This window comes from Rhinoderma darwinii, chromosome 3 (genome assembly GCF_050947455.1).
Source record: "Rhinoderma darwinii isolate aRhiDar2 chromosome 3, aRhiDar2.hap1, whole genome shotgun sequence".
Classification (NCBI taxonomy): domain Eukaryota; kingdom Metazoa; phylum Chordata; class Amphibia; order Anura; family Rhinodermatidae; genus Rhinoderma; species Rhinoderma darwinii.
The window spans coordinates 143,641,757-143,713,845 of record NC_134689.1 but is presented as its reverse complement, the minus strand read 5'-3'; the positions used below and the strand labels follow the sequence as shown (position 1 = coordinate 143,713,845).

Here is a 72,089-nt window from a genome sequence, read left to right as displayed (position 1 = left end):
CAGCAAGACTTCACAGAGAATACTGAGGTGAGCTGCTATGTAAGTATAAGGCCTTATTCACACGGACCTGTCCGTATTGCGTGCACAAAACATGCTGCGTTTTGCGCGTGCAAAAGGTCCGTGTGGCATCAGCATATAGTGCGCTGCTGCGTGATTTTCGCGCAGCTGGCATCATTATGACACTCTGGTTTTATGTTGACAAACAGAAAAGCACGTGGTGCTTTTCTGTTTTCATTAATTTATTTTACTACTGTAGCGAGCATAACGTGCGGCACCCGGAAGGTCTTCTGTGTGCCGTGTGCGATTTGCATGCGCCCATTGACTTCAATGGGTGCGTGCTGCGTGAAACACGGCCAAATATAGGACATGCCGTGAGTTTTAGGCAGCGCACATACTCTGCGTGAAATTCACTGACAGTCTGAATGCTTCATTAACATAGGTCCGTGCGACGTAGCACGGACGTATAACACGTTCGTGTGAATAAGGCCTAAGGGCCTGTTCTAGGGTCTGTATTAGGTTAGGGGGTCTGTATTTAGGGGTCTGGTCTGGGGTCTCAATTAGAATAGGGGGTCTGGTCTGGGGTCTGTATTTAGGGGGTCTGTATTAGTTTGAAGTCGGTTTAAGGGGTTTAGGGTCTGTATATTTATGTGTCTGTGTTAGTTTAAGGGGTCTGGGGTCTGTATATAGGGGGTCTGTTTTAGTTTGACATCTGGGGTCTGTATTAGTTTATGGGTCTGTATTTAGGGGTCTGTATCTGTATTAGATTAGGGGGTCTGGTCTGGGGTCTGTATTACTTAAGGGAGTCAGGTCTGGGGTCATTATTAGTGTAGGGGGTCAGGTCTGGGAGGTCTGTATTTAGGGTGTCTGTATTAGTTTGGGCTCTGTATTTAGGGGGTCTGTATTTAGGGGTCTGGGGTCTGTATTAGTTTATGGGGTCTGTATTTAGGGGGTCTGGTCTAGGGACAGTATTAGTTTGGGGGTCTTTATTTAGGGGTCTATATTAGTTTAGGGGGTCTGGTCTGGGATCTGTATTAACCCGTTAGTGACCGCCAATACGCCTTTTAACGGCGGCCACTAATGGGCTTTATTCTGATGCATACGCCTTTTCACGGAGCTGCATCAGGATAAAGTAAACAGAGCAGGGAGCGTCAAATCTCCCTGCTCTCAGCTGCTAGAGGCAGCTGAGGCCCCCAGGTCTGCCTGGAGCGACTGCCTGCTAGATCATGCCGGAGGCATGACCTAGCAAATGCCTGTCCGTTTTAAATGGACAGGCAGTAATACACTGCAATACAAAAGTATTGCAGTGTATTACAATAGCGATCGGAGAATCGCATATTAGGCCTCATTCACACGGCAGGGTTTCCCGGCCGGGTGCCGGCCGTTCATAAATCGGCCGGCACCCGGCTGCGTTAGGAATGATAGACCCCTAATGGGGCTATTCACACGACCGATTTTTTGACGGCCGGAAAATCCGGCCGTCAAAAAATAGGACATGCTCTATCTTTGCCCGGGCACCCGGCCGCCCGGCTCCCATACAAGTCTATGGGGCCGGGTATTACACGGCCATCACCGGAATGTGTTCCGAGTGATGGCCGGGTTTCCCGGCGCTTGCGCTCTATCTCCTCCTCCTCACAGCGCAGAGTGCATGTGAGGAGGAGGAGTTGATGCCATTCTGACGAATGGCATCGCTGTACACTGTGTTGCAGGGCCGGGGTGTACAGCAGGTGGAAGGGAGCGCTGCGCTGGCTCCCTTCCCCTGCTTGTTAAAAGCACCCTGGCTCGGCAACACCTTCGATGGCGCCGCTAGTAGTAGTAGCAGCAGCTGCTGCTGCTGCGGCTGCTACTACTGTAGCGACGCCACTATAGCAGAGCAGGGAGGTATCTCCCCGCTCTGCTATGTGCTAGCCGCACTTTAGCTCCTTGAAGGAGCGGAATCCCCGTGTTTTCGGGGATTCCGCTCCTGGACAGAGCGCTTGATGTCTCTGTCCATATCTGGGCAGTGACATCAGGGGAAACTCCTGAAGCGGAATCCCCGAACACATGGGGATTCCCCTTCAGGAGCTGCCGCTGATGTCACAGTCCGGATCTGCCCGGCCCGGCACGGATGCATAACTTTATGCAAACCGGCCGGGCAAAATGGCCGATTTTACCGGCCGACACTCGGGCTCGGGAACGACCCGGTCGTGTGAATCCCGCCTTATAGTCCCCTAGTGGGACTAGTAAAAAAGTAAAAAAAAAGTTTAATAAAGTTAATTTAAAAAAAAATGTGAAAAAAATGAAAAACCCAGCTTTTCCCCTTACACAATGCATTGCTATTAAAAAATCAAAATAAAGTAAAAAAAGTTACACATATTTGGTATCGCCGCATCCGTAACGACCCCGACTATAAATCTATAACATTATTTAACCTGCACGGTGAACGCCGTAAAAAATTTAATAAAAAACTATGGAAAAATTGCTGTTTTCTGTGAATCCTGACTTTAAAAAAATGTTATAAAAAGTGATCAAAAAGTCGCATCTACTCAAAAATGGTACCAATAAAAACTACAAGTCTTCCTGCAAAAAAAAATCCCTCACACAACCGCATTGGCGAAAAAATGAAAACGTTACGGCTCTTCAAATATGGAGACACAAAAACAAATAATTTTGAAAAAAAGCGTTTTTACTGTGTAAAAGTAGTAAAACATACAAAAACTATACAAATTTGGTATCGTTGCAATCGTAACAACCCGCTGAATAAAGTTATGGTGTTATTTATATCACACGGTAAACGCCGTTGATTTAAGACGCGAAAAAGAGTGGCGAAATTTCAGGTTTTTTTCTATTCCCCCCAAAAAAAAGTTAATAAAAGTTAATCAATAAATAATATGTCCCCCAAAATGGTGCTATTAAAAAGTACAACTTGTCCCGCAAAAAACAAGACCTTATACAGCTATGTCGACGAAAAAAAAAAGAGTTATAGCTCTTGGAATGCGACGATGGAAAAACGTAAAAAATGGCTTGGTCATTAAGGTCTAAAATAGGCTGGTCATTATCTGGGGTCATTATTAGTGTAGGGGGTCTAGTCTGGGTTCATTATTAGTGTAGGGGGTCAGGTCTGGGGTCTGTATTTATTTAGGGTGCTTGTTCCGGGGTCAGTATTAGTTTAGGGGTCTTTATATAGGGGTCTGTATTAGTTTAGGGGGTCTGGTCTGGGGTCTGTATTAAGGTAGTCAGGTCTGGCGTCATTATTAGTGTAGGGAGTCAGGTCTGGGGTCTGTATTTAGGGGTCTGGTCTGAGGTCTGTATTTATTTAGGGTGCTTGTTCTGGGGTCTGTATTAGTTTAGGGGGGTCTGGTCTGGGGACTGCAATAGTTCAGAACGTCTGGGGTCTGTATGTATTCTATGATCTAGTCTGGGGTACAAATTTATTAGTCTGAGTAAAAGGGGTTGTCCGGGCACATCGATAGGTCCTCAGTATAAAAAATGGTCTGTGCCCGGACAACCCCTTTAAGGTATGGTTCTGTGCCTTGGTGTCTAAATTTCTGTGTTTCTATATAGGCTGGAAATGGCTGCAGAAGTGATGGGCAAAGATGTCTCATCAGGAGAAGTCGCCATACCGGTCTGCGTCAGATGGAGAAGAAAATAAAACGGCTCCCATCAAAGAAGACGTCACTTGTGAGTCACTGGATCTTTAGGGGATCTATCCCCTCTCTTGACATGTCTGTTGTAGGAAATCCTTGTATTCTATAAAAAGTCTTTGAGTGCCCAGGCCTAATAGACAAATGCGTGTTACCATTCCCATTGTCAAGAGGAAGTGTCCCTGAACAGTGTGATACTGTCAGCGATGGTTGAAGACTGTCAGTATGTAGGGACACAACCCTTTGAAAAGGGGAATCGTAACACTCATTTGTCAATGCTCGCACAAAAAGTTGGTGTTCACTATAGACATGGCAGAACGGCGGTGGGGAAGGGGGGCCCATGGTTTCGTTCACTGTAATTGACATCAGCACCAAAATCAGTTAATGTGTATAACGTAGAAACGTGAGTGCCACACTTTCCGTTGCCCACCCCTGGTAATGGAGGGGGGGGGGGCGACATCTTGGCTGTAATGGGCCCAGAAATTCCTTATGGCGGCCCTGCCCCTCATGATTGGATGTGCTAGGGAAGGGTTGCCTGCAGGACATTATGGGGAAGTCTGACGGGCTGCCTCCTGATGTCATGTGATCCTTCCTCTCTGTCTTCTTGAGTTCTTCTGATTTGTATAATGGTGTCCGCCAATTTTAGCAATTCATGTGGGCCGAATCCCAAAATTTTCATAATCACTAAAATAGTTAAATCTACCTGCCACAAACATTAATTACAAATATAAATGATTGTGCATCTCCAATAGTAGTAAATAACAATATTTTTAAAAAGTTGTTCTACAGTAGTTAAACATAGTGTCATAACTGCAATATAAACTCTTGGATAAGGACAAGACTACATACATAGAACTTGTATACGTGTATTTACCAAATTCAATGTCTTATTGTAAAGGATCTGGCAGACACAACTTCTGTGTCGGCGCCCATAGGTAATCAGTCTGCACCTGCTTCTATGTCTGTGAGACTGACTCCATCTTCCACCACCCAGGATGGCAGGCTTAGGAGTGGGAGAGCCTATCACAGCCTGGCCAGACGGAGCTAGCTTCCGCCCTCTGTCTATTTATACCTGCCTTTCCTGTTCCTCCTTTGCTTGTGATTCTTCTCTGTTTGTTTCCTGGCCCTGCTGCAGCTTCTTGAACTACTGATCTCTGCTTGTGATTGACCTTGGCTTTTCTGACCACTCTTCTGCTCTGCGTTTTTGTACCTCACTCATCTCCTGGTTTGACTCGGCTCGTTCACCTCGCTTGTTGCTCATGGCGTTCCCGTGGGCAACTTCCCCTTTTCCCTGGCTTCTTTGTACCCTTGTCTGTTTGTCTGTCGTGCACCTATTGAGTGTAGGGACCGTCGCCCAGTTGTACCCCGTCGCCTAGGGCGGGTCGTTGCAAGTAGGCAGGGACTGAGTGGCGGGTAGGTTAGGGCTCACCTGTCTGTTTCCCTACCCCGACATTACACTTATTAGTTGAAATGCTATGATACAATATATGGAGAAAAGTATTGGGACATCTACACATTACACCTACAGGAGCTTTTATGACATCACATTCTAAATCCATAGGCAATAATATGAATTTGGTTCCCCACTTTGTAGGTAAAACAGCCTTCTGGGTGTCTGTGGGTCCCGAAATGTTTGTTCTAATTCATCCCAAAGGTGTTCGATGGGGTTGAGGTCATGGCTCTGTGCAGGCCAGTCCATTTCCTTCAGACCAAACTGACTCAACCATGTCTTTATGGACCTTAAAAGGCCCTTCCCTAAACTGTTCCCACAAAGTTGGAAGAATACAATTATCAAAAAAGTCTCGGTATGCTGAAGCATTAAGATTTACCTTCACTGGAACTAAGGGGCCTAGGCCAACCCCTGAAAAACAACCCCATAGCATTATCCCTCCTCCACCAAACTTTACAGTTGGCACAATGCAATCTGGCAGGTAACGTTTTCCTGGCATTCGCCAAACCCAGACGCGTTCAACAGACTGCCAGATAGAGGAGCGCGATTCATCACTCCACAGAACAGTGGGTCCAGTGGCGACGTACTTTACACCACCCCATCTGATGCTTGGCATTTCTGTTTGGTGCTGTAAGGCTTTCATGCAACTGCTCGTCCATAGAAACCCATTCCATGAAGCTCCGTAACAACAGCTTTTGTGCTGATGTTAATGACAAAGAAGGTTGGGAGCTCGGCAGTTATTGAGTCAGCAAAGCGTTGGCGACTTTTATTCACAATATAAAAAAAAGGGTATCCACAGCACTCACTTGCACAGGAACTTCCCACTTCAAAGACAGCTGGATGCAAATTCTTAATCCGGAAATCCCATTCGGATATTGCTCAAATGACAAAATACTCCAAGACGGCATCCATTATGGCAATATCGTAGGTGTTTATTCACACATCCCAATGGTACAAAAGCTACGTTTCGACCCCGTCGGAGTCTTTCTCAAGCATAGAAATAAAGTGAACATAACAGATATAAATACATACAACCCCATACAAAGAGGCCAATCAGTGATGAAATGTGAAACACTCCCCATATAACCACATATAATTCTAATTCAACCCCAAGCAGACCGATTGAAAATCTTACTTGGGACCAAGACGAGGAATGTCAGGGCAAAGCCACATCTGAGCCGGCGTTCATCATTAGCAAATGCGCATGCATGTGCAGATAGTAGATAGTTTCCTATCCAATGATTTCATGACGCATGCGTCAAAACCATCTTTACTACCGGCAATGGGCTATAATCTACAGCTACGCATGTGCTGACGGGGCACTATCTATGGTCATATCATGGTTATATCAGACGTGTTAACCCACCAATCAACACCCAGAACGTCACAGGGGCCCGATCATCATATTTTAATGTAAATAAGACGAGGACACTACCAATCTCCTATATCATGACATCGTGTGAATAGTAGTCTCCCTCAGGAGCATTGCTTACTATACTACATACTATAGCTACACCGCTAGATAGAATTGGATGAAACTTTTATTTTATGGTATATAATCCATTCCATTCCTGCATTAACTACATCTCTGCTGTACCTGCATTTCAAAACGCTGAAACTTTTATTTTATGGAATATAAATCTGCTTTCCTGTCTTCCTATATAGTCTAATGTTATCTCTAACTTTTGTCAAAGTGTTTGATCGTCGTTAAAGAGGCTCTGTCACCAGATTTTGCAACCCCTATCTGCTATTGCAGCAGATAGGCGCTGCAATGTAGATTACAGTAACGTTTTTATTTTTAAAAAACTAGCATTTTTGGCCAAGTTATGACCATTTTTGTATTTATGCAAATGAGGCTTGCAAAAGTACAACTGGGCGTGTTGAAAAGTAAAAGTACAACTGGGCGTGTATTATATGCGTACATCGGGGCGTGTTTACTACTTTTACTAGCTGGGCGTTGTGTATAGAAGTATCATCCACTTCTCTTCACAACGCCCAGCTTCTAGCAGTGCAGACACAGCCGTGTTCTCCAGAGATCACGCTGTGTCGTCACTCACAGGTCCTGCATCGTGTCAGACGAGCGAGGACACACCGACACCAGAGGCTACAGATGATTCTGCAGCAGCATCGGCGTTTACAGGTAAGTCGATGTAGCTTCTTACCTGCAAATGCTGATGTTGCTGCAGAATCAACTGTAGCCTCTGGTGCCGACACGATGCAGGACCTGTGAGTGACGTCACAGATCTGCACTGCCAGAAGCTGGGCGTTCTGAAGAGAAGTGGATGATACTCAGAAAGCCCAGCTAGTAAAAGTAGTAAACACGCCCCGATGTACGCATATAATACACGCCCAGTTGTACTTTTACTTTTCAACACACCCAGTTGTACTTTTGCAAGCCTCATTTGCATAAATACGAAAATGGTCATAACTTGGCCAAAAATGCTCGTTTTTTAAAAATAAAAACGTTACTGTAATCTACATTGCAGCGCCTATCTGCTGCAATAGCAGATAGGGGTTGCAAAATCTGGTGACAGAGCCTCTTTAAGTTGTGTGATCATCCAGACCAGCGTCTGTTTGTTTGTTTATCTCTGCATAGCTTCTCACCTCATGTGTCTAGTTAATTTGAATAATAGCTGAACGAGCTTAATTAAGCCTAGATCTGAGCATCTACTCCCCTATAAATTTAGATGTAGCATAAGGGGAAGGCACTCGTGCAGGGAGGCACGAAGGCAGAAGTCATCTCTGTCTAAGTCGTATTGTCAAAGTGTCCTGGCAGTTATACATGGCAGTTGGTCAGTGACAGGTAAGCTGCATTACCAAACCAAACAAACTAGCACACATTCTAATTATTAGATTCAATATTCTATCTGTTTACAAACAAAATACAAACAAAGACGTTCATTACCGCACTCATCATTATAGCTGCTCTTGGTTTACAATCCTACCGCCCATTTAGGCCTTGGCAAAAATCAGTCCACATCAGTCCCACTCTCCTTGCCTCGCCCATGTACAGCTCCCATGCACTATTCACTTTCCTCAGTCACCTTAACCCATCTCATCCCACTGCTAAACATAAAAAATCACTCTCATAAATCACATAACGCTCTGCTGTCTCCTTCCATTCTCCTGCTACTAGCTTCAGGGGACATCTCTCCCAACCCTGGTCCTCCCTTTTCTTCTGCCAAGCTCAACCACTTACCTGCCACACATAGAAACCTTGAAAATCTGCTTACCATTCCTTGTACGTCTTCTCCTGTCTCTTTTAACTGTGCTCTCTGGAAATCTCGGTCCGTGCGCAACAAACTCACCTTTATTCATGACTTATTCCTTTCTAACTCTCTCAACTTTCTGGCTCTTACGGAAACATGGCTACACCTGTCTGACACTGCTTCCCCTGCTGCTCTATCTTATGGTAGTCTCCAGTTCTCTCATGCCCCCAGACCTGAGAACAGGCAGGGTGGAGGAGTAGGTATACTTCTTTCCCCACACTGCACTTTTCAGGTCATTCCCCCGGTCCCCTTCACTCACATTTACCTCTTTTGAAGTCCAAACCCTCAGACTCTTTCACCCTTTTTCCCTTCGAGTGGCAGTTGTCTACTGCCCCCCGGGCTCACCCTGCCAATTCCTGGATCATTTTGCTGCCTGGCTTCCACAATTTCTATCCTCAGAAACACCCACTCTCATCATTGGTGACTTCAACATCCCCATTGATAACCCAATCTCCCCATCTGCCCCCCAGTTTCTATCTTTAACCTCGTCCCTAGGTCTGTCAGAACTTACTAACTCTCCTACACATGAAGACGGCCATTCACTTGACCTGGTCTTCTTCCGTCTCTGCTCAGTTTCTGACTTTCTTAAAGGAACAGTGTCATCACCCAAATTTTTTTTCATATGTTCAAGATGTTAGTGCTTTATTAAAAACGTTTATATTTATTTGTGTGTTTGTGTTTTACTTTTTCTTATTTTTACACTTTTTCTTCCCTATGGGGGCTGCCATTTTTTGTTCCATTTCTGTGTGTGTCGATTAACGACACATACAGACATGGAATACGGCAGCCACAGTCCCATAGGGACTGCGAACGGCTCCCGTCCCATTGACTGCAGTGTACGGCGTCTGTGTGGGAACTGCGCATGCGCCGCTCCCACACAGTCCTATTCGAAATTGGCGCCGTCCGGCGCCATTTTCCTGTGGACCGGAAGTCGCGGCCGGACAGTAATATTACTACTTCCGGTCGCGGCTTCCGGATTTGTGCACTTGCACCAGCGGCAGCAAACGGAGCGGACGGGCCGGAGGGAGCCGCGGCGGCAGGAGCAGGTAAGAGATTTCAATGTATGTTCGTGTTTGTGTGTGTTTACTACTGTATGTAAATCTACTACACTGTGGATTAGCTCAAAAAATGGCGGCACACAGTGTAGGAGGTTACATCGTTCAAACCCCTCGTTTATCCCGGCACTAGCCAGGATAAAGGAGGGGGGAATGCTGAGAGCTCACTAGAGCGAGGGCTTTTAACCCAACGTTGCAATGCTGCAATTTTGGGAACAGCTCCATCTAGTGACCAAAAATGGGTAGTATTATAAATTAGAAATAATTTATAATATTTCCTGGACTCGTGCAAAAAAATAAATAAAAATTTGAACAATGTTTAATCACCCACACACTAAATGTTTAATTTTTTTAAAAAAAACATGTTTTTCGGGCAACACATTCCCTTTAACTCTGCTCTCCCGCTCTCTGACCACAATCTTCTCTCCTTTACTATCAAATATTCTCTGCCTCCTCAGGTCATGCCTACATATCAGACATACAGAAATCTGCATGCGATTAACACTCAGAAACTCATAGACAGTCTACAGTCCTCATTGTCCCCTATCTCTTCCTTCTCCTGTCCCAATCTGGCTACCAAACTTTACAATAACACTCTCAAAAATGCATTGGATGAAGCAACCCTCCCTACACTCCGAACCACCCGACAAAGACGACGAAAACCCTAGCACATGCCTCAATCCCGCTTTCTTCAGCAGTGCTTGAGATGTGCTGGACGACTGTGGAGAAAATCGCATTTGGCTGCAGATTTCCTCCATTACAAATTTATGCTCAAAACGTACAACTCTGCCCTTCAACGCGCCAAACAAGTCTATTTCACTTCTCTCATCTCCACACTACCTAATAATCCAAAACGCCTCTTTGATACTTTTCACACCTGGCCACTTATTTTAAAGTTAAAATTGACAACATCCGTAATGAAAACTGAGCTCCTTGTGTTCCCGCCATCTACTAACCTCCCTAAACCTGATGTCTCCATCTCAGTGTGTGGCACTTCCATAACTCCTAAGCAACACGCCCGCTGTCTCGGGGTTATTCTTTACTCAGATCTTTCCTTTACTCCTCACATTCAATCACTTTCACGCTCCTGTCATTTTCTCCTCAAAAACATCTCCAGAATCTGCCCTTTTCTTATGGAGGAAACAGCCAAAACTCTCATTGTTGCTCAGATTCACTCTCGTCTTGACTACTGTAACTCATTACTAGTCGGTCTTCCCCTCACTAAAGTCTCCCCTCTCCAATCTATCCTTAATTCAGCAGCCAGGCTCATATTTATGACCAACCGCTACACCAATGCCTCTAATCTGTGCCAGTCACAAATTCAAACTTATTACTCTCACCCACAACGCCCTCCACAGTCCTGCACCTCCTTACATCTCCTCCCTCATCTCTGTCTGCCAGCCTACTCGGGCTCTACGTTCTACCAACGACCTTAGAGTAAAATCCTCCATAATCCGAATTTCCCAATCCCGTCTCCAAGATTTTTCTCATGCTGCACCAGTGCTCTGGAATGTGCTACCCCGGACAATCAAATTAATTCCCAATATCCACAGTTTTTCTATTCAGACAGGCCTATAACATTTCCTGATCTGACTCCTTTCCATGGCCCCCCTTTTAGATTAGTCATCAGAATAAGATTCCCTCACACTCCTTCTCTTCATGTCCGTCATACACTGATACTGGCTGGTGACCGGCTCATGCAGCTTTATGTGTACCACCCCATATGTATAAAAATGGCTGGACAATTGTACAGAACAAACACTGTTACACTTTGTGTATAAATAAAGATTATTATTATTATTATTATTATTATTATCGTCTCAACAGACAGTATCACACATGATAGGCTTTGATATATGGCCCCAGCAGACAGTATCACACAGGATAGGCTTAAATACATTGCCCCAGCAGACAGTATCATACATGATAGGCTAAGATACATGGCCCAGCAGACAGTATCATACATGATAGGCTAAGATACATGGCCCAGCAGACAGTATCACACATGAAAGGCTTAGATACATGGCCCCAGCTGACAGTATTACACATGATAGACTCATTCAGACAAGCGTGAATCTCGTCCGTGTGCTGTGCGTTGAAGCAACGCACAGCACACTGACCCATTGATTTCAATGGGGCTATTCACACATGCATGATTTTTCACACAGCTAGGTCCGTTGCGTGAAACTCACTGCATGTCCTATATTGGTGCGTTTTTACCCACCTAGTCGCTCATTAAAGTCAATGGGTGGATGAAAACCACGGACAGCACACGGACGACATCCGTTTGCTGTCTGTGTTTCATGCATCAATTACAGTGGGAAAAAAAAGTGCTTGCAAGTGCATGAAAAACACATGCCACACGCAAAGCACACTAATGCAAAACCAACGCACACGGACAGATTTGGTCAAATCTGTCACACTCGTGTGAATTTAGCCTAAGATACAGGGCCCCCAGCAGTAAGTATCCTTGTACTAACCCTCAGGGGCACATTTGTCATTTCTGGGGGACCGAAGCAAAGTTATGTCTAGGGGCTCTAATCAAAGACATCTGCAGAGTCCCCCACACCCCCACCCCCCTGTATATAGTGTCACAACCCCCCCTGTATGGTTCCACACACAGTCCCCCTGCCATATATCCCCCTTGTAGACAGTGCCATGCAGTCCACTGTAGGTAGTCCCACATATCCACCTTGTCTCAGGAAACAGTATCATACATGATTGGCTTAGTTACATGGCCCCAGCTGACAGTATCACACATGATAGGCTTAGATACATGGCCCAGCAGACAGTATCACACATGATAGACTTAGATACAGGGCCCCAGCAGTCAGTATCACACATGATAGACTTAGATACAGGGCCCCAGCAGTAAATATCCTTGTACTAACATATGTTGACCCCCCCAAAAAAAATATATGTGTGCGTGTATGTATATGTATGTATGTGTATATCTGTCGCACTCTGACCCTATAGCTGTAGATAAAACTAGATACAGTGGCTCAGCAGACAGTATCACACATGATAGGATTAGATATAGGGCCCAGCTCGCTGACATTGCGGCTTCAGCGCTGGACCCAGGAAAGGTAAGAATAAGAATTGTCTTTCTTTTTTCCGTGTTAGAAATTTTTTGGGTGTGTTTGTGTTTTTTTTTACAGGTTCGGTCATTGGACTACGTCGGAATCGAGGACTACTTTGATTACGGCTTTTTTTATTCTCAATAAAATGGTTAATGAGGGTTGTGTGTGTTTTTTTTTATTTCAATAAAATATTTTTTTAAACTTTATTACTACTGCCTTATTAATGGTCGCTGATTGACAGTGTCCATTACTAGGGCGGAGCTTAGTGTTAGCCGATGTAGAGGCTAACCCTAACCTCCATTACTACACTGGTACCCACCCCCACCAGGGGTGCTGGGAAGAGCCGGGCACGATTCAGTACCCGACCATCTGTAGTAATGGTTGGGCACTGGGGTGGCCGCAGGCTGGTGTTATTAGGCTGGGAAAGACCAAAAACAATGGCCCTTCCCACCCTGGTAATGCCAGCCTGCTGCTGCTGTGTTGTGTCTGGCTGGTTATGAAAAATGGGTTGGGGGGGGGGGTGGGGTTGGGTTTATGTTGTTTTATCCAATTATTTATTTAAAAAATAAATAAAAAAGTGACGTGAGGTCCCCCCAATTTTCATAACCAGCCAGATACAACACAGCATCAGCAGGCTAGCATTATCAGGGAGAGAAGGGCCACAGTTTTTGGGCTTTCCCATCCTAATAATACCAGCCTGTGGCCACCCCAGTGCTCGACCATTATTGCAGATGGTCAGGCACTGGATTGTACCCGGCTCTTCCAAGTATCACTTGTGGCGGTGGGTACCAGGTTAATAATGGGGGTTAGTGTTAGCCTCTGCACCGGCTAACACTAAGCCCCATCTTAGTAATGGATTCTGTCAATCAGTCAGCAGCTATTAATAAGGCAGTAGTAATAAAGTTTAAAAGAAAATACAAAGACATAGATAAAATATTTTATTGAAATAAAACCCCCCACGTAAACCACATCAACCATTTTATTGAAAATGAAAAAAGCTGTCATCAAAGTAGTTCTCGAATCCGACGTAGTCCAATGACCGAACCTGTAAAAAAACACAAAGAAAACCCCATTAGTAACACATGTGGTAAGCTTAGATAAAGAGGGCCCACAAACAGGATCAGACATGGGCCATGAATCTAAGAATACCATGTGGTAGGCTTAGATACAGTGTCCATGTGTGACACGGTCTGTTAGACCCTGTATCTAAGCTTACCACAAGGTAGGCTTAGATACAGAACCCCAGCAGACAGTAAGCTTATACTATATAAGATTACTGTCTGTTGGGGCCCTGTATCTAACCCTAACATGGAAGGCTTAGATACATGGTCTAACAGACAGTATCACACATGGTTCCCTGTATCTAAGCTTTCCATGTTAGGCTTAGATTCATGACCCCAGCAGACAGTAATCGTATACGGTATAAGATTACTGTCTGCTGGGGCCCTGTAGCTAAGCCTAACATGGAAAGCTTAGATACAGGGAACCATGTGTGATACTGTCTGTTAGACCCTGTATCTAAGCCAACCACAAGGCATGCTTAGATACAGCACCCCAGCAGACTGTAATCTTATACTGTATAAGATTACTGTCTGCTGGGGCCCTGTATCTAACTCTAATGTGGAAGGCTTAGATACAGGGTCCATGTGTGATACTGTCTGTTAAACCCTGTATCTAAATCTACCACAAGGCAGGCTTAGATACAGGACCCCAGCAGAGAGTAATCTGGAAGGCTTAGATACAGGGTTCATGTGTGATACTGTCTGTTAGACCCTGTATCTATGCCTACCACAAGGCATGCTTAGATACAGGAGCCCAGCAGACAGTAATCTTATACTGTATAAGTTTACTGTTTGCTGGGGCCCTGTATCTAAGCCTAACGTGGAAGGCTTAGATACAAGGTCCATGTGTGATACTGTCTGTTAGACCCAGTATCTAAGTCTACCACAAGGCATGCTTGGATACAGGACCCCAGCAGACAGTAATCTTATACTATATAAGATTACGGTCTTCCAGGGCCCTGTAACTAAGCCTAACATGGAAGACTTAGATACAGGGTCCATGTGTAATACTGTCTGTTAGACCCTGTATCTAAGCCTATCACAAGGCTTGCTTATATACAGCACCCCAGCAGTCTGTAACGTTACACTTATCTCCTTTTCGGCTCTGGGTGCTGTGGATCTCCCAACACCATCTAGCGTCGTGACGTCATCTGCGGCGTACAACGTCCTGACATTATGTTTGCGAGAAGACGTCAGGACTTCCGCTGCGCTCAGGAAGGAAGATGGGTACGTATGTGTTGTTACTATAGTAACAGCGGCCCGTGTATTTGATTACATAGGCCCCAGTTACTATACTGAGATAAATGGAGAAAAAAGTGGATAAAATTCTCCAGCGCTGTCCAATTGTTGTGGAATTGAAGGATTCAATCCAAGGCAAGAAGTTTAAATAAGATATATGTTTAATGGATAAGAATGCTACGCATTACGAGATCGGACCGATCTCTTCATCAGGCAAAGAAACATACATGTAGCGCCGATCACATGCTGTAAAGGATCTGCCAGACACAACTTCTGTGTTGACGCCCATAGGTAATTAGTCTGCACCTGCTTCTATGTCTGTGAGACTGACTCCATCTTCCACCACCCAGGATGGCAGGCTTAGGAGTGGGAGAGCCTATCACAGCCTGGTCAGACGGAGCTAGCTCCCGCCCTCTGTCTATTTATACCTGCCTTTCCTGTTCCTCCTTTGCTTGTGATTCTTCTCTGTTGGTTTCCTGACCCTGCTGCAGCTTCTTGAACTACTGATCCTCTGCTTATGATTGACCTTGGCTTTAGTGACCACTCTTCTGCTCTGCGTTTTTGTACCTCGCTCATCTCCTGGTTTGACTCGGCTCGTTCACCTCGCTTGTTGCTCACGGTCTCCCCGTGGGCAACTTCCCCATTTCCCTGGCTTCTTTGTACCCTTGTCTGTTTGTCTGTCGTGCACCTATTGAGTGTAGGGACTGTCGCCCAGTTGTACCCCGTCGCCTAAGGCGGGTCGTTGCAAGTAGGCAGGGACTGAGTGGTGGGTAGATTAGGGCTCACTTGTCTGTTTCCCTACCCCGACATTACACATGCAATAGGAGATAGGGATTTGAGAATCTGGTGACAGAGCCTCTTTAAAGGGGTTTTCCCATCCGAGACATTTATGACATATCCACAGGATATGTCATAAATGTCAGATAGATGCGGGTCCCACCTCTGGGACCCGCACCTATCTCTAGAACGGTGCAACTAAACCCTGTTCTACTGCTCTGTGTTGTGGCTGATGTGTGTGATTTCCGACCATGAATTTCGGAAACAGCGTATCTCGCTGAGCTACGCTGTTTCCGTAACTCCCATAGTAGTGAATGGCAGTTACGGTAGCAGGGTAGCATGCGAGATACACTGTTTCTGTAACTACTATTCAGTTCTATGAGACTTACGTAAACACCAGAGCTCAGCCAGCTACGCTGGTTCCATAATTCATGGTTGGAAATCACACGATTCAGCCACAACACAGAGCAGTAGAATGGGGTTTAGGGGACCCCATTCTAGAGATAGGTGCGGGTCCCACCTCTGGGGGGACCCGCATCTATCTGATATTTATGACATATCCTGTGGATATTTCAAAAGAAGTAGTAGGACAACAGCACACGTCTTCAAATCTTCAAAGTGGTTTTTATTGTAAAGACATCCACAATCGACAGGCTTGTCGATTGTGGATGTCTTGACAATAAAAACCATTTTGAAGATTTGAAGACGTGTGCTGTTGTCCTACTACTTCTTTTGAAATTTACATCATGCCGGAGTGGGTTTGCCGGGCTTGACAGCGTGCACCGCATCAGATTCGGGATTAGTGCTGCTTCAAAAATTATTTTTCTCTTGATATCCTGTGGATATGTCATAAATGTCTCGGGTGGGAAAACCCCTTTAATGTCAATGGCCAGCTCGGGACTGACCATAGACATGAAATTAATGTTGTCTGTTTACAAACAGTTTTAATTTCATGTTCTATTGTGCAAATAGGTGATAACCAGCAGAAATATTGATCTATAGTGTTGGACTTCATTGTCAATCACTTTATAAAGAAAATCACATATTGTACTGTAGAATGATTGGTAACATAGCTTGAAAGCCAGATGATGGTACATAGAACTTTAATGTTAAATTCCCCTAAGCATGAATGTTTGTAAAATCAGGGCCGCCATCAGGGGGGTATTACTGGTACTTCCGTCAGGGGCCCGGCCACATGGATGAAGTAAAAGGGGCCCGCCGGGCTGCCGTCGCCCCCCCCCCTTCGGACTGTTGCCCCCCCCCTCGCAACGCTCACGGGCCCCCCCTCGCAACGCTCACGGGCCCCCCCTCGCAACGCTCACGGGCCCCCCTCGCAACGCCCGCGGCACCCCCCTTGCGACACCCCCCTAGCGACACTCCCCTAGCAACACTCGCGGCAGCCCCTGCATACCTGTTGTAGCTTCACTGGAGGAGAAGATGCAGCATGTGCTGAAGCTGCGTGTGGAGATCCCGCCCCCCAGCTCCTCTACACTGCCGACAGGACATGCAGGCTGGTGAGTATGTTCCCCTATCCATTCTGATTCCCATCCCCCTGACCCCATTTGTAGATTGTATAAAGTTGGTTAAAAAGTTTTTTGCTATTTTTTCATTTTCCTAGCGCTTTTTTGCCGCGATTTTCGTAATCGCGGCAAAAATGGCGCAGTTTTGCCGCGATTATATAAAAATCGCGGCAAAACCGCGTGATTTGTGCCGCAATTACGAAAATTGCATAAAAAAAAGATACAAAACATGAAAAGTGCTGTTAGGCTATATTCTCACAGTGCGGTCAAGTCACGTTTTTTTGCAAAAATTGTGGCAAAAAAATGGGATTTCACCGCACTGTGTAACTAGACTAAGGCCTTATTCAGACGGCCGCATTCGGTCCGTGACATACGGAGCGTGTATCGGCTGTATCTCACAGGCTGACCACAATTCATGGTGCCGGACTCCTAGCATCATAGTTATCAGTGTTGCTGGGAGTCCCTGCCTCTCTGCGGGAATAATGTCCCATACTGTAATGATGCTTTCAGTACGGGACCAGGGACAGTATTCCCACGGGAAGGGAGGGACTATGATCATAGATAACTGTGATGCTAGAAACCCGGCTCCCTGAACTGTGGTCGGTCCGGGAAATATGGCCGATACACGGTCCTTATATCACAGACCGAACATGGACATCTGAATAAGCCACTTACTTGCCTCCTATTTTTGGTGCGGATTGTGCACCGAAAATTCACTACAAATGACAATATAAGGCCTTATTCACACGAACGGGTTATACGTCCGTGATATTTATTACGTCGCACGGACTTACGTTAGTGAATGGGGCCGCTCAGACTGTCAGTGAATTTCACACAGCGTGTGTGCGCTGTGTAAAACTCAGACATGTCATATACTTGCCCGTGTTTCGCGCAGCACACACCCATTGAAGTCATTGGGTGCGTGCAAATCGTGCACGGCACACGGAAGCACTTCCGGGTGACGCGCGTGATTCGCTCTACACAGGGCCGCCATCAGGGGGGTATTAGGGGTACTAGTGTAGGGGGCACGGCCAAACTTAATTGAAAGGGGGGCACGGCAACTGCCGCGACTTGCCTTTGGTAGAAAAAAACAGGCCCCTGCAATGGGGCCTGTTCTTTTCACCAAAACAATGTCGTGAGCTGCGGGCCCCCCTCTCGTCAAACACCGCCGTGAGCTGCGGGCCCCCCTCTCATCACCGCCGCGAAACACCGCTTGAACGACCAGGCGCGCCGCCGAGAGGGAGGCGGTGCGCCCGCAACACAAGTCCGATCTACTGGGAAGGACAGCCACACAGGGACAGCGGCGCACAGTTTACTTACCTGCTGGCCCGACTCCGCCTCCTCGTCCGACTCCGCCTCCTCGTCGTCCGACTCCGCCTCGTCCTCCTTCTCCAGAGCGTAGCTGCGTAAGGAGAGGGGGAGGAGTCTAGTTGTTGCGCGGCGGCAGGAGTTCTACGATCCCCGCCATTTTCTGGAGCCTGGAGGTCAAGGACGACATCTGGACCGAAGACATCGCCTGAAGAAGACTGGAGTGGGAGCAGCTCTTCTGACACGGTGAGTAAAGTGTCTCAAAGTGCTGTTTATGTATGGCCCTGTTCACACAGAGTATTTTGCAGGCCGAAAAAATCTGCCTCAAAATTCCTTAAAGAATTTTGAGGCAGATTTTGACCTGCCCACACTATCTTGCCGCGTTTTTTGCTGCGTTTTTTGCCCGCTGCGATTGAGGACAGCAGACAAAAAACGCAGCGAAAAATGCATTTTCTGCCTCCCATTGATTTCGATGGGAGGTCAGAGGCGGAACCGCGGCAAGAAAGGATGTGCTGCTTTTTATTTTTTCCGCGACTGGCTCCCATTGATTTCAGATTAAATCAATGGGAGGCGGTTTTGGAAGTTTTTTGGTGCTGATTCTGACGCCGTGTCCGAGTCAATATCAAGGCCCAAAAACTCTGTGAACTGGGCCTTATTGTTAGGGCTTATTCAGACGAACGTGTAATACATCCGTGCAACGCGCCTGATTTTCACGCGCCTCGCATGGACCTATGTTACTCTATGGGGCCGTGCAGACTGTCAGTGATTTTCACTCTGCTGCGACTGTAATACGCTGCGGATTTTCCACAATAAAATGTGTTGCATAAAATCCGCAGTGTTCATGCCTAGTGTGTTCCTACCCTAAGGCCAGATTTACACGAGCGTGTGCTTTTTGCGTGCCGTTTTGCGCATGCAAAAGGTCCATAACAGCTCCGTGTGTCAGCAGCGTATGATGCGCGGCTGCGTGATTTTCGCGCAGCCGCCATCATTATGACACTCTGTTTGTATGTTTGTAGCTCGTGGTGCTTTTCTGTTTTCATTCCTAGTTTATACGGCTGCGGAAGCGCTGGGCGTGATTTTCACCCACCCATTGACCTCAATAGGTGCGTGATGCGTGAACAATGCACAAATATCGGACATGTCGTGAGTTTTACGCAGCGGACACACGGACACACGGACACACGCTGCGTGAAAATCACTGACAGTCTGCACAACCCCATAGAGTAACATAGGTCCGTGCGAGGCGCGTGAAAATCACTGACAGTCTGCACGGCCCCATAGAGTAACATAGGTCCATGCGAGGCGCGTGAAAATCAGGCGCGTTGCACGGATGTATTACACGTTCGTCTGAATAAGCCCTAACAATAAGGCCCAGTTCACAGAGTTTTTGGGCCTTGATATTGACTCGGACACTGCGTCAGAATCAGCACCAAAGAACTTCCAAAACCGCCTCCCATTGATTTAATCTGAAATCAATGGGAGCCAGTCGCGGAAAAAAGAAAAAGCAGCACGTCCTTTCTTGCCGCGGTTCCGCCTCTGACCTGCCATCGAAATCAATGGGAGGCAGAAAATGCATTTTTCCCTGCGTTTTTTGTCTGCTGTCCTCAATCGCCGCGGGCAAAAAACGCGGCAAGATAGTTTGGGCAGGTCAAAATCTGCCTCAAAATTCGGTGCGCAGTTCGCGGGTGCGCGTGATCGGTCGCACGGGCGGCAGTGTTTGACGGCCGCCATGACGACCCCCATGCTACCCAGGGCCGCCATCAGGGGGGGTATTATGGGTACTGATGTGAGAGGCCCGGCCAAACCTAATTGAAAGGGGGGCCCGCAGCTCACGACATTCTTTTGGTGAAAAAAACAAGCCCCATTGCAGGGGCCTGTTTTTTTTTTCTACCAAAGGCAAGTCGCGGCAGTTGCCGGGCCCCCCTTTTCAATTAGGTTTGGCCGGGCCTCTCACATCAGTACCCATAATACCCCCCCTGATGGCGGCCCTGGGTACCATGATATGGTGCTGGACGGAGTACCGTTAACAGGCGGTGCCACGGTAGGGGGGCCCAGAAAATTTAGCTGTAGGGGGCCCTGAAATTCCTGATGGCGGCCCTGTGTAAAATGAATAAGAAATGTTAAGGATGAAATCATTGATGGGATATATTGAATACCCTAAAATCTTGAGAATACTTTGGCATAATAGTTTTATATAATATTTTGCTATAATACCCTGTTTTATAGTAATCTTTATCTGTGAATCTAAAACGTAAGAGATGGATGATATATGTAGTCAGTCGAGATAGGAAGGACATTTGGAGAAAGTAATGGGCCAGAGAGAGAGCCCTAAATGTAAGAAGCACTCCCGTAGCACAGGTATGCAGTGTCAAAAAAGTATTCTAAAATATAAAGAGTATTAATAGTCGTGCTGATAGTGTAAGCAAACATTTGCAAGTCTTATGTGGCTTTTAAAAGATGAGGGGACATGTATTAGGGGCGTCAAAGAATTACACTGCATACATGAGACTGACATTTAAAACCAGGCCAAACGCCGCCCCTCTTGCCGTATGCAGACATTACTGTTTTCTTCAGTTAAATCTCACGCAAGCACTATGCGTTCCCTAGACCTGAAGAAACCAGTGACGTTGGCACACGCTAGAGCCATCAATCAAGCCAATGGGCGGCATTGGGCTAGGTTTAGGCTGGATCACACTTGCGGAGCTTAGGGCTCAGCGTGCCAGGAAAACATGTCCTGTGTGCCAGCTGTGGCACACGTGGCATAGGTTGCTGACTCCTGAACTATACACACCGCCTTACATACTATATTCCCCATCAGAACAAGAGATTGACAAAGAGGGACAGAGAGGCTTTAATGTCGAATTCATAGGTGGGATGACGAAAATCGCTACCTTATACAGATAGTGCCGGGCTCTATGAATAATATGTCCGGCTATACAAAGCAGACAATATCCTGACCTGCACTTATTGCTACCACTACGTCCCTTGATGAGTCTCTTACAGTGAGATGAAACACGTAGGGACAATCTAGGGCACACATGGTGAGAATTTGGGGCAGTTGCTCTGACCATCAGTGTAAGGGAATGTACCAGGGATTATACAGAGAATAATAGGGGCAGAAACCGCTCTTCTTAGGCTCAAATGAATACATGGTCAAAAGACTGTCTGGTGGGGTGGCGTGGCTTGGCTGCTGAACCTGATGGCCGCTTGAGTGCTGAGCTTCTGCACCACCCTAGCTAATTAAGCGACGTATGCCTCACAAACTGCACCGATCTGCGGCAGTCTACTCTCCTTTGAGAGCTAAATCTACGAAGATGCCAAGGCGCCGCAAGCCGATGGTGAGACCTACCTGGCTCACTGACTTTTATCCTCCTCAACGTGCTGACGGAGAACATGATTGGCGGAGATGCCTGTTCCCAGGCCAGATCGCTCACCTCTGAACCGCCTCCGCATTCCCAGCCCCGGCACAGGAATGTCTTTCCTTAATCCACTTTGTTTTTGGTAATTTTATGACACAGATATGTAATGTTTATCTTGATGTTTTGCAGCCATCAGCACACCTCCATCTGATACAATGGTTCTCACAATAGCTTTCTTGAATGTCAATGGCCTTAACAGCCTGCACAAACGTGCGCATATGTGGATGGAAGTCCTTGACATGTGATATTCAATGTGCCCAAGAGACGCACCTTTTACCAAAAGATGCCGCTCGACTTAATCATAACTTATTTCCTTACATATATCAATCTCACTTTATGACTATGTCTAGAGGTGTTCTGGTGGGTATAAAGAATTCAGTCGCATTTCAATTAATTCAGTCTCAAAAAGATCCGAATGGTCGTTTTATTATCTTGATATGCATGATTAATAATATGACATATACATTGATAAATCTCTACGTTCCCAATAGACGCCAACTTCGTTTCCTTCTCAAAGTGATTAGGCTTGTTCACAAACTTAGGCAAGGCAGAATAGTAATTTGTGGAGACTTCAACTCCATAATGGATGCCACCCTATATACTACAAATCCCGCCCGCCAGTTACAAACTCAGCTGGGGAATTTATTCTGGAAGCATGACATATGATATATGGCATGTTCAGCATAGTGCAGAGAAGGACTATTCCTTCTTCTCTCAAACCCATAATAGCTATTCCCGCAGTGACATGTTTTTTGTGGATAATAAATTATTCCTCACCTCCAAAAGTACATCTATTCAGACCATTAAATGGACCGACCATGCCGCCATAACCTTGATTCTTGAGGAACATAATAATGTTAACCAGACCCATTTGTGGAGGTGTAACCCATTTTTATTATCCCATTCAGAACATAAACAAACTATAGCAAAAGATCTCCGCGAATATTTTCAGAAGAGCGACACTTCAGACATCAATGATTTTACCCTATGGAATGTTCATAAAGCTTTCATCAGCGGTACACTTATCCGCTTAGGCCATATAGTGAAGAAACAAAGGGTAGCCACAATTTCTTCCCTTACGTCAGAAATCCAAAACTTAGAATCCGAAAACAAAACCGCACAAACCCTGCAACATGCGGAACAACTCTTCACTCTTCGCCAACGCTTTTGGTGTAGCTTATTATCTGATTATGAAAAGAACCTAAAAAAACCCAAGGCTAGATACTACTCGCAGAATAATAAAGCTGGTAAATTGCTGGCGGCCCAGCTGACATCCCAATACCAGAAATCTAAGATCCCGTTTCTGTTGGACCCCCACACTAAAGTGAAACAGATGCATCCTAAAGGCATAGCCAACCAATTTAAAGACTTTTATTCTTCCTTATATTACTTTGAAAGTGACCCTTTTTCTCCTCATCCGTCTGGCGTGGATATCCAAAATTTCCTTTGAAATTTGGACTTACCTAGACTTTCAGAAAGCCAATTGTCTAGCCTAAACTCCCCTGTACTAGATAAGGAGATCTCTGCTGCAATTCAGCAACTACCTAATGGCAAATCCCCCAGTCCTGATGGACTCTCCAATATGTATTATAAGTCCCTACAAGAAATCTTAACGCCATATGTGTGCAGCTTTTATCAGAAAGCTATAACATCTGGGTCCATGCCAGCAGAAAACCAGCCTGCTTTAATTGTAACTATTCCAAAACCAGGTAAACCAATGGATGCTCCTCAGAACTTTCGCCCTATTTCCTTCCTCAATACGGACATTAAGTTATATGCAAAAATTTTATCTACGCGACTTGCTCCCCTATTGCCCTCATTGATAGGTGAAGACCAGGTAGGATTTGTGAAGGGTAGACAAGCCTCGGACAATACACGTAGAGTCCTGTGCCTACTACATCATGTCGAAAAGTTAAACACTCTCTTGGTTATGTTAGCTATTGACGCTGAAAAGGCGTTCGACCGTATTCATTGGGTGTACACTTTTTCCACCCTAGAGGAAATGGGTTCCAATGGAGATATACTTAAAGCTATTAAGACATTATATTCAGTCCCTTCGGCTAAGGTTTATACTAATGGTATGTTATCTGATAGTTTTCGAATCACTAACGGCACTCGGCAGGGCTGTCCACTCTCCTCTCTAGTGTTTATATTATCCATGGAACAATTAGCACAACTCTTAAGAAAACATGATAATATCCACAGGATACGCATAGGCAATAGAACCCATACTATATCATTGTATGCGGATGACATTATACTCTCGCTATCTTCCCCAGAGGATTCTCTAGAATCTGCTCTGGAATGTATTCAAGACTTTGGTCAGATCCCCTTATTCAAACTCAATACCCAAAAGTCCCAAATACTACCGTTGAACCTTTCCACCTTTCCACCTCGACACTTCATCTTCTCAAAACCAGATATCCATTTGACTGGCAGGAAGGAGGTATTCAATATCTGGGTATCACTCTGACGCCTCTGCATAAATCTTTGTACCGAGCTAATTACGAACTCCAAACAACTAGGTTACATAAATTTGAGGTATCATTGGTAGGTAGAATTGCCACATTCAAAATGTTATTGCTACCAAAGCTCTTATATCTATTCAGAACAGTCCCGATAGCTATTCCGAAATCCTTTTTCCAACGCATGGGATTTATATGGTCCTATCGTAAACTAGGAGTTGCTTCTCATATCTTAACCAGAGATAACAGATTGGGAGGATTGGGGATCCCTAACATATACGGATATTACGTAGCTACCTTGGTGGCACTTTTCAGTCCAGGGTGGATAGCTAACCTCTCTAAACATTGGGTTCAAATTGAATCTTCTTACATTTTGACCTCTAATAAAAAAAAAGCCCTCCTTTTTCTTGGATTTTGGAATGTCTCCCTTCCTTCTCGTATCTCCCTACTCACAACTGCTGCTCTAGTCTGCTGGTCTTACCTATGAATGGAATCGACTGACCGACTTCCTTTCCCTAAATCATTCACCCCTATTGACATTTTAAAATTGGTCATTCCAGACCAGAGGTATTACCCATCTGTCTCATATGTATCATCAAGACCAGTTCAGCACCTTCGAATCTTTAATATCTAAATACTTCTTACTGTGAAATACTTACAGATTAGACACTTTATCTCTGACATAGAAAAATTACAACCTATCTGCAATTTGAAACATTTGTTTGGCTTGATAACTCAACAAAGAACCTGAAAGGTATCCATAGTACTTTAACCCCTTAAGGACACAGCCTTGTTTTGGCCTTAAGGCTCAGAGCCTATTTTTGAAATCTGACATATTTCACTTTATGTGGTAATAACTGCGGAATGCTTAAACTTATCCAAGCGATTCTGAGACTGTTTTCTCGTGACACATTGGGCTTTATGTTAGTGGTAAAATTTGTTCGATATATTCAGTGTTTAGTTGTGAAAAACTTCAAAATGTAAAGAAAATGTTGAAAAAATAGCATTTTTCTTAATTCAAATGCATCTGCTTGTAAAACAGATGGTTATACCACGAAAAATAGGTACTAGTTAACATTTCCCATATGTCTTCTTTAGATTGGCATCATTTTTTGAACATTATTTTATTTTTCTTGGACGTTACACGGCTTAGAACATAAACAGCAATTTCTCATATTTTTAAGAAAATTTCAAAAGCCTTTTTTTAAGGTACCTGTTCAGTTCTGAAGTGGCTTTGAGGGACCTATGTAATAGAAACCCCCATAAAACACCCCATTTTAAAAACTAGACCCCTAAAAGTATTCAAAATAGCATTTAGAAAGTTTTTTTTAACCCTTTAGGCATTTTACAGGAATTAAAGCAAAGTGGAGGTGGAATTTGCAAATTAAATTTTTCTTGCTAAAATTTCAATTTTATTCAATTTTTTTTTCTGTAACACAGAAGGTTTTAGCAGAAATACACTACTAAATATGTATTGTCCAGATTCTGCAGTTTTTAGAAATGTCCCACATGTGGCTCTAATGTGCTCGTGGGCTGAAACACAGGCCCCAGAAGCAAAGAAGCACCTAGTGCATTTTGAGGCCTCTTTTTTTATTAGAATATATTTTAGGCAGCATGCCAGGTTTGAAGAGGTGTTGAGGTGCCAAAACAGTAGGAATACCCCAAAAGTGACCCTATTTTGGAAACTACACCCCTCAAGGAATTCATGTATGGTTGTTGCTACCATTTTGACCGCACAGTTTTTTCACAGCACGTATTTGAATTGGGCTGTGAAATTTAAAAAATGAAATTTTTTCCAATAAGATGTCATTTTTTATCAAAATTTCTTATTTTCACAAGAAATAAAATACCCCATTTTGTTGCCCAATTTGTCCTGAGTGCGGCAGTACCCCATTTGTGGTGATAAACTGCCTTTTGGGCCCATGGGAGGTCTCAGAAGGAAAGGAGCGCTATGTGTTCTTTGGTGTCCAGATTTTGTTGGATTGGTTTTCGGCTGCCATGTCGCATTTGCAGAGCCCCAGAGGTATCAAAGCAATGGAAACCCACCAGAAGTGACCCCATTTTGGAAACTACACCCCTCAAGGAATTCATTTATAGGTGTTGTGACAATTTAGACTCCACAGTTTTTTCACAGAACGTATTTGAATTGGGCTGTAAATTTAAAAAAAAGTAAAAGTAATTTTTTCCAATAATATGTAGTTTTGGCTCAAAATGTCTTATTTTAACAAGAAATAAAATGCCACATTTTGTTGCCCAATTTGTGCTGAGTGCGTCAATACCCCATTTGTGGTGATAAACTGCCGTTTGGGCCCATGGGAGGGCTCAGAAGGAAAGGAGCGCTATGTGTTCTTTGGAGTCCAGATTTTGCTGGATTGGTTTTCAGGTGCCATGTCGCATTTGCAGAGCCCTAGAAGTATCAAAGCAATGGAAACTCCCCAGAAGTGACCCCATTTTGGAAACTACACCCCTTAAGGCATTCATCTAGAGGTGTAGTGAGCATTTTGATCCCACAGGTATTGTCTAAAAGGTAATGCGCAGCAGATAGTGCAGTCTGAGATTTGCAATTTTCTATGTATGTATGCCAATTCAGTGTCCAATATATTGTGCCCAGCATGCACCACTGGAGATATACACCCTATAAATTTTAATGTGGCTTCTCCTGGATACGGTACTACCCTAAATGGGGCTGTTATCTGCTGCCTGGGCACACGGCAAGGCTTAGAAAGGAAGGACCACCATTTGGCCTACTGGAGATTTTCTGGTGCTAAGTCGTGAATGCAGAAGCCCCTGAGGTACCACTACAGTTGAAACCCCCAAGAAGTGACCCCATTTTAAAATCTACACCCCTTAAGGCATTTATCTAGAGGTGTAGTGAGCATATTGATCCCACAGGTATTGTGTAAAAGATAATGCGCAGCAGATGGTGCAGAGTGAGATTTGCAATTTTCTATATATATATGCCATTTCAGTGTCCAATATATTGTGCCCAGCATGCGCCACCGGAGATATACACCTCATAAACTGTAATGTGGGTTCTCCTGGGTACGGCAATACCCTACAAGTCGCTGTTATCAGCTGCCTGGGCACGCAGCAGGGCCCATAGGGGAAAGATGAGGAGGATAAGCTGTGCGGAGTGCGTCAGGGTAGATAAAAAATCTAAGGGATGTATGATAAATTAGAAAACACTCTATCATACAGAGCCCTGGTTTTTCGGGACACGTGTCACATTGATATAGTGTGTCCTTCCTTATCCCCCTCTTTATAGCACAATTTGCACCTCTTTTGACTTTTTCCCTTCTTGTCCGTTTGGGGAACTTCTCGTGGAAAGTGTTTCCCTGGTACGATGTGTGTGGCCTCGCTTCCAGAAGTACTGGGTGCCCCCCCTTCTTGGTCCCTAAAGATTAGGTTCTTGATAACCACCTCTTGAAATTCCAGAAAAGTTCCCATCTGGCCTGCACATCGATGTAGCACGTACACATTGTACAATGCCATCTGTATGATGTGCACGGCCAGCTTCTTATACCACACCGCATGGCGCTGTAGGGCTTCAGAACTTGATCTGACAAGTCCACCCCTCCCATGTACCTATTGTAGTCCAGGATGCAGTCTGGTTTGGGGGTCTCTGTACTGGTACCTCGTACAGGTTTATGGGTACCGGTGTGGCAATGTATTGTTGTCAATACAAGGACATCTCTCTTGTCCTTGTACTTGACACACAATATGTTGCTGCTAGAATGTGCCCTGCTCTCACCCCTTCTGAGTGTTTGCCCAAGCAGAGTCTTAGGGAGGCCTCTCAGATTTCTTCTAGCAGTGCCGCGTGGCGCAGTACTTCGGGAAGCGAGGCAATTGAAGAGTGGGACGCTGGTATAAAAATTATCCAGGTAGAGGTGGTAACCCTAGTCTAGCAGCACCAAATCCCACACAATTTTTGCATTAACTCCCAGTAAGGGGGGGGGGGGGGCATTCTGGGGGGTGAATACTGGTGTCCTTCCCTTCATATATCCTACATTTGTAGGTATACCCTGATGCACTCTCACACAGCTCATACATCTTCACGCCATACCTTGCCCTCTTACTCGGCAGGTACGGAATTGAAGCCTCCCTTTAAAATGTACCAGGGACTCATCAATAGAAATACACTTCTCAGGAGTGAATGCTTGGGCAAACCGGGCGCTGAAATGGCCTAATACGGGTCTCCGTTTATGCAAACGGTCAAAACTGGGGTCATCTCGGGGTGGGCAATGCTCATCATCAGTATAATGTAAGAAGCGAAGTATTGCCTAATTTATTTATTTTTAGGTTCCAGTTAAGTTCTGAAGTTGCTTTGAGGAGCCTATATATCAGACATCCCCATCAAACACCCCATTTTAGAAACTAGACCCCTCAAAGTATTCACAACAGCATTTAGAAAGGTTATTAACCCTTTAGGTGTTTCACAGGAATTTAGAGCAAAGTAGAGGTGAAATTTACATTTATTTATTTTTTTCAGAAAATCCTTTTTTTTCCATTTTTTTCTGTAAAACAGAAGGTTTTACCAGAGAAATGCAACTCAATACTTATTGCCCGGATTCTGCAGTTTTGAGAAATATCCCACATGGTGCCCTAGTGCGGTAATGGACTGAAGCCCCGGCCTCCGAAGCAAAGGAGCACCTAGAGGATTTTGTGGCCTCCTTTTTATTAGGCACCATGTCCGGTTTGAAGAGGTCTTGTGGTGCCAAAACAGTGGAAACCCCCAAAAAGTGACACGGTTTTGGAAACTAGACCCCTTGAAGAATTCATTGTAGTTTTCATGCAGTGCATGCAACTTTTTGATCAGTTTTTATTCTATTTTTAAGTGGCGTGGTGACTAAAAAACAGCAATTCTACTATTGTTTTTTTATTCTATTTTTTTACAGCGTTCACCGTGCGCTATAAATGACATATTCACTTTATTCTGTGGGGCAATACTATTACGGTGATACCCTATGTTTATAGTTTTTTTTTATGTCTTATGGCGTTTGCACAATAAAATACTTTTTTGTAAAAAATCATTTACTTTTTGTGTTACCTTATTCTAAGAGCCATAACTTTTTTATTTTTCCATCAAGAAAGCCGTGCGAGGACTTATTTTTTGCGTAACGAACTGTAGTTTCGATCAGCACCATATTTAGGTACATGCGACTTTTTGATCTCTTTTTATTCCATTTTTTGGGAGGTGAAGTGGCCAAACAATTGTGATTGTGGCACGGTTTATTATTATTTTCTTTTACGGCGTTCACCGTGCGGGATAAATAACGAAATAATTTTGTAGTTTGTAGTTCAGGCCGTTACGGACGCGGCGATACCAATTATGTATAGTTTATTTGTTTATTTATCTATTTTTATTAATAATAAAGGACTGATAAGGGAAAAAGGGGGATTTTTAATTTTATTACTTTTAAAACTTTTATTTTCTTATTTTTACACAACTTTTTAAAGTTTTTTTTTGACTTTTTTTACTTTGTCCCACTAGGGAACTTGAGGGCAGGAGGCTCTGATCGCTATTTTAATACACTGCACTACATGCGTAGTGCAGTGTATTAGAACTGTCAGCTACTCACTGACAGCAAGCATAGTGGGTCCTGACTTTGTCAGGACTCGCTGGGCTTCCATAGATGGCATAGCCAGACGCCATTGCTAGGCGTCCGGTTGCCATAGCCACCATCGCCGGCTGCTATCGCATAGCAGGCAGACGATGGTATCTTAACCGCTAAAAAGCCGTGACCGCTATTGAACGCGGCTTTTAAGGGGTTAATCAGCGGGGACACAGCGATCGGTCCCCGCTGTAGGAGCTGCGGCAACTGCTGTATGAGACAGCAGTTGTCACAGCTCCTGCATGTGTCGGGAAGGCGGCCGAAATGGCCGATCCTCCCGTGCCGTACTATTAGGTCATGGAGCGCGAACGATACAGCTACCATGACCTAATAGTACGTCCAGGGGCGGAACGGGATTAAAACCCAACACTGACTTTTACAAAACTCACAATATTAAGTCTTAAGAAAAGAATTTGCGGACGACTTTTGAGGAAGGCCAATGGCTGAAAGCCTACAAACTAATCCATACTACTTTACAATGTAGCTCTCATGTGGAGGCGGCTTTTAAAACTAACCTACACTGGTGTTATACTCCAGACAGATTACATCAGATATTTCCAAATGCCTCAGCAGATTGTTGGAGGGGTTGTGGTCACAAAGGAACTTTGCTGCATACGCTGTGGGATTGTCCTGTTATACATGAGTACTGGAAGCATGTGTTTACTCTGCTAGAGTCTCTGTTTCATTTTAGGGTTCCTCAATCCCCTCATTTGGCTTTGCTTTTTTTTACATATGGACGCTGTTCCTCCTAGATTTAGAAGTTTGACTTGCAAAATTTTGGTGAAGACTAAGCTAGTCCTGACTAGACATTGGAAGAGTGCTACTAGACCTGCCTTGGAAGAATTGTTATTGTTAATGAATACCTCTTATGCTTATGAAAAAATAATAGCATATGTGTCACGATGGGTGTGTGGACCCACTGGGCCGTACCGCCATAGCGGGATAGCAGCTGGCCAAACAGTATACCAAGGCAAAGTCAATAGTTCGAATAAGGGTACCTGTGGCAATACAGACAGTAGCGATGGCAGGCTCGGATGGGACCTTGGCAGCAGGCAGACACCAGGCACGGGGAAATATACAACACAACACGACTCTAACTCTCTATGTCACAGGTGCAAGGGATACAGGATACAGGTAGCAGGAATGGGAACACTGGGAACTGGAAAACACTAAGGGACCATTTTCAAAGACTAACGGGTAAATACAACAACGCTCAGGCAATGAAGGAATGGGCAGGGCTCTTCTTATAGTCCAGGGTGATCATGGGAGCAATCAGCTGTTCTGGATCATTGAGGCCGGGAATGAGCTTGAGCGCGCACCCTAGTGGGCACTGCAGGACAGGACGGCCGCGTGTGCTGGCATCTCTGGGGATGAAGACGTCTGCAGGATGATAGTAGTCTGCGGTCTGCGACTGCGGACGTTACAATATGGCAACTTCTCCTTTCCCAAATTTCCCAATATCTGGACCTACTGGAAGGTCAGTCCTTTTTGCCAACGAGACTAGGTATAATGAGACCGTATGCATAATCCTGTTCTAGAACTGACAGTGCATTTACATACACTGCTAGCTCTATGACGTTATGATTTTATGATGTTATCCTTTTATTTTATTTATTTTCTTATGTTTCACACCTTGTTCATGCAGTTAATTGTTGGAGCAGAGTATGCATAACTGTATATCTGTTATATTTGTATCTACGCACTTCTGCTTTTGTTTGAAATACAATAAAAACTATTGAATCGAAAATACACTCTGGTATAGTAGGATGCCGAGAAGATAGTGACTGGTGGTAAGAGCCAACCATTTTTTCATTATACAACGTATTTGGTGTTTGGACATTTTCACTGCTGTTTAAATTGAGCAATTGCACTCCAGCAGATAAAAAGGGAATACTCATGATAACTCATTTCTGCAAAATTTTGATAGCCAGCAGAAATTTTGATCTATAGTGTTGGGCTTTAATCTCAATTGGGTTAAAAAGAAAATCACATTTTGGTGCAGTATTGTCCTAGAATAATTTTTGGTGTATCTCCCCTCTTTCATGTTAGAGTAAACAATGTTCTTTTTCTTCTTTTTCCTTTAGGATCAATGATTCTTCCAATCTGTTTCCTCCCATTTCAACTGGAATTTCCTGTCTTATCACAGTGCTATTCATACACAAAAGAGGGAGAGATCATGCAGCAAGTTAGTACAGGTACATAAGTCAAAAAGAATAGTGGCTTGTCCCAAAATGGAGTAGATAGAGGAATGAGTAACCAATTCCAACCAACAGATATACAAAGTAGCATGTTTAAGAATCTATTATGTTTAGTGTAAATGCTCTAATATGGGCCTATCTGGCCACAGGAAGAATTAGAAATGATGAATACAATCAGCCCTTTTCTGTAGAACTGTAGATGAATACCCTAATGTGTAAAAGATGGGCGTCACAGGCAGTAAAGTCGTGTTCATGGCACCTCTATGAGGCACATGAAGTCACTACATATGCATTAAGGGGGAATACCTCCATAATATGGTAAGTACTGGAGCATGCCACTATATTTTCTCATAAAATAGGAAGCACATGGAGCTACAATACAACATGGAGCTACACTGCGCCATAGTAAGACCAAAATCCGTAATATGAAAGTGTGCATGAAGCCTTAATCATAAATTGGTTCAATGCAGAAAATTTAGATGGGTAAAATAGTAAACAAATCGGAAATGCTAATCTTACAGTGTAAGCGTATATACTGGGATAGCACACGCACAGTTTTCTAATGCATTACTACTAGAAAAATCTATATACACATATATACTAGAAAAAATGTGGCATTGCTGGTAGGCATCATGGGTGCAAACATCAGCACATGGCAATTCGGTAGTAAGAAGAAAAAAAAAGCGTAAAAATACATTAAATTATTTGACTGAAATGGTTTCCTGTGCTCATGTATGTCCATTAAAGATGCCCTTGGGTCTTCACGAAATGCGGTTCTCCTGGAATACCACTTCAGGGCACAGACAATGCCTCTTGGGATGCAATTAATATCCTCCCTGGTGGTCCTTCCTCTCGTGTGATGCTATCACCCAATGTTGCTCAAACTCTTTTAGGTACTTTGTGTTTCCTTAGTCATTTGAGACGCGGTCAGTATCTCATGGACTATGTTTGGTAAACATTTAAACTAGTTATGCGACTTTCCAGCTCTCCCTGGGTGGCTTGCTATAGGAAACCGCTTTTTATTTTCTTAAACAAGGATTATCAACGGGAAGTAAGAGAAATGTTTTCTATTATTTATATTTGAGATCAGTACAAAGACGTAACTGCATAAATGAATAGACACATACATAGACAACAGAGATTAAAATAGGACAACAGAAAGTGTGTTACTATTTGACTTCATGACCAGTCCGTTCTGTTAGCATGGCCATAGACATGACATAATTATAAGCTGAAACAAATGTTTTTATCGATTATCTAAATTTTCTTTTTGTTATATTTTATTGTAGACTTACAGGTATTTTGACAATGGAAATACTTTTGCATCTTTATTAGACATTTTACATGTGTTGAAGCATGATTATATTGCTAATATCACCCTGTAATAAACACTATCTCAATCAGAGACGCAGCATATTCTTGCCAAATACCAAGGTACCATTTGGTAGTGGCAGATTAATAATTCTCTCGCACCCGTAATACTATTTGACTCCAAAATTTTTTATAACAATACAAGGAACCGCACTGCCCAGGAAACCTTTAGGGTATGTGCACACACACTAATTACGTCCGTAATTGACGAACGTATTTCGGCCGCAAGTACCGGACCGAACACAGTGCAGGGAGCCGGGCTCCTAGCATCATACTTATGTACGATGCTAGGAGTCCCTGCCTCGCTGCAGGACAACTGTCCCGTACTGTAATCATGTTTTCAGTACGGGACAGTAGTTCCACGGAGAGGCAGGGACTCCTAGCATCGTACATAAGTATGATGCTAGGAGCCCGGCTCCCTGCACTGTGTTCGGTCCGGTACTTGCGGCCGAAATACGTCCGTCAATTACGGACGTAATTAGTGTGTGTGCACATACCCTTAGCTTTAATATGTTGCTCCTAACCAGGGCAGCATAAACGGGCTGACAGGTTCTCTTTAAAAGGGAGTGGTAGTGAAGTGTAAAGAATGTTGTTTTTCCTCGTTTCTAGGATTAAAATGACAATAACAGTGACATAAGGATATAGTCACTTCCAGTTAGTCATTGAGCTTTTAATTTTGAAACACATCTTTTTTGTTGCTTGCTTTAGGTGGATTTATTCATACCCCGAAGGGTATTTCTCATCTATTTACTTTGCACATGAATTCTGAAAGGATCAGCTTCTGTTGTGTTATATGTTTTTTTATTTTAGCGCTAGATCTCACAGAATGAACATAAGAAAACAACGCTTGTAGACCTTCTTTACATCATGTTTATGGTCTTTGTTTAACAAACACTCGGAAAGCTTCCAACGTATTTCTGTTTGGCCTTATTCACATGAACGTGTTATACGCCCGTGTCACGGCCGTTAAAACAAAGGCCGTCACATGGACCTATGTAATTCCATGGGGCTGTTCACACAGCCGTTGTTTCAACGGACCGCGTGAAGGGTCCGTGAGTAATAGGACATGTCCTATTTTTTCACGCTTCATGCATCCCTCCATAGACTCTAGTCTATGGGGGTTGCGTGATAACGTATCCCGCAGCGCAGGGCACGGATGCACCTCGGACATGAGAAAACTGCAGTTTTTCACATCCGAGATTCGCAACGATCGTGTGAATCCAGCCTTATACAGATGCCTCCAACCCATGGCATGCAGTGGCATCCATTACCCATAGGGTCCCATTGTAAAAGAACGTATACCGCGCAGTGCAGTGTATTCATATTTTTACTGGATAGCATTGTATTCAGTAGTCTTCTATGCTATTCCTTACCCTTTTTTTTTTTATGGTTTATTGACCAATACCAGACAGAGGACAAAAGGAGCTTTTTCGGCATGCATGCTGAACATACATCACCAACAATGCGATGTGGACAGGGCCTTAGGCCAGGTTCCCACAGGTCGGATACGCTGAAAATAATGGCCCATGTGCATGGCCCGCGATTTGCAGGCGGCTCATGGCTGACAATCCGCTGCCGGGCCGACCCGAAAATCACGGCCGTGCACATGGCTACGGTCGTGTGCATGAGGCCTAAGGGTTTCAAGTTCTTTTTTGAATGAATCTTCATATTACTATACAATGTAACATAGGTTTAGTAAATGGGAACCTATGTTTTACTGGACGGCCGAGTGACTTGCTCCCACCTTTGTTCTACAATCAATTCCATATATTCATTTTTTTCCTTATTCTTTTTTTATTTTGAAGACCACATACATACATTAAAAAACAAATAAAGCAAAAAAAAAAGGTGAGTGGGGGATAGCAGTCCTACAACCATTTCAAATTCAAACATGGACTTTTACTAAAGTCCATTTCATTGACCCTTTTTTATGACTCTTACATCTATTAGAAATTTATTAGAAATTGAGGTACTTTACATAACATGTCTTTTTATATTACAGATGAAAGTAAATTTATCACATATGAGCTTTCAAGCCATGGTCTCCATTGCATGTACACTTTTGTTCTGGATTGCAAATTACATTCATATATAATCTCACGCTGCATATATTGGTTGACTAGTGCTATTACTTCCATGATATTGGAGATGATTGGTAGCTTCGAGTTGCGGGCAATCACGTTACGAGCTACTGTCAGAATATGTGTACAAATCCACCTTTCTTTATACAGGATATCACCTAGACCCAAACAAAGTACCGCTAAAGCAGCTTTAGATTGAAAATTAATACCTGTGATTTGTGAGATTAGATAGAATACTTGAGTCCGCAGTGGAACAACATAGTGACAAGACCACCACATATGTAGTGAGGTACCTGTTTGTCCACATCCTCTCCAACAGGAGGGCTGATAGCTAGAGATCATACAAGATAATCTGGCAGAAGTCAGATACCATCTTAACTGTATCTTCCTATTCTGTCCCGCATGATTTATCTAGTTTGAGCATTTAATCGACCAGTATAAGGGTATGTTCACACGGCTTATTCTCGGCTGTTTTTTGGGCCATAAATGCCCAAAAACGGCAGAAAAATGTTCAGACGGGGCTTTTTTTCCGTGACCGTTTTGAAGAATGGCCACGTTAAAAAACGCCGGCGAAAAAGAAGTGCATATCACTTCTTGAGCCGTTTTTGGCTGTAAAAAAACGCTGCGAAAAAACACAAGTTGATTAAAAAACGTCTGACATTCAGGAGCTGTTTTCCCTTGAAAACAGCTCCGTATTTTCAGATGTTTTTAGCTAAGTGTGTGCACATACCCTAAGGGTGATTTCAATTCCTCTATGGGAAATGTGGTCTGAAGCTCCTCTTCCGACTTAGTCATGAACCCTGCTTTGTTAAGTAAGTTATTAGTCCCTAAGGAAGTGTAGATTATCGACAAACCTCTTATATTATATTCCATATATTCTGAGCATATGAATGTATGATAATGCTAATATCTCAACTGACTAACACAGATATTCACAGCTGCTAGAGATTCTTGTAGTTTAGCAGTGTACCTTACTAATACCATGCAGGGTAACATTAGTCTGTTAGACTGTGCTACAACTGTAGATATATAGACTATCGAATTAAAGTTCTGTATCTCTGTGTATTTAATGCGTTGTCACGATAAATAGTGCTACATCTGTAAGTATATATATATATATTTATATATATATATATATATATATATATGTGTGTGTGTGTGTGTTTCTACATATATATATATATATATATATATATATATATATATATACACTACCGTTCAAAAGTTTAGGGTCACTTAGAAATGTCCTTATTTTTGCAAGAAAAGCACAGTTTTTTTCAATGAAGATAACATTGAATTAATCGGAAATACACTCTATACATTGTTAATGTGCTAAATTACTATTCTAGCTGCAAACGTCTGGTTTTTAATGCAATATCTACATAGGTGTATGGAGGCCCATTTCCAGCAACCATCACTCCAGTGTTGTAATGGTACATTGTGTTTGCCAACTGTGTTAGAAGGCTAATGGATGATTAGAAAACACTTGAAAACCCTTGTGCAATTATGTTAGCACCGCTGTAAACAGTTTTGCTGTTTAGAGGAGCTATAAAACTGACCTTCCTTTGAGCTAGTTGAGAATCTGGAGCATTACATTTGTGGGTTCGATTAAACTCTCAAAATGGCTAGAAAAAGAGAGCTTTCATGTGAAACTCGACAGTCTATTCTTGTTCTTAGAAATGAAGGCTATTCCATGTGAGAAATTGCCAAGAAACTGAAGATTTCCTACAACGGTGTGTACTACTCCCTTCAGAGGACAGCACAAACAGGCTCTAACCAGAGTAGAAAGAGAAGTGGGAGGCCCCGCTGCACAACTGAGCAACAAGACAAGTACATTAGAGTCTCTAGTTTGAGAAATAGACGCCTCACAGGACCTCAACTGGCAGCTTCATTAAGTAGAACCCGCAAAACGCCAGTGTCAACGTCTACAGTGAAGAGGCGACTCCGGGATGCTGGCCTTCAGGGCAGAGTGGCAAAGAAAAAGCCATATCTGAGACTGGCTAATAAAAGGAAAAGATTAATATGGGCAAAAGCACACAGACATTGGACAGAGGAAGATTGGAAAAAAGTGTTATGGACAGACGAATCGAAGTTTGAGGTGTTTGGATCACACAGAAGAACATTTGTGAGACGCAGAACAACTGAAAAGATGCTGGAAGAGTGCCTGACGCCATCTGTCAAGCATGGTGGAGGTAATGTGATCGGGTTGCTTTGGTGCTGGTAAAGTGGGAGATTTGTACAAGGTAAAAGGGATTTTGAATAAGGAAGGCTATCACTCCATTTTGCAACACCATGCCATACCCTGTGGACAGCGCTTGATTAGAGCCAATTTCATCCTACAACAGGACAATGACCCAAAGCACACCTCCAAATTATGCAAGAACTATTTAGGGAAGAAGCAGGCAGCTGGTATTCTATCTGTAATGGAGTGGCCAGCGCAGTCACCTGATCTCAACCCCATAGAGCTGTTGTGGGAGCAGTTTGACCGTATGGTACGCAAGAAGTGCCCATCAAGCCAATCCAACTTGTGGGAGGGGCTTCTGGAAGCATGGGGGGAAATTTCTCCCGATTACCTCAGCAAATTAACAGCTAGAATGCCAAAGGTCTGCAATGCTGTAATTGCTGCAAATGGAGCATTCTTTGACGAAAGCAAAGTTTGAAGGAGAAAATTATTATTTAAAATAAAAATCATTATTTCTAACCTTGTCAATGTCTTGACTATATTTTCTAGTCATTTTGCAACTCATTTGATAAATAGAAGTGTGAGTTTTCATGGAAAACACAAAATTGTCTGGGTGACCCCAAACTTTTGAACGGTAGTGTATATATATATATTGTGTCCCTATACACTGTATAGTATTGAAAAGAAGAATGATAACACTAAGTTGTTAATTTATTTATACATTGCCGGGAGGAATAACTGAGGAACTGCACAATGCACAGTTCCAAGTAAAGATGAACCAGCATTGTTATTTATTAAAACAGACATGTGAGGAGTGCTGACAAGTCTCCTTTAATAGGATCTTACAGTATCCACAAGAAAATTTGGGGCTGTTGGAAGTCTTGTGGAAAAACGAGTCTATTTATCCCTATTATCTTGGCAGGTATACTTCCTTATTCAGATTTACTAATACCGTGTAAGTTTTAGACAGTGTAAACTTAGATAGAGAGTCCGAAGATGTGCTAATTTTTGTGAATGCTGTATGATAAATTTAGCGCATCTAGCTAGACATGTTAGACACTTTTATCTTTTTTATACCACCTCTTGGTTGGCTTAGTTTATGCCAGCTTTTTTGCACCAAATTTCTGGAGCAATTTTTGAGCATGGGTTTTGAGCATAGTATAGTCGACTACACTATTGATTCTGTCAAAACGACGGAGCCCTTGCACAACTGAGACAAACGAAAACCATTGGCACCGGATCCGTCACCATTGAACTCAAAGGTGATGGAAATGGAAACCATTGGTTTCCGTTTGTGTCAGTCAGGGTCCCGTTCTGACGGAAAGGTCTGACGGAACGTCGGAACGGGACCCTAGTGCAGATGTGACCGAAACCTAATCCTGTCTGTAAATGGTGTATTTTGTGTGTGATCCGGAATATCTTCTTTAAAGGTCAGTAGTGTAGACGGAATAAGAATAGCATTGCATTAATACCTTAATCAGCTTAGACTACACTTGTAGAAGAAGCGGTGACCATAGCTACTGTATTCAGTCATTACCTGCCGGGCTGGTGCCGTCATCCCCAGAATCCCAGTACAGTTTCACTGTATCTGCAAAAGCAGACAGACCGTAGTAGACTGTCTACTGGCTACTGAGATACCATGAATATGCTAATATGGTGACAGTTAGGTAAAGATGTTGAGGAAGACCCATCAAGGATTATTTCATTAACTAGATCCTAATGGAAGTTTAATGCAGAGCAACAATTCCCAAGACACCCACTATACACCCAAGAGAGTGTCTGGTGTACAAATGACATGGTAATCCATGTTTATTAGGTTAGCTGCTCTACTAAAGGGGGTTTTACACTGGGCGGTTATAGTGCAGACAAGAGTTCATATAACGCTCGTTGCCGATAATTGCCCTGTGTAAACAGGGCAGCGATCAGCAGATATACGAGCAAATGCTCAACCATCTGCTGGTCGTATTGTTTTAAAAAACGAAAATATTATCGTTGTTGGCAGCACATCTCCCTGTGTAAAGAGCGAGATGCGCTGCCAACATGATAAAAACGTATGGGGACGAGCGATCGGAGTAACCACTGTTCGTCCCCATCCATGGATCCGTGTGATAGGAGCAAACGAGCGCCAATCAACGATGTAATGGGGCCTTAAGTCAAACATTGTCTTTTCTCTGTTGCCTTTCCTTACTGTATAAAAATAAAATTAATTAAAACTGTTTAATTATGATCAGTAAAATCTGACATACTAATTAAATTTTATATAATTTTTAAAAGAAGTACATGAGCAATAAATGTTCCATTTTCCTGTTAAGGATTGTACAGTATAAGATTAAAAAAATATGGCGCATTCTTCAAAAAACAGTGCCACTTTTGTCCATGGGCAGTGTTTATTATTGCAGCACTGCCCCATTCAAGTGAATGGGGACTGATTTGCAGTATCATACACAGGCTACCATACACAAGAGTGGCAGTGTTTCTAGGATAATGCAGTCATGTTTTTCTATTTTTATACAATCTGTTAATTTAAAAAGAACTTCTGCATAGAGACAAGTCCACCGTACTGCCTCCAAAATATGATCAACTGTTCCAATGTCGGGAGACAATAAGTCCACCATACCCCCTCCAAAAAATCAACACCTATCTTCCCCTCTTGGGTGCCAGGATCAGAAGTGCTGGTGGTACATGATCAATCTATAAGGTGACACTACCAGTCTCCACAGGATACCAGTGTAACAAGGAGCAGGGAGAACGGTGATCTGGTTAAATGGGAATCTATGGTTAGTAAAAACCTGGATTATGTTTGAAACACCATAGACTTCGTTCACATCTGCATCGGGGTTCCGTTCATGGGTTCCGTCACACCTTTCTGTCAGGGGAAATCAATGCTAATGCAAACGGAAAGCTATGGTTTCCATTCATGGGTTCCCCTGACGGAAAGGTCTGACAGAACCCATGAACGGAACTCCGACGCAGATGTGAACGAAGCCTTATAAAGTAAAATGTAGACATGTAAATCATGTTTTTCCTCTTTTGAAAACATGTCTTTATCTGGGGTTACAGTTACCTTTTGTGGTAGTGATAGTAGGGAGCTCACTGCTAAATTGAAGTCCCTCCTTAATAAAAGAATTAGGATTTGGTGGAACAGGGCCTTCCTTACTAAGTACATTTCGAAGGGCCTTATCCCTAGAGGGTTGAGAGTACAAGTATTCCCCTCTTTTGATATGGAAAGTGACACCTTTAAAAACAAATGGGAAACTTTAGCTAACACATGCTCAATGGGCTTTATGGATCTTTTGGTCCAGTCCAATTCAAATACACTAATTGAGTTGGAAAAAGAGATAGACGAGATTCAGTCTACAATGAAAAAAGATTTTCCCAATGATGTTCTGACTAAAATACAGGATGACCTGGATAAGGATTATTCCAAATGGGAGAAAGATATATGCACAACGAAATCGGGGAAATTTCAGAGAGACTTATCTGACTACCAATCGAATAAGGTATATAAATGGCACATGAGACGTGGCCGTCCCAGATCTAGGTCTCTCCCCTATTCCAGATCATCATCGGTCTCATCACGTGCATCAGGCGAGGAAACACATAGAGTTAGAGACACGAACCACAGTGACACCAGTGGGAATAGTCAGGGCTTTTTGGGCTCAAGGAGGCGCTATGACAGACATGCTAAGCACAAGAACATGCGAAATACCCAGCAGGACAAGAAACCATCAAACAATTTGGAGGTAATTAACCTGTCTTCGTATGCCCTCTCTGATGCCCAGTGTGATGTTCTCAGTAAAGGGTTGACTTTTTCACCCACCAATCACTTTGATTTCTTCACAGCCCTGAAGGACCTACACCTTTTTTCGCGTAAACTGATTTTAAAGAAACTCCATAGTAGGAGCTGTGACACGATGGTAGTCACTAGCGAAATGGAAAGGGAGGCCCTCCAGGCCCTCGAGGATCTCCTACGTGAACAGACATCTGAGGTAATGGGTGCCTTTCCGACGTCTGTGTTGCCCAGGTCCACGAGGTTTCCCCCCTTGTCTTTATGTCCTGAGGTTGAAATCTTTACCAGATTAGTTATGGATCAATTCAAGCTATTGTCCATTACAAGAGGAACAGATAACCTAACTGGTCCCCAGAGGAAAGCTTTGGGGGAATTGCGTAGTCTGGATGATGTAGTCATCAAACCTGCAGACAAGGGGGGGAACATCGTGGTCTGGCCAATGGCGAAATATGAAAGGGAAGCCCTGAGACAATTACGAGATAAACACACCTATTCCAAATTGACTCATAGTCCGTTATCTTCTTTTTCTGTTGAATTAACCAATATTCTCGGTAAGGCCCTAGATAAGGGACTTATCCCTAAGAAAATCTATGAGGGACTCCTGATTAATGAACCTAAGATTCCAACGCTTTATTTTTTGCCTAAGGTTCACAAGAGTCTTGTGGACCCCCCAGGACGTCCGATCGTGTCAGGTATGGGTGGTCTTTGTGACCCAATATGCAAATTTATAGACTACTATCTTAAACCTTTAGTTGCTGATTTGCCCTCATACATCAAAGACACGACGGAAGTCCTGGGCAGGTTAGACGGTATTCAAATTGAGCCTGACATGTTTCTTGTTACGGCAGACGTTGAGTCTCTGTACACATGTATACGACACAGTGATGGTTTGGAGGCGGTCCGCTTCTACCTGGGGACCAGCAACCGGGATGGCGAAATGTGTGATCTTATACTGGAATTGCTTCAGTATATTTTGACTCACAACTTTTTTGTGTTTAAAGATCACTTTTATTTACAGACCAGGGGCACTGCCATGGGCGCGGCCTGCGCGCCATCCTATGCAAACCTGTTTCTCGGTCTTTGGGAGAGGCAGGTTTTTCTTGGGGATGGCGCTGGGGCCGCTGAACATGTGCAGTGTTGGCTTAGGTACATTGATGATATTTTTTTCATATGGCAGGGTTCCGAGTATGAACTGATGGAATTTATGCGGCAATTGAATTTGAACTCAGTCAATATTAAGTTGACCTATAAGTCACATAAACAGCAAATAGACTTTTTGGATATACAGATTTTTACTGATTGTGACGGATTCCTTCAGACAGATGTCTTTCGGAAGTCCACATCAGTGAATTCCCTTTTGCACGCATCCTCCTTTCATACTCGGTCCACTGTCAGAGCCATCCCGGTTGGGCAGTTCCTCAGGATGAAGCGGATCTGCTCCACCGATAGACTCTTTGAGCGACAGTCAGACGACCTGAAGTCCCGTTTTTCAGATAGAGGATATAGTACACGCCTCATCAAATCTGGCTACAATAGGGCTAGGAAAACTCCGCGTCTTGAGCTCCTTCAAAAGAAAAGTAACCCTACTGTCGACAATCAAACTCGTTTCATTACGACCTACAATAATCAATGGGACAATATGAGATCCATCTTGGCACAATATTGGCCCATTTTAAGGTCAGAACCTGCCCTAGCTAAAAGTCTACCCCTCAAACCTATGATGACAGCTAGGAGGAGTAAAAATCTTAAGGACCTCTTGACCAAAAGTCATTATGTATCTAAAACTGTCCATCCCTTTGGTGCACGGGAACCCGTAATTGGATTTTATCCATGTGGTGACTGCACCGCTTGCCCAAATATTAGTCGAACCAAGGACTTTAAGACAACAGATGGTAGTAAAACGTTTACAATTAGAGATTATATCTCTTGTAGTACTACACACGTTGTGTATTATGCTTTATGCGGCTGCCCAAAAATCTATGTGGGTTTAACATCCCGACAGCTGAGGATACGTACGAGGGAGCATGTCAGGGATATCATCGGAGCTAAAAAAATCAGTGACCCAAGACAATTAAAAATGTTACCTAGACATTTCAAAGAATGTCATGACAGTAGCCCAAAATCCCTTATGATTCGGGGCATTGATCGTATACATTGTGGCATCAGAGGGGGTGATTTGAAGAAGGTTCTGGCCCAAAGAGAATGTATGTGGATTGTGAAGTTGGGCTCTTTGGTGCCTAATGGCCTTAATGAACAACTGAATTTTGCATCTTTTCTATAAATTTACCTCCCACTGTCCTATCACTTTTTGTTTTTTGCTTTTAATTTATTTTTAACATGTGTCTTTTACTGTGTTATTTAGGTACTTATTTCGTCTGACAGCCTTAGAGAATGTGAATCCCTAATCCAGAACTGGACTTTGACTGACAATGCTGAATGAGAGAAAATATCTCTTGTATATAATGTCACCCATTCTATTGTAATTTGATGATGTATTGATAATTATTTCCCTTCTTTTAGGGCTTGTTTGTATTTGGTGATATCCCTCCTCCCTTCCCCCCTTCCCTCTTTATTTTTATTTATTGTATTCTTTATGCAATGGGTTAATGCACGTTACACCTTTCTTTCTCTCTTTATTGATTTTTTCAATTGGCCCCACGTGTACAATTTATTATTGGAACCTGTTGGCCTGTAATACACTCATTAATATTAATAATTTTATTATTTTTTTTTTTTTTTTTTTTCTTGGGTTTGTTCTTTCACTTATTCAATATAGTTATGGGGTATATATATGATGTATTTTTACCTTGTATTTTTTGAGTTTATCATTACTTGTACACGATTTGTGTTTACACGTCTTGTGACTAAGTTATTGGGAATCACTTTTATATTACATGACACTTTATCTCTTCTATGAAGAGAGTATAATATGTCTCTTCTTTGCGGCATTCATCACTATGTATTTTACTTTTACTTTGCGTATGCACACCTTTTTGTTTTCATAGATTTTAGAAAGTTACATAACACATGACTGTCAGTCAGTCTAAAACTTACCCATGGGATTCCCTTACTTCCCTGCCGTGTCCCCTGTCCAATGAGATGCGCCTCTCTCCCGTTCGTCGCCGCTGTGTTGACGCCCCGTTCCCGCCCCTGTAGCGCATTGCGCATGTCCGGGGTCCCTGTACGCGTCGGGGACCCTGGATATGCGCTGCGGCGCTGGGGTATGGAAGTGGGGCATGCCTCACATCCGGCCGTCGGCGGAGGATATGCGCTGCACTCCTCTTGGATCAGGTGATACCGCACACACCTGTTTTCTTTAGTACTTAAGGCTGTCCTGAATCAGACACTGTATACCCCTTGAGGAAGCACATCGCGAAACGCGCGTTGGGGTGTTCCATACGTCCGTCAGGCTTTAAACACACCTTACTATGGGTAAGATACACTTGTTCTTTTTGGGCGATACCTGCAAACTTTAAACCATCCTAAAATAGATCTTTGACTGTTACATACTGTTTATCTTGGGATACAACTCGGAGACCTGCACTTGCAATCTGTGTCTCGGATTTGTCTCCCTACGTGTATATTCATACTTATATAACGTCATGGTCCTCAGTATTTGTGTTTGTTTTTGCTCAATTTGACAGTAGTAATCTTCCTGTATGTTTACCTTGACCCATTGAGCCTGTCTGACTGCATTGGGAACTTTCAGAGTCACTCTTTCCAACTGTACCTTTTAAATTTTCTATGTAATGTGTATATTCTATGTAATAAAGATATATTTTTTATCTCATGGCTTCTATACTCCTAGTTCTTCTCTGTGTATATATTGTCTTTTCTCTGTTGCCTTTCCTTACTGTATAAAAATAAAATTAATTAAAACTGTTTAATTATGATCAGTAAAATCTGACATACTAATTAAATTTTATATAATTTTTAAAAGAAGTACATGAGCAATAAATGTTCCATTTTCCTGTTAAGGATTGTACAGTATAAGATTAAAAAAATATGGCGCATTCTTCAAAAAACAGTGCCACTTTTGTCCATGGGCAGTGTTTATTATTGCAGCACTGCCCCATTCAAGTGAATGGGGACTGATTTGCAGTATCATACACAGGCTACCATACACAAGAGTGGCAGTGTTTCTAGGATAATGCAGTCATGTTTTTCTATTTTTATACAATCTGTTAATTTAAAAAGAACTTCTGCATAGAGACAAGTCCACCGTACTGCCTCCAAAATATGATCAACTGTTCCAATGTCGGGAGACAATAAGTCCACCATACCCCCTCCAAAAAATCAACACCTATCTTCCCCTCTTGGGTGCCAGGATCAGAAGTGCTGGTGGTACATGATCAATCTATAAGGTGACACTACCAGTCTCCACAGGATACCAGTGTAACAAGGAGCAGGGAGAACGGTGATCTGGTTAAATGGGAATCTATGGTTAGTAAAAACCTGGATTATGTTTGAAACACCATAGACTTCGTTCACATCTGCATCGGGGTTCCGTTCATGGGTTCCGTCACACCTTTCTGTCAGGGGAAATCAATGCTAATGCAAACGGAAAGCTATGGTTTCCATTCATGGGTTCCCCTGACGGAAAGGTCTGACAGAACCCATGAACGGAACTCCGACGCAGATGTGAACGAAGCCTTATAAAGTAAAATGTAGACATGTAAATCATGTTTTTCCTCTTTTGAAAACATGTCTTTATCTGGGGTTACAGTTACCTTTTGTGGTAGTGATAGTAGGGAGCTCACTGCTAAATTGAAGTCCCTCCTTAATAAAAGAATTAGGATTTGTGGAACAGGGCCTTCCTTACTAAGTACATTTCGAAGGGCCTTATCCCTAGAGGGTTGAGAGTACAAGTATTCCCCTCTTTTGATATGGAAAGTGACACCTTTAAAAACAAATGGGAAACTTTAGCTAACACATGCTCAATGGGCTTTATGGATCTTTTGGTCCAGTCCAATTCAAATACACTAATTGAGTTGGAAAAAGAGATAGACGAGATTCAGTCTACAATGAAAAAAGATTTTCCCAATGATGTTCTGACTAAAATACAGGATGACCTGGATAAGGATTATTCCAAATGGGAGAAAGATATATGCACAACGAAATCGGGGAAATTTCAGAGAGACTTATCTGACTACCAATCGAATAAGGTATATAAATGGCACATGAGACGTGGCCGTCCCAGATCTAGGTCTCTCCCCTATTCCAGATCATCATCGGTCTCATCACGTGCATCAGGCGAGGAAACACATAGAGTTAGAGACACGAACCACAGTGACACCAGTGGGAATAGTCAGGGCTTTTTGGGCTCAAGGAGGCGCTATGACAGACATGCTAAGCACAAGAACATGCGAAATACCCAGCAGGACAAGAAACCATCAAACAATTTGGAGGTAATTAACCTGTCTTCGTATGCCCTCTCTGATGCCCAGTGTGATGTTCTCAGTAAAGGGTTGACTTTTTCACCCACCAATCACTTTGATTTCTTCACAGCCCTGAAGGACCTACACCTTTTTTCGCGTAAACTGATTTTAAAGAAACTCCATAGTAGGAGCTGTGACACGATGGTAGTCACTAGCGAAATGGAAAGGGAGGCCCTCCAGGCCCTCGAGGATCTCCTACGTGAACAGACATCTGAGGTAATGGGTGCCTTTCCGACGTCTGTGTTGCCCAGGTCCACGAGGTTTCCCCCCTTGTCTTTATGTCCTGAGGTTGAAATCTTTACCAGATTAGTTATGGATCAATTCAAGCTATTGTCCATTACAAGAGGAACAGATAACCTAACTGGTCCCCAGAGGAAAGCTTTGGGGGAATTGCGTAGTCTGGATGATGTAGTCATCAAACCTGCAGACAAGGGGGGGAACATCGTGGTCTGGCCAATGGCGAAATATGAAAGGGAAGCCCTGAGACAATTACGAGATAAACACACCTATTCCAAATTGACTCATAGTCCGTTATCTTCTTTTTCTGTTGAATTAACCAATATTCTCGGTAAGGCCCTAGATAAGGGACTTATCCCTAAGAAAATCTATGAGGGACTCCTGATTAATGAACCTAAGATTCCAATGCTTTATTTTTTGCCTAAGGTTCACAAGAGTCTTGTGGACCCCCCAGGACGTCCGATCGTGTCAGGTATGGGTGGTCTTTGTGACCCAATATGCAAATTTATAGACTACTATCTTAAACCTTTAGTTGCTGATTTGCCCTCATACATCAAAGACACGACGGAAGTCCTGGGCAGGTTAGACGGTATTCAAATTGAGCCTGACATGTTTCTTGTTACGGCAGACGTTGAGTCTCTGTACACATGTATACGACACAGTGATGGTTTGGAGGCGGTCCGCTTCTACCTGGGGACCAGCAACCGGGATGGCGAAATGTGTGATCTTATACTGGAATTGCTTCAGTATATTTTGACTCACAACTTTTTTGTGTTTAAAGATCACTTTTATTTACAGACCAGGGGCACTGCCATGGGCGCGGCCTGCGCGCCATCCTATGCAAACCTGTTTCTCGGTCTTTGGGAGAGGCAGGTTTTTCTTGGGGATGGCGCTGGGGCCGCTGAACATGTGCAGTGTTGGCTTAGGTACATTGATGATATTTTTTTCATATGGCAGGGTTCCGAGTATGAACTGATGGAATTTATGCGGCAATTGAATTTGAACTCAGTCAATATTAAGTTGACCTATAAGTCACATAAACAGCAAATAGACTTTTTGGATATACAGATTTTTACTGATTGTGACGGATTCCTTCAGACAGATGTCTTTCGGAAGTCCACATCAGTGAATTCCCTTTTGCACGCATCCTCCTTTCATACTCGGTCCACTGTCAGAGCCATCCCGGTTGGGCAGTTCCTCAGGATGAAGCGGATCTGCTCCACCGATAGACTCTTTGAGCGACAGTCAGACGACCTGAAGTCCCGTTTTTCAGATAGAGGATATAGTACACGCCTCATCAAATCTGGCTACAATAGGGCTAGGAAAACTCCGCGTCTTGAGCTCCTTCAAAAGAAAAGTAACCCTACTGTCGACAATCAAACTCGTTTCATTACGACCTACAATAATCAATGGGACAATATGAGATCCATCTTGGCACAATATTGGCCCATTTTAAGGTCAGAACCTGCCCTAGCTAAAAGTCTACCACTCAAACCTATGATGACAGCTAGGAGGAGTAAAAATCTTAAGGACCTCTTGACCAAAAGTCATTATGTATCTAAAACTGTCCATCCCTTTGGTGCACGGGAACCCGTAATTGGATGTTATCCATGTGGTGACTGCACCGCTTGCCCAAATATTAGTCGAACCAAGGACTTTAAGACAACAGATGGTAGTAAAACTTTTACAATTAGAGATTATATCTCTTGTAGTACTACACACGTTGTGTATTATGCTTTATGCGGCTGCCCAAAAATCTATGTGGGTTTAACATCCCGACAGCTGAGGATACGTACGAGGGAGCATGTCAGGGATATCATCGGAGCTAAAAAAATCAGTGACCCAAGACAATTAAAAATGTTACCTAGACATTTCAAAGAATGTCATGACAGTAGCCCAAAATCCCTTATGATTCGGGGCATTGATCGTATACATTGTGGCATCAGAGGGGGTGATTTGAAGAAGGTTCTGGCCCAAAGAGAATGTATGTGGATTGTGAAGTTGGGCTCTTTGGTGCCTAATGGCCTTAATGAACAACTGAATTTTGCATCTTTTCTATAAATTTACCTCCCACTGTCCTATCACTTTTTGTTTTTTGCTTTTAATTTATTTTTAACATGTGTCTTTTACTGTGTTATTTAGGTACTTATTTCGTCTGACAGCCTTAGAGAATGTGAATCCCTAATCCAGAACTGGACTTTGACTGACAATGCTAAATGAGAGAAAATATCTCTTGTATATAATGTCACCCATTCTATTGTAATTTGATGATGTATTGATAATTATTTCCCTTCTTTTAGGGCTTGTTTGTATTTGGTGATATCCCTCCTCCCTTCCCCCCTTCCCTCTTTATTTTTATTTATTGTATTCTTTATGCAATGGGTTAATGCACGTTACACCTTTCTTTCTCTCTTTATTGATTTTTTCAATTGGCCCCACGTGTACAATTTATTATTGGAACCTGTTGGCCTGTAATACACTCATTAATATTAATAATTTTATTATTTTTTTTTTTTTTTTTCTTGGGTTTGTTCTTTCACTTATTCAATATAGTTATGGGGTATATATATGATGTATTTTTACCTTGTATTTTTTGAGTTTATCATTACTTGTACACGATTTGTGTTTACACGTCTTGTGACTAAGTTATTGGGAATCACTTTTATATTACATGACACTTTATCTCTTCTATGAAGAGAGTATAATATGTCTCTTCTTTGCGGCATTCATCACTATGTATTTTACTTTTACTTTGCGTATGCACACCTTTTTGTTTTCATAGATTTTAGAAAGTTACATAACACATGACTGTCAGTCAGTCTAAAACTTACCCATGGGATTCCCTTACTTCCCTGCCGTGTCCCCTGTCCAATGAGATGCGCCTCTCTCCCGTTCGTCGCCGCTGTGTTGACGCCCCGTTCCCGCCCCTGTAGCGCATTGCGCATGTCCGGGGTCCCTGTACGCGTCGGGGACCCTGGATATGCGCTGCGGCGCTGGGGTATGGAAGTGGGGCATGCCTCACATCCGGCCGTCGGCGGAGGATATGCGCTGCACTCCTCTTGGATCAGGTGATACCGCACACACCTGTTTTCTTTAGTACTTAAGGCTGTCCTGAATCAGACACTGTATACCCCTTGAGGAAGCACATCGCGAAACGCGCGTTGGGGTGTTCCATACGTCCGTCAGGCTTTAAACACACCTTACTATGGGTAAGATACACTTGTTCTTTTTGGGCGATACCTGCAAACTTTAAACCATCCTAAAATAGATCTTTGACTGTTACATACTGTTTATCTTGGGATACAACTCGGAGACCTGCACTTGCAATCTGTGTCTCGGATTTGTCTCCCTACGTGTATATTCATACTTATATAACGTCATGGTCCTCAGTATTTGTGTTTGTTTTTGCTCAATTTGACAGTAGTAATCTTCCTGTATGTTTACCTTGACCCATTGAGCCTGTCTGACTGCATTGGGAACTTTCAGAGTCACTCTTTCCAACTGTACCTTTTAAATTTTCTATGTAATGTGTATATTCTATGTAATAAAGATATATTTTTTATCTCATGGCTTCTATACTCCTAGTTCTTCTCTGTGTATATAATGTGTACCCAGGAGTGCCTTTCTAATAGTCTATTTTTGGTAGTATGCTTTACACCCATAGCATCTAACCCGTGATACTCCCTGCTAGTAGGAGTCTTTTTTGTGTATAACCTTGTAATCTGTGTATTTTTCACAGCTTCTGATTCCCAGCACAACATGAATTTCAGAGCCCGTGACGCATCATGGCTCGTACAGCTGGATCAAATTTTCAATGAGGACTCTGTTTTAATTCCGACATTTTGTGGTAGTGATAGTAGGGAGCTCACTGCTAAATTGAAGTCCCTCCTTAATAAAAGAATTAGGATTTGGTGGAACAGGGCCTTCCTTACTAAGTACATTTCGAAGGGCCTTATCCCTAGAGGGTTGAGAGTACAAGTATTCCCCTCTTTTGATATGGAAAGTGACACCTTTAAAAACAAATGGGAAACTTTAGCTAACACATGCTCAATGGGCTTTATGGATCTTTTGGTCCAGTCCAATTCAAATACACTAATTGAGTTGGAAAAAGAGATAGACGAGATTCAGTCTACAATGAAAAAAGATTTTCCCAATGATGTTCTGACTAAAATACAGGATGACCTGGATAAGGATTATTCCAAATGGGAGAAAGATATATGCACAACGAAATCGGGGAAATTTCAGAGAGACTTATCTGACTACCAATCGAATAAGGTATATAAATGGCACATGAGACGTGGCCGTCCCAGATCTAGGTCTCTCCCCTATTCCAGATCATCATCGGTCTCATCACGTGCATCAGGCGAGGAAACACATAGAGTTAGAGACACGAACCACAGTGACACCAGTGGGAATAGTCAGGGCTTTTTGGGCTCAAGGAGGCGCTATGACAGACATGCTAAGCACAAGAACATGCGAAATACCCAGCAGGACAAGAAACCATCAAACAATTTGGAGGTAATTAACCTGTCTTCGTATGCCCTCTCTGATGCCCAGTGTGATGTTCTCAGTAAAGGGTTGACTTTTTCACCCACCAATCACTTTGATTTCTTCACAGCCCTGAAGGACCTACACCTTTTTTCGCGTAAACTGATTTTAAAGAAACTCCATAGTAGGAGCTGTGACACGATGGTAGTCACTAGCGAAATGGAAAGGGAGGCCCTCCAGGCCCTCGAGGATCTCCTACGTGAACAGACATCTGAGGTAATGGGTGCCTTTCCGACGTCTGTGTTGCCCAGGTCCACGAGGTTTCCCCCCTTGTCTTTATGTCCTGAGGTTGAAATCTTTACCAGATTAGTTATGGATCAATTCAAGCTATTGTCCATTACAAGAGGAACAGATAACCTAACTGGTCCCCAGAGGAAAGCTTTGGGGGAATTGCGTAGTCTGGATGATGTAGTCATCAAACCTGCAGACAAGGGGGGGAACATCGTGGTCTGGCCAATGGCGAAATATGAAAGGGAAGCCCTGAGACAATTACGAGATAAACACACCTATTCCAAATTGACTCATAGTCCGTTATCTTCTTTTTCTGTTGAATTAACCAATATTCTCGGTAAGGCCCTAGATAAGGGACTTATCCCTAAGAAAATCTATGAGGGACTCCTGATTAATGAACCTAAGATTCCAACGCTTTATTTTTTGCCTAAGGTTCACAAGAGTCTTGTGGACCCCCCAGGACGTCCGATCGTGTCAGGTATGGGTGGTCTTTGTGACCCAATATGCAAATTTATAGACTACTATCTTAAACCTTTAGTTGCTGATTTGCCCTCATACATCAAAGACACGACGGAAGTCCTGGGCAGGTTAGACGGTATTCAAATTGAGCCTGACATGTTTCTTGTTACGGCAGACGTTGAGTCTCTGTACACATGTATACGACACAGTGATGGTTTGGAGGCGGTCCGCTTCTACCTGGGGACCAGCAACCGGGATGGCGAAATGTGTGATCTTATACTGGAATTGCTTCAGTATATTTTGACTCACAACTTTTTTGTGTTTAAAGATCACTTTTATTTACAGACCAGGGGCACTGCCATGGGCGCGGCCTGCGCGCCATCCTATGCAAACCTGTTTCTCGGTCTTTGGGAGAGGCAGGTTTTTCTTGGGGATGGCGCTGGGGCCGCTGAACATGTGCAGTGTTGGCTTAGGTACATTGATGATATTTTTTTCATATGGCAGGGTTCCGAGTATGAACTGATGGAATTTATGCGGCAATTGAATTTGAACTCAGTCAATATTAAGTTGACCTATAAGTCACATAAACAGCAAATAGACTTTTTGGATATACAGATTTTTACTGATTGTGACGGATTCCTTCAGACAGATGTCTTTCGGAAGTCCACATCAGTGAATTCCCTTTTGCACGCATCCTCCTTTCATACTCGGTCCACTGTCAGAGCCATCCCGGTTGGGCAGTTCCTCAGGATGAAGCGGATCTGCTCCACCGATAGACTCTTTGAGCGACAGTCAGACGACCTGAAGTCCCGTTTTTCAGATAGAGGATATAGTACACGCCTCATCAAATCTGGCTACAATAGGGCTAGGAAAACTCCGCGTCTTGAGCTCCTTCAAAAGAAAAGTAACCCTACTGTCGACAATCAAACTCGTTTCATTACGACCTACAATAATCAATGGGACAATATGAGATCCATCTTGGCACAATATTGGCCCATTTTAAGGTCAGAACCTGCCCTAGCTAAAAGTCTACCCCTCAAACCTATGATGACAGCTAGGAGGAGTAAAAATCTTAAGGACCTCTTGACCAAAAGTCATTATGTATCTAAAACTGTCCATCCCTTTGGTGCACGGGAACCCGTAATTGGATGTTATCCATGTGGTGACTGCACCGCTTGCCCAAATATTAGTCGAACCAAGGACTTTAAGACAACAGATGGTAGTAAAACTTTTACAATTAGAGATTATATCTCTTGTAGTACTACACACGTTGTGTATTATGCTTTATGCGGCTGCCCAAAAATCTATGTGGGTTTAACATCCCGACAGCTGAGGATACGTACGAGGGAGCATGTCAGGGATATCATCGGAGCTAAAAAAATCAGTGACCCAAGACAATTAAAAACGTTACCTAGACATTTCAAAGAATGTCATGACAGTAGCCCAAAATCCCTTATGATTCGGGGCATTGATCGTATATATTGTGGCATCAGAGGGGGTGATTTGAAGAAGGTTCTGGCCCAAAGAGAATGTATGTGGATTGTGAAGTTGGGCACTTTGGTGCCTAATGGCCTTAATGAACAACTGAATTTTGCATCTTTTCTATAAATTTACCTCCCACTGTCCTATCACTTTTTGTTTTTTGCTTTTAATTTATTTTTAACATGTGTCTTTTACTGTGTTATTTAGGTACTTATTTCGTCTGACAGCCTTAGAGAATGTGAATCCCTAATCCAGAACTGGACTTTGACTGACAATGCTGAATGAGAGAAAATATCTCTTGTATATAATGTCACCCATTCTATTGTAATTTGATGATGTATTGATAATTATTTCCCTTCTTTTAGGGCTTGTTTGTATTTGGTGATATCCCTCCTCCCTTCCCCCCTTCCCTCTTTATTTTTATTTATTGTATTCTTTATGCAATGGGTTAATGCACGTTACACCTTTCTTTCTCTCTTTATTGATTTTTTCAATTGGCCCCACGTGTACAATTTATTATTGGAACCTGTTGGCCTGTAATACACTCATTAATATTAATAATTTTATTATTTTTTTTTTTTTTTTTTTTCTTGGGTTTGTTCTTTCACTTATTCAATATAGTTATGGGGTATATATATGATGTATTTTTACCTTGTATTTTTTGAGTTTATCATTACTTGTACACGATTTGTGTTTACACGTCTTGTGACTAAGTTATTGGGAATCACTTTTATATTACATGACACTTTATCTCTTCTATGAAGAGAGTATAATATGTCTCTTCTTTGCGGCATTCATCACTATGTATTTTACTTTTACTTTGCGTATGCACACCTTTTTGTTTTCATAGATTTTAGAAAGTTACATAACACATGACTGTCAGTCAGTCTAAAACTTACCCATGGGATTCCCTTACTTCCCTGCCGTGTCCCCTGTCCAATGAGATGCGCCTCTCTCCCGTTCGTCGCCGCTGTGTTGACGCCCCGTTCCCGCCCCTGTAGCGCATTGCGCATGTCCGGGGTCCCTGTACGCGTCGGGGACCCTGGATATGCGCTGCGGCGCTGGGGTATGGAAGTGGGGCATGCCTCACATCCGGCCGTCGGCGGAGGATATGCGCTGCACTCCTCTTGGATCAGGTGATACCGCACACACCTGTTTTCTTTAGTACTTAAGGCTGTCCTGAATCAGACACTGTATACCCCTTGAGGAAGCACATCGCGAAACGCGCGTTGGGGTGTTCCATACGTCCGTCAGGCTTTAAACACACCTTACTATGGGTAAGATACACTTGTTCTTTTTGGGCGATACCTGCAAACTTTAAACCATCCTAAAATAGATCTTTGACTGTTACATACTGTTTATCTTGGGATACAACTCGGAGACCTGCACTTGCAATCTGTGTCTCGGATTTGTCTCCCTACGTGTATATTCATACTTATATAACGTCATGGTCCTCAGTATTTGTGTTTGTTTTTGCTCAATTTGACAGTAGTAATCTTCCTGTATGTTTACCTTGACCCATTGAGCCTGTCTGACTGCATTGGGAACTTTCAGAGTCACTCTTTCCAACTGTACCTTTTAAATTTTCTATGTAATGTGTATATTCTATGTAATAAAGATATATTTTTTATCTCATGGCTTCTATACTCCTAGTTCTTCTCTGTGTATATATTGTCTTTTCTCTGTTGCCTTTCCTTACTGTATAAAAATAAAATTAATTAAAACTGTTTAATTATGATCAGTAAAATCTGACATACTAATTAAATTTTATATAATTTTTAAAAGAAGTACATGAGCAATAAATGTTCCATTTTCCTGTTAAGGATTGTACAGTATAAGATTAAAAAAATATGGCGCATTCTTCAAAAAACAGTGCCACTTTTGTCCATGGGCAGTGTTTATTATTGCAGCACTGCCCCATTCAAGTGAATGGGGACTGATTTGCAGTATCATACACAGGCTACCATACACAAGAGTGGCAGTGTTTCTAGGATAATGCAGTCATGTTTTTCTATTTTTATACAATCTGTTAATTTAAAAAGAACTTCTGCATAGAGACAAGTCCACCGTACTGCCTCCAAAATATGATCAACTGTTCCAATGTCGGGAGACAATAAGTCCACCATACCCCCTCCAAAAAATCAACACCTATCTTCCCCTCTTGGGTGCCAGGATCAGAAGTGCTGGTGGTACATGATCAATCTATAAGGTGACACTACCAGTCTCCACAGGATACCAGTGTAACAAGGAGCAGGGAGAACGGTGATCTGGTTAAATGGGAATCTATGGTTAGTAAAAACCTGGATTATGTTTGAAACACCATAGACTTCGTTCACATCTGCATCGGGGTTCCGTTCATGGGTTCCGTCACACCTTTCTGTCAGGGGAAATCAATGCTAATGCAAACGGAAAGCTATGGTTTCCATTCATGGGTTCCCCTGACGGAAAGGTCTGACAGAACCCATGAACGGAACTCCGACGCAGATGTGAACGAAGCCTTATAAAGTAAAATGTAGACATGTAAATCATGTTTTTCCTCTTTTGAAAACATGTCTTTATCTGGGGTTACAGTTACCTTATACTGCAGAACTGGACACAAAGTGGGTTATTTGTATAAAGTGATTATCAGACCAAACCATGGAGTACCTTCACTGACATCAGGGGCGTAACTAGGAAAGACTGGGTCCCATAGCATACTTTTTACGAGGGTCCCCCTCCCCTGGGTATCACACAACCCCCGCTTGTAGATAGTGCCTCCTTATATATTCCACTACACAGCGCCTCCTATAGATAGAACCATACAACCCCCTGTAGACAGCGCCATACACAGCCCCCTGTAGATGACGCCTTACAGCCCCCTGTAGATAATGCTATACTGTCCTCCCCCTGTAGATAACGCCATACAGTCCCCCTGTAGGCAACGCAATACAGCCCCCCTGTAGATAACGCCATACAGCCCCCCTTTAGATAGCACCATACAGCCCTCCCCCTGTAGATAATGCCATACAGCCCCCTGTAGATAGCACCATACAGCCCTCCCCTGTAGATAACGCCATACAGCCCTCCCCTGTAGATAACGCTATACAGCCCTCCCCCTGTAGATAACGGCATACAGCCCCCTTTAGATAACGGCATACAGCCCTCCCCCTGTAGATAAAGCCATACAGCCTCCCTGTAGATAACACCATACAGCCCTCCCCCTGTAGACTTTTGGTCCCCCATTCTCCTTATCGCTGGGCGTCCCAGCGATGCCACATATATCCCCTATCCTGTGGATAGCGGATGCATGTCTTTTGTAGGAACAACCCCTTTAGTGGCGTCGCACTGTAGCAGCCATAGCGGCTGCTAGTAGAGCCCCCCGGCCATGGGGGGGGGGGGCGTGATGCGGGCCCCGTAGCAGCCGCTACGGCTACTACAGCGGTAGTTGCGCCACTGGGTGTATAAGAAAATGCTTTTGAAATGAGTCAAGTACATATTGACAGTCTCTAGTCGTCAAATACATATCATGAATATATGAGAATCAATTACGTGTGAGAGTGTTACTTTGTGTCTAAAATGAGAAAAGCGAGATGTAGCTGTTTCTAACACTTATGTAATGGTGTGTATGGGGCAATTTGTACAGCATTGTAGGTGAAGTGTTTCTACATTCCTCAACATTGAAATTGCATCACCAAGAAGGAAAAGTTATGGAATTGTGGATATCACAGGATCGATAGACATGTTAATAAAATATGCAAATGTTAAAAAAATGGAAACATTTCAAACATCTTGATTCATTCAGTATCGAGTATGAGCGCCACGCGCAGAAATACACGCACTTACACGCCTTGGCATGTTATCAATGAGGTTATTAATGGTTGTCTAAGGAATGTTATACCAATCAGAATGCACTTGGGCAGGCAATTAATCAAGATTGCCTGCTGGCAGCTCCCTTTGCAGTTGTCGACCAATGACGTCCCAGATGTGCTTGATGGGAGACAAATCTGGAGATGCTGCTGGCCATGGTAGCACGTTTAGGCCACACAGTCTGCACACAGTAGCACGAACAACATGTGGCCTGGCGTTGTCCTTTTAAAAAAGGCTTCAGGGACACTTTGGAGAAATGGCTGTACCACTGCTTCCATAACCAAATCAATGTCACACCGAGCTGTCAGTGTACCTGGAATGAAGACTAGAGAGGTCTGGCTACCGTACATTATGCCACCCCACACCATAATCCCAGGAGTAGGACCGGTGTGACTCTCCTTTGTGAAGGCCTCCTCATGTGGTTCCCCACGTGGTCTCCAGACAGATCATTGCGTCCAAGACAAAAGAAGGACTCATCGCTAGAGGGGATAGACCTAGATTCCAACCTCCATTGCCATCTTGCTGTCACCATGATAGCCTTTGAGAGCGGGGGCGTGTGGTCAATGGAACACCTGTAGCTTGATGTCTGGCTCGTAGCCCAATGTCGTGCAAATGCCTTCTGATGGTTTGTGTCGACACTGGTTGCCATCCTAGACTTGGGATGTGACGTCCAAATTCACTTCCAGTACAGAATAGATCAATACGCACCATTCTTCCAATCAGACGATCCGTCCGTGCAGAGATTTGCCACCATGCACCTTTTGGTGTCATACCCATTCATTGTTGTTCTCCTAACCTCCGGAAAATGCAACGTTGAACAGTGCTGACATCTCGGTCTAGGCATGAAGCAATCTGCCGGAGTGATAAACCAAGGTCTCTCAGTTCATGTATTGACTGTCCCTCTCAGTTTTATGACAAGTGGTGATAACTGGCATGTCGACGAACAGGAGGCATCGCACAATCATTCCACACCACTTGATGCAATTTTGGAGGTTTCATGTGGCTATAAAACTTTGCTGTCAATCTAGCTTTATGCCTCTCCCACATGCCACAGATTCGAGCTAGGTTTTCATAACCTTACGGCTTACCCTTCTTGATGTTGCAATTTCAATGTCGAGGAGTGTATAATAAGAATCATACTTTTATAGTGCAAGCAATAGACAGCCAATACTATATATGTTTTTTTTATGATATAACCATTTTCAAACATTTCATAACTCATGGTGATGTATTTTTGCAAAGAAACTTGCCCACACTTGAATTGCTATGATAGAAAAATTTGATTCATCCACATGGGAAATTATCAGCAAACTATTGTACAATAATTCAGAGGAGATAAAATTTCTTAGCAATTACTGATTTATTACACATGTGAGTATCATTGCTCAGATGTGCTTTTTTGCAGTTGTGGGGGACTATCACCAGTGTTATTTCCTATGTGATATTAGCCCATTTTTTATTTAAAGGAATATTACTATGTTTAGAAGTGATGGTATATCGCTAAAATACGACATCACTTACTGATTGTAGGGGTCAGACTGTCCCAACCCGCACCGATTATCATAATGTAGGACCCACAATACTAGTTAATAGGACTGTTTTGTAGTACCCTACACAGCAGGTGCTGGGAGCCCGTTGTGCAGGGAATAAGCCAAACAGACCTTGGCCCCTTCGTTCTCGTGATTGGTGGGAGGCTCCCAAAGGTCAGACCCCCACCAATCATAATATTGTAGCATATCCTTGTGATATGCCATAACATTTTAAGATGGGGATAGGGTATTAAGGGTCATAAGGGTTTAAGAAGTCATGGCTGACAATAAAGTTCATCTGATGACTGCAGAGTTTCCTGCTGAGACGTCTTTGCCACTCGATTCTGCTGCCATTTTCAGTCTCTATAGCAACATAGAAATTCAGACACCAACCCCCCTAAAATGTTCCATACCCCAGACCAAACTCCTAAGCAAATTAAGACCCCAGGCCTATACAATAACTCAGACCAATAAATTTAGACCCCAAGGGGTAACTAAACTTTTCAAAAGCTTTTGGCATGTCAGTAAAATAGCAGAAGTTTTGATCGGTGAGGTTCCGAGACCCCCACCGATCGCTAAAACAAAGCAGTAGAAGCGCTTGGGTGAGCATTGTTCCACTTCATTTCTGATCGGCCTTCCTCAGAATGATGTACGGAGCCATAGACTTTCTATGGAGCCCGTACACTGCTTGCTTGACCGTCAGAGGAAAGACAATCAGAAATAAAGTGGCACAGCGCTCACCTGAGCACTTCTGCCACTTTAATTTAGTGATCTCAGTGCTCAGATTCCCACCAATCAAAACTTCTGACATGTCACTATGACAAGACACTATGACAACCCTTTAAGCAGACAGACACCCCTCCCCTTGCAGTAAAATAACTCCTGAGGGCTGTATGGGGGAATTATACTGCAAAGGGGGTAAGACCGTCTGACTGACTGCTGAGTGCTCTATGGGGGGTTCTGAGCATCTAACTATTATGGCTCTGTGGGAGGATTCTTTTTTTTTTTTTTTTAAATTACCTCGTTTTTTTCCATAGCTCCAAATCTGGCTGAAAATCTGCACCAGGTGAAACACGATTTAGTGTGGACTTTAGGTCAGTATTCCCTGCAGTATCTGGGTCGGATTTGCAGCAGAGTTTTCACAGTTACTTTATACTTTATATTGCATGATTTTGAACTGGACACAAAGCTGGTGACCTGTATGGAGTTGTTATCTGGCTACCTTTGCTTACAAATCTTCTATGAAACGCTTTCAAAAGGCTTCAAGTACATACTGATAGCTCTCTAGTAATCAAATACATGTTATAAACATATGATACTCATGTAATGATGTACAAGAAACAGTTATTATAGTGTAGTAGGTGGATTGATTATATAATGGGAAAAGACACAGAAATATTTTGGCGCTAAACTGCAATACCAGGCACAGTCTATGGACAAGAGATTTATAGAAAAAAAGAATGCCTGGGGAAGTACTATTTTCTCCCTTCCAAACATCATGTGGGACATTCCAAGGGTCTCATTTTCTTTGAATGGAAATCAGGTGGCTGAAAAATCAATAAATATGTTTTACTAACACTGTGTAACAACAGATGATTTTATTACAGGTTTATGTTGCGTTATACATTAAATTGTGTTCTGTTTTCTAAAGCCTATACTAAACACAGAGGTTGAAAAAAAAGTACAATCAAACGCCCATACACTCACTGTAAAATGGTGCTGAACAATGAGCGCACCCTAGTGGAGAGTTTCAAGAGCAACTGCTATACATACACTATTTACAGTTTTATTAGTTACAGTTTATACAAAAATACAAGGGGTTCTCTGGGAAAATATGTTATTTATAGTTATGTTGCTGTGCTGCGCTGGTTCCGTAACCTCTATTCACTTCTATGGGGGTTTTGAAAACAGCTTAGCAAAGCCCACTCTGCTGTTTCCACAAAACCCAGCTACCTTGTCAGACAGTGTCCGAGGACCAGAGACAGTAGCAGAAGATAGGAAGGGGGACAGGCTGCCGTGTTCTAGAAATAGGTGAGGGTCCCAAAGGTGAAATTCTGTATGACGTATATGTTAACATTAGTCTAGATGTATATCAGTGGTGGATTAAGTAGACCACAGTGGCGTAACTACCACTGTAGCAGCCATATCAGCTGCTCCGGGGCCCGCGGCATGAGGGGGCCCATGCAGCCAGCCAGCACGGGCCCCCGCATGCCCGGAGGCTCCGCTGGCAATTGCTATGGCTGCTACAGCGGTAGCGATGCCACATTCAATAGTGCGATTAGGCGCCTAAGCCTGGGGGACCCACAGGGCCCCCGTAGCTGCACAGCGCTTACCGTGGTACTCCTGCTTCCTGAATACTGGAGAAAGGAGCTGACAGCTCCGTGCTCCAGCATTCACTCTGCCGTGAGCAGCTCGGTGCAGGCAGGCACGATGTAGTGACGTCATCGCCTGTCTGCACCGGGTCACAATCAGCACAAACCGGAGGAGAAAGTACTGCCATCTGTCGTGGGAACGGGGATAGATAAGTAATTCTGTTATTATTTTTCTATTAGGCACTATAGGGCATTATACTGGGTAGGGAAGGGGGGCAAATATGGTGGCAGCTACAGGAGCATTTTACTATATGAGGGGCATTATACTGTATCGGCAGCATTATACTGTAGGGGCATTATACTGTGGGGACAGCTATGGATTTCATTATACTGTGGGGGCAGCTATGAGAGGGATTATATTGTGGGGACAGCTGTGGTGGGCATTATATTGTTGGAGCAGCTATGGGGGGCATTATACTGTGTGGGGGCAGCTATGGGGGACATTATTCTTTGGGGGCATTATACTGTGGGGGCAGCTATGGGGGACATTATATTGTGGGGGCAGCTATGGGGGGGCATTATACTGTGGGGGCAGCTATGGGGGCATTATACTGTGTGGGGAAGCTATGGGGCATTATACTGTGGGGGCTGCTATGGGGGCAATATACTGTGGGGGCAGCTATGGGAGGCATTATACTGTGTGGGGGCAGCTATGGGAGGGATTATACTGTGTGGGGGCAGCTATGGAGAGCATTATACTGTGTGAGGAAGCTATGGGGGCATTATACTGTGTGGAGCAGCGATGTGGAGCATTATACTGTGGGTACACCTATGGGGATATTATGCTGCATGGGCAGCTATGGGGCATTATGCTGTATGGGGGAATTTGTTTGGGCATTGTACTTAATGGGGGCATCAGTGGGCAATATACTGTATGGGGGCATCTGTGTGGGAATTATACTGTATGGGGCATCTGTGTGGGCATTATACTGTATGGGGCATCTGTGTGGCCATTATACTGTATGGGGCATCTGTGTGGCCATTATACTGTATGGGGCATCTGTGTGGCCATTATACTGTACGGGGGCATTATACTGTATGGTGGCAGCTATGGGGGCTTTATACTGTGTGGGGGGCACTATGGGAGCATGATACTGTGTGGGCTGAACCGGGTGTGTATGGCCGGGGATTGGGTGGGATTGGAGGCGTGGCTTAAAATAAAAGAATTGCCGCTATGCGCCGCATCGATTGTCCCTCTTTGCAATACTTGAAAGTATAGCACTGTCTACAGGGGGGGGGCTGTATAGCGCTGTCTACAGGGGGGGGCTGTATAGCACTGTCTACAGGGGGCTGTATAGCACTGTCTATAGCAGGGGTCTCAAGCACGCGGCCCGCGGGCCGCATGCGATCCCTGGGGCTGTCATCTGCGGCCCGCGGGACACAGAGCCGCTAGTATCGGCTCTGCTCCGAGACTCTGGAATTCCCTGACATCGCTGTCCACATATGAACAGCGATGTCTGGGGCTTCCCCAGAGCCGGAGTCCCACTCCTGGACTCTGTGGAATTCCCTGACATCGCTGCCCATATATGGACAGTGTGTCAGGGTCTTGCCCAGAGCGGAGCAGAGCGCTGGTGTCGGCTCTGCTCCTGGACTCTGTGGAATTCCCTGACATCGCTGTCCACATATGAACAGCGATGTCTGGGGCTTCCCCAGAGCCGGAGTCCCGAGCAGAGCGCTGGTGTCGGCTCTGCTCCGGGACTCTGTGGAATTCCCTGACATCGCTGTCCACATATGAACAGCGATGTCTGGGGCTTCCCCAGAGCCGGAGTCCCGAGCAGAGCGCTGGTGTCGGCTTTGCTCCAGGACTCTGTGGAATTCCCTGACATCGCTGCCCATATATGGACAGTGTGTCAGGGTCTTGCCCAGAGCGGAGCAGAGCGCTGGTGTCGGCTCTGCTCCTGGACTCTGTGGAATTCCCTGACATCGCTGTCCAGATATGAACAGCGATGTCTGGGGCTTCCCCAGAGCCGGACTCCCGAGCAGAGCGCTGGTGTCGGCCCTGCTCCGGGACTCTGTGGAATTCCCTGACATCGCTGTCCACATATGAACAGCGATGTCTGGGTCTTCCCCAGAGCCGGAGTCCCGAGCAGAGCACTGGTGTCGGCTCTGCTCCGGGACTCTGTCGAATTCCCTGACATCGCTGTCCACATATGAACAGCGATGTCTGGGGCTTCCCCAGAGCCGGAGTCCCGGGCAGAGAGCTAGTACAGGCTCTGCTCCGGGACTCTGTGGAATTCCCTGACATCGCTGCCCATATATGGACAGTGTGTCAGGGTCTTCCCCAGAGCGGAGTCCCGGCAGAGCGCTATTATCGGCTCTGCTCTGGGACTCTGGGGAAGCCTCTGACATCGCTGTCCATACATCGACAATGATGTCAGGGGCTTCCCCAGAGCAGGAGTCCCAGTGATGTCAGGAGCACAGCTGGAGTCCCAGGAAGAGCCTACTAGCGCTCTGCCTGGGACTCCAGCTCTGGGGTTGCCCCTGACATCTCTGTCCATATATGGACAGTGATGTCAGGAGCAGAGCTGGAATCCCAGGCAGAGTGCCAGAAGCGGCTCTGCTCAGGGACTCCAGCTCTGGGCAAGCCCCTGACATCACTGGGGCAGCCTCTACAGAGGGCACTGGGGCAGCCTCTACAGAGGGCACTGGGGCAGCCTCTACAGAGGGCACTTTGGCATCCTCTACAGAGGGCACTTTGGCAGCCTCTACAGAGGGCACTTTGGCAGCCTCTACAGAGGGCACTGTGGCAGCCTCTACAGAGGGCACTGTGGCAGCCTCTACAGAGGGCACTGTGGCAGCCTCTACAGAGGGTACTGTGGCAGCCTCTACAGAGGGCACTGTGGCAGCCTCTACAGAGGGCACTGTGGCATTATCTACAAGTGGGTGTGTGGCAGTATCTGAAGAGGACACTGGCATTATCTAGGGGTATGTTGCATTATCTACAGAGGGCACTGTGGCCTTATCTACAGAGGGCACTGTGGCCTTATCTACAGAGGGCACTGTGGCCTTATCTACAGAGCTCACTGTGGCCTTATCTACAGAGGGCACTGTGGCCTTATCTACAGAGGGCACTGTGGCCTTATCTACAGAGGGCACTGTGGCCTTATCTACAGAGGGCACTGTGGCCTTATCTACAGAGGGCACTGTGGCCTTATCTACAGAGGGCACTGTGGCCTTATCTACAGAGGGCACTGTGGCCTTATCTACAGAGGGCACTGTGGCCTTATCTAGGGGTGTGTTGCATTATCCACAGAGGGCACTGCGGCAGCATCCACAGAGGGCACTGCGGCAGCATCCACAGAGGGCACTGCGGCAGCATCCACAGAGGGCACTGTGGCACTATCTAAAAAGGGGCTGCCCAATCTTGACATGTGTGCTAACTGAGCCGCCGGACTGCATTTAGCGACACTTAAACTGGAAAGCTGGATTGTTGAAATAAGCACGTGGAGAAATATCTCAAATTTTAAACCTAGCGCTATTATTATAGTAATGTAGTATTATTATTATTATAGTAAGATAGTGTTATAGTAGTTCAAATAACTAATTGATTAACAATAATTTTGTATTGCATCAAATTTTAAAGTAATGCGGCCCGTCAACTTCCCATTTTTTCTATATGCGGCCCACTTACCCGGCCGAGTTTGAGACCCCTGGTCTATAGGATGGGGCTGTATGGCACTATTTACAGGGGGCACTATCTACAGGGGCGGGCTGTGTGTGGCAGCCAGGGGAGAGGGGCTCAGTTAAAAGTTTGCTATGGGGCCCAGGGTTTACTAGTTATGCCCCTGGTAGACCATAGACCCTGGGCTGTTACACAAACTTGGGCCCCCCTTCCCTACCGCCGCTCTGCCGTGTATATAGTGAACACCACCTTTCTGTGCAAGCATTGATAAATGGTTGTTAAAATTCCCCTTGTGTCCCTACATACTGACAGTCTTCAACCATCGCTGACAGTATCACGCTGTGTAGGGACACTTCCTCTTGACAATGGGAATGGTAACATGCATTTGTCTATTAGCCCTGGGTATAAAAAGACTTTATATGGAATACAAGGATTACCTTCAACAGACATGTCAGGAGAGGAGACAGAACCTCTATAGATCCAGTGACTCACAAGTGATGTCTTCTCTGATGGGAGTCATTTTCTTTTCTTCTCCATCTGACACAGACCGTTATGCACTGGCGTAGCTATAGGGGTCGCAGCGGTCGCAATTGCGACCGGGCCCCGAAGCCAGGGGGGCCCACGGCCCCCCGCACCACATCAATAAAAAGTTACTATAGTAACTCGGGCCGCGGGCCCCTGTTACTATAGTAACATACTTTACTTACCTTCCTGGTTCCGGATCGCAGCGGAGGTCCTGACGTCAAGCGCTGTGCGCAGCGCATGACGTCTCAGCGCTATGCCGCCGCGCACAGCATCGAGACGACAGAACTCCCGCCGCGGCCGAAGAGGAAGGTAAGATTAGCCCTGACTGGCGGGGTCTGACTCCCGGGACCCGCCAATCAGCTGTTTTGAAGGGGCCGCAGCACTCGTACGAGAGCTGCTCCCCTTCATTCCGGTCACACTGTGAATCGGTGTCGGCGATTCACAGTGTGGGCGAGTAGTGAAATGAAGGGGAAGCAGCTCTTGTACGAGTGCTGCGGCCCCTTCAAAACAGCTGATTTGCGGGTCCCGGGCGACACATCAGCTATTGATGGCCTATCCTGTGGATAGGCCATCAATGTTTAGGGACTGCACAACCCCTAAGCCTACGATGTAGCAGGCTTAGGGGGCCCATGAGACAGGATCACAGATTGTGTGATCCTGTCTGCTGGGCCCTGTATCTAAGCCAATCACATGGTAGGCTTAGATACATGGCCCATGCGTGATCCTGTATGCTGGGCCCTGTATCTAAGCCTACCACACTGTAGGTTTAGATACAGGGCCCCAGCACACAGTAATCTTATACTGTATAAGATTACGGTCTGCTGGACCCTGTATCTAAGCCTACCTTGTGGTAGGCTTAGATACAGGGTCCCACAGACAGTATCACACATGGGCCCTGTATCTAAGCCTTAGGGTATGTGCACACACACTAATTACGTCCGTAATTGACGGACGTATTTCGGCCGCAAGTACCGGACCGAACACACTGCAGGGAGCCGGGCTCCTAGCATTATAGTTATGTACAACTCTAGGAGTCCCTGCCTCGCTGCAGGACAACTGTCCCGTACTGTAATCATGTTTTCAGTACGGGACAGTTGTCCGGCAGCGAGGCAGGGACTCCTAGCGTCGTACATAACTATGATGCTAGGAGCCCGGCTCCCTGCACTGAGTTCGGTCCGGTACTTGCGGCCGAAATACGTCCGTCAATTACGGACGTAATTAGTGTGTGTGCACATACCCTAACACACGTGTTACTAATCATTTTTTGTGTGTTTTCTTACAGGTTCGGTCGTTGGACTACGGTGGATTCCAGGACTACTTCGATGACGGCTTTTTTTTTATTGTCAATAAAATGGTTAATGAGGGTTGTGTGGGTTTTTTTTTTTATTTCAATAAAATATTTTTTCTATGTCTTTGTGTTTTTTTTTTAAACTATATTATTACCGCCTTAGTAATGGTCGCCGGCTGATTGACAGCATCCATTGCTAAGGCGGGGCTTAGTGTTAGCGGATGCAGAGGCTAACACTAACCCCCTTTATTACCCCGATACCCACCACCACCAGGGGTGCTGGGAAGAGCCGGGTACGATCCAGTACCTGACCATCTGTAGTGATGGTCGGCCACTGGGGTGGCCGCAGGCTGGTATTATCAGGGGGGAAAGGCCAAAAACAGTGGCCCTTCCTACCCTGGTGATGCTGCCTGCTGCTGCTTTATTGTATCTGGCTGGTTATGAAAATGGGGGGGACCCCACGTCATTTAAAAAAATAATAATAATTGGAAAGAACGATGTCAGGTCCCCCCCAATTTTCATAACCAGCCAGATACAACACAGCAGCAGCAGGCAGCATTACAAGGGTGGGAAGGGCCACTGTTTTTGGCCTTCCCCAGCCTAATACTACCAGCCTGCGGCCACCCCGGTGCCTGCCCGTCACTACAGATGGTCGGGTACTGGTTTGTACCCGGCTCTTCCCAGTACCCCTGGTGGCGGTCGGTACCGGGGTAATAATGGGGGTTAGTGTAGCCTCTGCACCGGCTAACATTAAGCCCCGCCTTAGTAATGGAGGTTGTCAATCAGCCAGCGGCCATTACTAAGGCGGTGATAATAAAGTTTAAAAAGATACAAGCACATAGAAAAAATATTTTATTGAAATAAAAAAACACAACCCTCATTAACCATTTTATTGAGAATAAAAAAAAACGCCGTGATTGAAGTCCTCGAATCCGAAGTCCAACAACCGAACCTGTAAAAAAAACACAAACACACAAAAATAATCAGTAACACATAAAGAAGCAAAATTATTATTCTTACCTATCCTGGGTCCAGCGCTGGAGACGCAATGTCAGCGAGCTGGGCCCTGTATCTAATCCTATCATGTGTGATACAGTCTGCTGAGCTGTGTATCTAATCCAATCATGTATGATACTGTCTGCTGGGCCCTATATCTAATCCGATCATGTGTGATACTGTCTGCTGAGCCACTGTATCTAATCCTATCATGTGTGATACTGTCTCCTCAGCCACTGTATCTAATCCTATCATGTGTGGTACTGTCTGCTGAGCCACTGTATCTAATCCTATCATGTGTGATACTGTCTGCTGAGCCACTGTATCTAATCCTATCATGTGTGGTACTGTCTGCTGAGCCACTGTATCTAATCCTATCGTGTGGTACTGTCTGCTGAGCCACTGTATCTAATCCTATCATGTGTGATACTGTCTGCTGGGCCACTGTATCTAATCCTATCATGTGTGATACTGTCTGCTGAGCTGTGTATCTAATCCTATCATGTGTGATACTGTCTGCTGAGCCACTGTATCTAATCCTATCATGTGTGATACCGTCTGCTGAGCCACTGTATCTAATCCTATCCATAGTTTATAGGGTCGTAGTGCTATAGATATGCTATGCTGTCTCATATACACACTTTTTTTTGGGCGGACACATATGTATTGGGGCTATTTCCCGGACATTTTAAGCCCTGAGGGTATGTTCACACGGCAGCGTCTGTTACGGCTGAAATTACGGTGCTGTTTTCAGGAGAAAACAGCACCGTAATTTCAGCCGTAATGGCATGTGCAGGCGTCTTTCGCTGCGTCCATTACGGAAGTAATTGAAGCTGGTTTTCCATGGAGTCCATGGAAAACGGCTCCATTTACGTCTGAAGAAGTGACAGGCACTTTTTTACGCGCCGCCTTTTGACAGCGGCGCGTAAAAAAAAATGACCGTCGGCACAGAACATCGTAAGACCCATTCAAATGAATGGGGAGATGTTTGCCGACGCTTTTGAGCCGCATTTTCGGACGTAATTCAATGCTAAAACGCCCAAATTACGTCCGTAAATAGTGGGTGTGAACCCAGCCATAGTGACGCCCCGGCTGCTAGTGCTGCATTGTTGGGTCACTTAGGAGACCCAGCGATGCAGCTGAAAGCTGCGGACCGTCGGCCATGAGAAGTTTGCGGGGGGGGGGGGCCCAGTAAGAATTTTTGCATCGGGGCCCATGAGCCTCTAGCTACGCCCCTGCCGTTATGGCAAATTCTCCTGATGAGACCTCTTTGCCCATCGCTTCTGCAGCCATTTCCAGCCTCTATAGAAACACACCAAGGCCCAGGACCATACATTAAAGGGGTCATCCGGGCACAGACCAGTTTTTCATACTGAGGACCTAGCTATGTGCCTGGACAACCCCTTTTATGCAGATTAATAAATTCGGACCCCAGATTAGATCATAGAATACATACAGACCCAGACCTTCTAAACTATTGCAGTCCCCAGACCAGACACCCCTAAACAGATACAGACCCCAGAACAAGCATCCTAAATAAATACAGACCTCAGAACAGACCCCTAAATACAGACCCCATAAATTAATACAGACCAGACCCCTAACCACAGACCCCAGACCAGACCCCCCAAATACAGACCCCAGACCTCAAACTAATACAAACCCCTAAATACAGACCCCAGACCCAGACCAGACCCCTAAATATACAGACCACAAACCCCTTAAACTGATACAGATGACAGACCAGACCCCTGAAATACAGACCCCAGACCTCTTAAATTAATACAGACCCCAGACACCTTAAACTAATACAGACCCCAGACCTTCTAAATACAGACCACAGACCAGACCCCCTAAATACAGTCCCCGAACCAGACCCCTAAATATACAGACCCCAAACCCCTTAAACTGATACAGACGACAGACCAGACCTCATAAATACAGACCCCCTAAGTACAGACCCCTTAAACAAATCCATCCTCTTATACTTACATTTTGCTGTTGTTCAATGACCTGCGGTCATTTGACCAGCAGGTCTCTAAACAGTAGTAAGAACTTCAGAGAAAAGGTCCTTTTGCAGGATATACACAATGCAGTTTTGTCACAGTTTTTGCCGCAATTTGCGGCCAAATCGCTGCAAAAACGCAACAAAACGACATTGTACTTTGGGCGGCCATGGGCCCACCGGGAGTCTCGGGCGCCGGCCGGCCAGCCAAAATGCCCTATGATGATCCGCTATTGATGTTTATTATATTTGTAAGTCAATGTTAGGAATAGTAAACTAGGTTCTGGAGCTGTCACGTCCGAAACTCTGGTCAATGACGTCACAGGAGTTTCCTCCAAGTGGGGGTACTTTTGATGTGCCAGGTAAATTCCGGAGTCAGTACTGACCGTGGTATTTAACAGTATTAACTAAGGAGTTCAGAGCATTTTTTTTTATCTTCACCATTGGTGAGAAAGGACAAATGTATGTGGAAGCTCAACTTCCTTTTAAAGAATACGTTCAGCTTTTGCTGCAAATCCGCAGCGAATCTATAAATAATATGCTGCAAAGTCATCACCCCATTTGGCCTGTTCGAATTTACGGGCATGCCGTTTGGGATGAAGAATGCGCCCGCGACCTTCCAGAGAGTGGTCGACCGGATTCTTGTTGGGTGTCAAGGCTATGCCCAGGCATACCTGGACGACATAGCCATCTTCAGTGAGACCTGGGAGGAACACTTGACTCATGTGGCGCAAATTTTAGAGCGCATCAGGCTCGCAGGCCTGACCGTTCGCCCTGACAAATGCCAAATGGGAATAGCTGAGGTTTCGTAGTTTAGGTCACCGGGTAGGAAGTGGGCGCCTCTGCCCTGAGCCAGCCAAAGTGGAAGCCATTCTCTAGTGGCCCCGGCCAACTAACCAGAAACAGGTCAGGGCATTCCTAGGGTCTACAAGGTATTATCGAAAATTCATACCTCACTACAGCTCCCTGGCCAAACCCCTGACAGACCTCACAGCCAAAAGGTTCAACAAGAATATGCCCTGGACCCCTGACTGTGACCAGGCCTTTGAGAGTCTTAAGGCCACCCTGGCATCATCCCCTGTATAGGCCGCCCCTGACCTCCACCGGTGGTTCCTAGTACAAACAGATGCCTCCGATGATGAACTGGGAGCAGTACTAAGCCAGGTTGACCAAGCTGGTCACGAGTACCCCATTGCCTACCTCTCCCGTAAGTTTCTGGACCGAGAGCGGGCTTACGCTACAATTGAGAAAGAGTGCCTGGCCATTGTGTGGGCCCTCAAAAATGGCAACCCTACGTTTATGGGAGGGAATTCACCGTCATTACGGATCATAATCCTCTTACTTGGCTGCACCGAACTGCAGGAGACAATGGTCGGTTGTTGCGATGGAGTTTGGCTCTGCAATCCTATTATTTTGTTGTTTCCCACAAGAAGGGCCGAGACCACGGAAACGCCGACGGTCTCTCCCGGCAACAGGACACTGATGGGCGTAGAACCTCATTAACGGGCCCCCAGGTCACCGTCGACCCGCCAGAGGGCCAATCGGACTCCCTGTGGATTTAAGAAGGGGGAGGTTTGTGTCGGACCGGGAGTGGTGTTCTGGCACCAAGTGTCAGATCATGTCAGTCTTTCCCACCCTAACCGCCTTTAGACAGTTGTTCTTAAATGAAGCACGGTGATCGGCCCCTGTATCGTCCCTTTATTCCCCTCTATTTCCCCTCCTGGACTCTCCCATTATTCCCCTCTATCTCCCCTCATAGAATTTTCCCTTTTGGACTATTCCGTGTGCAGGAGGCGTGGCTGGTGTTGCATGACAGTTGGTAAGAAAAAGCAGTTGGAGGTTAGAGTCAGCCATTTACAGATGGGGTATCCATGGTCCAGAGAAAAGAAAGAAAGCAGAGTATTTACCATCAACCAATAGACTTTATCACAGCGAGTGGTATGTGTACAGTGCCCCTCTGTGTCTCCCTCAAATAAACACGCTGTTTTAACTGTTTAACTATTTTCTGCGTCCG

At 44.3% G+C, this 72,089-nt stretch overlaps 1 long non-coding RNA gene across 1 annotated transcript; it reads left to right on the top strand.

The window, feature by feature from the left end:
• The first annotated feature begins 16,980 nt into the window (after window positions 1–16,980).
• Window positions 16,981–44,235, top strand: LOC142751119 (uncharacterized). Its single transcript, XR_012882714.1, has 3 exons — window positions 16,981–17,065; window positions 31,960–32,070; window positions 43,860–44,235. It is a non-coding gene; the product is annotated as an uncharacterized LOC142751119 (long non-coding RNA).
• The last annotated feature ends 27,854 nt before the right edge of the window (window positions 44,236–72,089 follow it).